The 60948-nt window shown below is 43.4% G+C and overlaps 1 protein-coding gene across 1 annotated transcript; it reads right to left on the reverse strand.

The window, feature by feature from the left end:
• Positions 1-6571: 6571 nt before the first annotated feature.
• On the reverse strand, positions 6572-60464 carry LOC115097953 (protein-glutamine gamma-glutamyltransferase E-like). Its single transcript, XM_029614143.1, has 13 exons — positions 60377-60464; positions 41077-41241; positions 39896-40141; positions 34504-34622; positions 32052-32180; positions 26248-26425; positions 25194-25329; positions 22936-23039; positions 21009-21251; positions 20583-20921; positions 16338-16495; positions 8258-8391; positions 6572-7638 (listed from the first exon to the last, which is right to left on the reverse strand). The coding sequence occupies exons 1-13, from the start codon at positions 60381-60383 to the stop codon at positions 7452-7454; spliced, it is 2145 nt and encodes a 714-aa protein (XP_029470003.1). The 5' UTR covers positions 60384-60464; the 3' UTR covers positions 6572-7451.
• Between the last annotated feature and the right edge of the window lie 484 nt (positions 60465-60948).

Here is a 60948-nt window from a genome sequence, read left to right on the forward strand (position 1 = left end):
CCGCTGAATGACCTCCTGCAGTCGATCTCCTGCCGGCGCCATTTTCCGTACGGAAAACGATTCGCGGCAGGAAATCGCTCCCGGACCCCCGCTGGACCCCCAGGAACTTTTGGCCAGCTTGGGGGGGCCTCCTGACCCCCACAAGACTTGCCAAAAGTCCAGCGGGGGTCCGGAACGACCTCCTGCGTCGAATCGTTTTGGTCTATGGCCGCCACCATTTTGCGGCGGCCATTTTGCAAAATGGCGCCGGCTGAAGACTACACGATTTAGTGTGCCGCTTTTCCTGCTCTCCCCCTTCCCCCGATTTAGCTATGGACCGCCGCTACGGAGGTAATTTAAGGCTACAGACCCCCAGGTAATTTAAGGCATTTGGGGGGGGGGTTCGGGAGGGTGGGGGATTTAATTTAAAGGGTCGGGGTGGGTTTTAGGGGGTTTTAGTGTGCCGTGTTTTAGTGTGCCGTGTTTTAGTGTGCCGCTGGACCCCCAGGTAATTTAAGGCATTTGGGGGGGGGGGGGGTTCGGGAGGGTGGGGGATTTAATTTAAAGGGTCGGGGGTGGGTTTTAGGGGGTTTTAGTGTGCCGGCTCACGATTTTAACAATTTTCACGATACTTTACACACCCAAACGGCAACAATATGATTCCCTCCCCCTCCCAGCCGAAATCGATCGTTAAGACGATTGAGAACACGATTCACATCTCTACTTTTGCCTAGCATAGGTAGGACATGACTCTATGTAGGTCTGAACATCCTTTTCATTGGAGGGCCACCAGTAATACCTCTGCAGAGTAGCTAAGATTCGAGATTGTCCAGGATGACCTGCGAGTAGTGAATCGTGGGCCCATTGGAGTATCTTCTTCTGTAGGGACTGTGGAACCACCATTTTCCCAGCTGGGACTGTGTGAGTGGCAAAGAGAAGAACACTATTGGGGTCGATAATATGCCGTGGAGTATCCGGAACATCTTCTGAAGAAAAAGAGCGGGATAAGGCATCTGCTCGATTGTTCTTATCCGCAGGGTGATATTTCAGGAGGAAATCAAAGCAGTTAAAAAATAATGACCAACGAGCCTGTAGGTGATTCAGACTTTGTGCGTGCCCCAAGTATTCAAGGTTTTTGTGGTCAGTGTAGACCGTGATATGATGTTGAACACCTTCTAGCCACGGATGCTAGTCCTCAAATGCCAAGTTAATCACTAAGATCTCCTTGTCTCCTATCCCATGGTTTCGTTCGACTGGTGAAAAACGCCGGGAGAAAAAGGAACAGGGTTATAGAGTATGGTTGTTAGCATGTTGGCTAAGAACTGCTCCTACCCCGACGTCCGAAGCATCTACCTCTATGGTGAAAGGTTGTCAGGGATCTGGATGATGTAGAAGAGGCTCTTGGAGAACGCCTCCTTCAGTTTTTGGAAGGTGTCCACGGCCTCTGGAGACCATTGAGAAGGGTTAGCTCCTTTTCACATCATGGCAGTAAGAGGCGCGGTCAAGGTGGAGTAGTGATGAATGAAGGATCTGTAGTAGTTGGTGAATCCGAGGAATCTTCTGAGAGCTTTAAGTCCAGTAGGTTGGGGCCAGTCTCAAATACTCTTGTTTTTTTGAGGATCCATCTGAAACCCCTGGCTGGATACCACATAGACTAAAAAGGGAACGGATTCTTGAGGAAAAGAGCACTTCTCCAATTTGGTGTATAAGTGGTTGGCTCTCAGTCTCTGGAGAACTCTGTTGACATCCGATAGATGTCTCTGAAGGTTCTGGGAGAAGACCAGTATATCGTCAAGATAGACTACTATGCAGGTGTAAAGCATGCCTCTAAAAATTTCATTCATCATGTTTTGAAACAAGGCTGGGACTTTGCAAAGGCCAAAGGGCAAGCCCAAATATTCAAAATGGCCGTCGTGGGCATTAAATGCTGTCTTTCATTCATCACCCTGGCGTATTCAGACCAAATTGAATGCCTCTCTGAGGTCCAACTTAGTAAAACTTTTGGCTCCTTGCAGCTGATCAAAACGTTTGGAGATCAATGGCAGTGGGTAGCAATCCTTCAGGATAATCTCATTCAGGCCCTGGTAGTCTATACATGGGCGAAGGGAGCCGTCCTTCTTGCCCACAAAAAAGAACCCAGCCCCGGCTGGAGACTTAGAAGGTCGAATGAAACCCTTCGCCAAGTTCTCTTGGATATAGGAGGACATGGCCTGGGTTTCAGAGAGAGAAAGTGGGTATACTCTTCCTCTGGGAGGCTCAGTATCCGGTAGTAGATTAATGGAACAGTCAAAAGATCTGTCTTAGAGAATATGTCTTGATAGGCAGTGTATTGAGGCGGTAGGCCCGGAGGAGTTGTGGTGGTGGTCAGGCATAGCATAGGAGATACACCTTGAGTCATCTCACATGGCAACAATTTCTCCATTGGGATAATTGAAGGGTGCTCCAGTCAAATTGAGGTGTGTGTACTTACAGCCATGGTAACCCCAGTACCACCGGATGTATTGCCTTATCCAAGACTAAAAAGGAGATGGTCTCGGTATGTAGGGACCCCGTGCGGAGATGAATAGGTTGAGTAGTAAGCGAGACCTCACCTGGCAGTGGCTCGCCATGGACTGAAGATAAGAGTAGAGGTGTAGGTGTCTGGATGGTAGGGATTCATAGGTGCTCCATGAGTTGACGAAGTACAAAGTTGCCACCAGCACCGGAATCCACTATTGCTAATGTGTGGAACTCAAGGGCGTCAGAAGTAATGGAGACTAGGTCTGCAAGTTTCCCAGACAGATAGGACAGGTGGGAATGGTGTGACCAGGTTGTCCACAGTACATGCAGAGACCCAGTCTTTTCTGGTAATGCCTCTCTTTAGCGGACAAGTGGCTGCGGCCCAGTTGCATGGGTTCTTCTTCATCAATAGTTGGTACCAGCATAGTCTGGGTGACTGGTGGTGGACGAGAGCGAGGAACCCCCGATGGTACCTTCTTAGACGTTTTCAGCTCCTGAGAGCGCTTGCACAGCCGAGGATCAATATGCCCAACTAAATCAATGAGGGAGTCCAAGTGATCGGGAGCTTTCGTGCTGCTAGCTCATCTTTAATGCGAAAGTTAATGCCTTCCAGGAAATAGTCAGTAAGCAGTCTGAGTTCCAATGTAGTTCAGATGACAAGGTTTTACATTCAATAATGTAGTCCGTTAAAGATTTAGTACCTTGTTGAATATGTAGTAATGCAGATCCAGCGATAGTCTTGTAAGCAGGGTCATCAAAAACAGAACGAAAAAGTGCAAGGAAGCTGGTCAAGCCTTGGAGAACTGGATCATTACACTCCCAGAGAGGTGAGGCCCATGCTAGGGCTTTCCCATCTAGAAGAGACAGGATATACTTAGTTTTGGACACTAAGTCTGTGAAGTACATAAGTTGGAGGGAGAAGTGCATACAGTACTGATTCAGAAAGCTCCTACATAACAGGGGATCATCTGTAAAACGTGTAGGTGCAGGCAGAGATACGGAATGCCGAGCAGATGCTGCTTGAAAAGCAGTGGAGAGTTTATCAGGTGTTGAGTTGGAGACCAGACGAGAATTCAACTGGTTGAAGGCGGTAGCCAAAGTCTCTAGTGCGCTCTATTGTTCGGAGAGTCATTGGGCCAGGCCAGGGATGGCCTGGAAGGCTGAGAGTTGTGCCGGGTCCATGGAGTTAGCAATATGTTATGTTTTGGTATGGAAGTGAACCCTGGGCCGAGGCGAGAGATGACTCCGCCCACAAGGAGGAGCCCTGTGGGCCTCACCTTCAGTAGGCGCGGTCTCAGAGGCTTGGGACACAACTGTAAGAAGACTTTATTATAGGAGAAAAAAAGCAGAACTCAAGGAGCGGGAGCTGCGGCAGAGAAAACAGTTCTTGAGCAAGGGTATGCCCAGAGTGATACTTCAGAAGTAGAAGTACAGTTGAGGTCTGCGAAGCAAGTGTGCCAGACAACCTTCTTAATAGAGAAGTGGTTACCTCTGATGCACAGATCCAGTAGTGACCTGCAGTGCGGGGTACGCCAGACGATCTTTCCCAGCACAGAAGGAATTACCTCTGGTGTACTGATCTGGTAGTGGCCCGCAAGCAGGGTATGCCGAGGATGGTACAGATGGAGATACAGAGGTAGTCAGTGGTACAGAAGCTGAGAAGGCTCAGATGACATCTTCCGGTGACGGAGTGAGAGTGAGAGAAGGCTCAGATGACATCTTCCGGTGACGGAGTGAGAGCCACTCCGTCAAGAGTCGTACACCTCAAGTTCATCAGAGGCTTATATTGAATGGAGTTTATCCAGATTCCCAGCAAGTTGGCAGCTCTACAATGTTTCACACCCCTGAGGAAAGACTTATAGTCTGAAACACTGATCGACTGTGTCGGGACCTTTGTTGAAAATTGGACAGCGTATACCAACACCATAAAGGGAAGTCTGAACTTTACTCTATAACATCTTTAAAAGTAGAGTATTTTTGCTCTTTAAACACAGCATTGTTATGGCTTTATAATTTAGTTTCACGGAAGAGTTTACACAGGTGAAAAAAACCTTTTACAGCAAAAAAATCGCACACAGGAGGAGGGGGTCAGTTAATGATTATACCACCACATAACCGTGGTGCCGAGACACCAATGAGTTTATATGAAACTTTCCCTCCACTCCTTAATATCTTTTTAAAAATTATTTTATAAATTATTCAATTATATTAGTATACACTGAATACAGCGCAGGTGTCATAAATTGTTAAATACCAGTTCTATTAAATAATTCACAAATAGGTATTTAAGTTCCCAACTCGTTTACGTTCTAGCGATTGAGCAGCATTTCCAGATTGATTACTAGTTATTTCCAATCGCTGCATCAGTGGCATTGATTTGTTCAGATGACATTGAGGAAACAATCTGCAGTGCAGAGAGTGGTGAAGTGAATCCCACTGGAGGAGCGCGGTAGTGGCCCGGGATATGGGGTACACCGCAGGAGATCCCAGCAAGACTTGGTAAAGTAGAAGTACAGAAGGTACTCACGAGACGTGGTTCCAAAGGAAGTCATGAGAACAGAACAAACAAGAGTTCAAAGGTAGGAAGGTCCTCCGAGGATCGGCTAGCCCAGGAACGCGGAAGAGCCCCTAAGGAGCGGGTACTCAGAGCGTTTCCCTCAGCAAGTCAGGAACAGGAACTGAAGGTCCAAATAGGTGGATTCAGCAACAAGGAAACTCCTTGCTCACTCGTCAGGGTATCGGGCTGGTCTGCTTAAGTACAAGTAGCAAGACTACATCATCCAGAGGGGACACCCCCCGAGGTTCCTGCCATGACGTGTACATAGCTGGCCCATGCACGCACGCGTCTATGTGATTCCAGGATCAAGATGGTGGTCGGCAGTGCCCAAGCCGTCCCAGGAACGCCAGAGAGGTCAGCGGTGACTGGCGGATGCCGCCACTTCTCCCAGATTACATGGAGAAGAGAAAAAAGAGGTAAGCATGAAAGGTCGTAGCCGTCTGTGACTGATGGGCACAACAGCTATATAGATTTCATAGTAGCAATAAAATATTCATGCATACTTGAAATTGCCAGTTTGTCATTGTCTCCACTCTCCACCAGTTTACCCAGTCTGTTTTCAATTCACCGAGGACTTTCCTACTACTTTGCCCAACCTCTCTCCAATTCATCCACACCCCCACCTAAAAATAGCAGACAACAGATGAGTTCTTAATTAGAAGATGTGATATTGTGCAAATAATTTGTCAAATGTATGTGTGTAAGCCTGTTTTAAAATAGTAACGTGCATGTTTACCTCTTGGCTTCGCCCCAGAACGTCATTAAACCACCCCTTTTTTGCACATGTAAATGTGCGCATAAATTAAAAAATACACATATCTTTTGATGTTTATAAAATAACATGTATGTGAATACGTGTGGATATGCTCATTTTTACATGTGGAAGTCATTTGAAAATTAGCTTGATAGAGTTTGCTATTCAAAGGCTTTGCCTGGCAAACTTTTGGAGTTAGTCAAACAAAAGCCAAGATTTTAATGTTTCTCCCCTGCCGAGCAGACTCTGTGCACACAAATCACTGTCAGGCCGATAGAGTACAGTGCGCTCCGATGGAGCGCATTGTTAACCCGCCACTCACCGCGCGTTTTCCCTTACCCCTTATTCAGTAAGGGGCGGAAAATGCGCGTCCAATCCGCCGAACCTAATAGCGCCCTCAACATGCAAATGCATGTTGATGGCCCTATTAGGTATGCGCGCGGGATACAGAAAGTAAAAGGTGCAGCCAAGCCGCACATTTTACTTTCAGAAATTAGCGCCGACCCAAAGGTAGGCGCTAATTTCTTTGGGCACCGGGAAAGTGCACAGAAAAGCAGTAAAATCTGCTTTTCTGTGCACCCTCTGACTTAATATCATGGCGATATTAAGTCGGAGGTCCCGAAAGTTTCGAAAAGTAAAAAAAAAAAAAAAAAATTTGAATTCGGCTCGTGGCTGTCGGGTCAAAAACCGGACGCTCAATTTTGCTGGCGTCCGGTTTCCAAGCCCGTGGCTGTCAGCAGGCTTGAGAACCGACGCCGGCAAAATTGAGCATCAGCTGTCAAACCCGTTAGTGTTCCTAACGCCTCCTTTTGCCCGATTTTACCGCCAGGCCTAATTTAAACACTGAATTGCGTGCACCGATGAATGGCCGGTGCGTGCGCCGCTCTCCCGTGGACTTTACTGTATCGGCCTGTGTGTGCACAGAATTTTATCAGTGTGAAAAGAAAGGGCACTGGAAGAGTTCTGGGTGAAAGACTACACTTTAGCTATCGAATGCAGAGATTGAGTGCAGCTGGCTAAAATTACATAAGTCTGGCTGGAAAACCATCTTCCCTAAAGTTAACCTGGAAAAGAATTGCACATAACTTTATTCAGGTATATTCAGTAGCAGACTTATATGGGCAAGTGCCACTGAATTTCCAGATAAAGTTACATGCATGACTTTACCCAGATAACTTATCTGCTTGCTGGCTCTCTGAATATTAACCTCATAGTTTCTAACCAAGGCTCTCTCCAAAACACCTCTTTTTAATGCAGCCAAAAGTACACATGTTGTCAAAATGTGCTTTCAAATGACTGAACATTAAGTTCAGTCCATTTACCTGTCTTATTCTTTTGTTATGTGCTTACACCCTGGCTAAGCCTTTGAAAATGTACCCGAATATGTTCTGCACTTGAGGTAGTTGGCAAGTTTACATGAACATCCTATTCCATTTATTCTGCGGCTATTCCATTTTCTTGTTTTAGGGATTCTCTGAGTGTTGCTTTTTCGGTTCTTGTTTTTCCCTCTGAACCTCTGCTGGCTTCCCTCAGGGTGCTGCTTGCACAGCCCGGGAGTTTCTTGATAACATTGAGTGTTGATGTGGAGAAAGTACGCGGTAGAACTGGTAAGCAGCAAAGCTCACAGCTGTGCGTGCGGCAGATGTGCAGATAGACCGTTCGTTATTGAGGAGGTTGCCAAGGTTGCGCACCAAAGGTAGGTCTTTGTTTGTTCACCAGAATACTCTGGAAACCTTTCAGAGTAAAGCCTTTGGATTTTATTTCCACCAGAAGCTGCCTTCTGCCAGCTCGATGAGGGATGAAGTCAATCTGGAACTTTGAACTCTGCTTAGGCCTCAGGTACGGCAGTCTAGAAAGTAATGGAGAAAAGAGTGAGTGGCTGGAGGCAGGAAATACTCAGCAGCAGGAGATTGATCAGCAAAGGTCCCAAACTGAACTGGAAAGCTGCTGGCTCTCTCGGATGTTCAGATACTTTCAGTGTCCCATGAATTTGCCAGGGGGGGGGGGTGCAATCGCAGCCCATGGTCAGCTCCACTGCAGTCAGCGAGACACAGCAGATTGCTGGGAGAGACTCCAGTGAGTCTTGGTACTGTTGTGAATCAGCGGGTACCTACAGCAATGTCAGTGAGAAGCCCAGAGGAAAGGAAATTATGTGCATTATATTTAATAGTACCTTCCTCAGCCCATGGTTTATATCTCCTATTCTATGACAAACTGCAAGAAAAATGTACGTTTTTTTCTTTCTTTTTTTTTAAAATAAAATTCCTATTACAATTCTGGTGCACCAATGGACATGAAACGGACTGGGTATGTCGAAACGGCACCACTTGGCAGTTTGATGTTGATTTTCAAACTGCTTCTGACTAGAGAGGTCGTAGGTTGCGACCTAAAGCCCAAGCCCAAATCAGTGAAGGCAAGTCTCACAGGTATCTCTGACGCGAGTAGAAGAAAATAGCTCTATGACTTACTCTCCTGTGAGCCGTCCCTTTATCAGACCACCGCCTTCTACCAGCACGATGCAGTCATCCACTGGTTTGGGTAGAGGATTTGTGAAGGAAATCTCAGCGCTGGCTGACTTTTTCACTATGACCGGACCGAGAACCTGCACAGGGAAAGAGGGAAAGAGATTTCCAGGTAACTCTTCTGACAGCAGCAGCAGCTTTAGGGTCCAGCACATCTTTATGCCGGCTAAGGGTAGATGCAGGAATGTTTACGATGCAGTTTAGTCTGAATGTGAGTTCTTTTATATTTCTGATAAATGATGCTAAGGTAAGCTCATACTTATATGTTTGTAAAAAGCCTTGTTGTAGTGAACACCAGGTAAAGAAAGGCATGGTTTCTGCCTTTCTGTAATATTTCAAAAATAATCAGCAATAATCAGCCTTCATGACTTAAATATAGTACTGAAAAAAAAGTAACCGCAGCAGCACTCAGATATATATCATAAATAATATCTTATAGAATGGGATACGATTGGTTCATGCAATGCATATATCATTTATTTATTTATTTCCATTTGATATTCTACCTTTGCCTAGACTTTATGGATCCTCAGTGTTTATCCCACGCCCCTTTGAAATCCTTCACAGTTTTATTCTTCACCACTTCCTCTGGAAGAGCATTCCAGGCATCCACCACCCTCTCCGTGAAGAAATACTTCCTGACATTGGTTCTGAGTTTTCCTCCCTGGAGTTTTAAATCATGACCCCTGGTTCTGCTGATTTTTTTGCAATTGAAAAGGTTTGTCGTAGACTTTGGATCATTAAAACCTTTCAAGTATCTGAAGGTCTGTATCTTATCCCCCCTGCTCCTCCTTTCCTCCAGGATATACATATTTAGATTCTTCAGTCTCTCCTCATAAGGCATTCGATGAAGACCAAACACCTTTTTGGTCGCCCTTCTCTGGACCGCCTCCATCCTGTCTCTGTCCCTTCAGAGATACGGTCTCCAGAACTGAGCTAAGTACTCCAGGTGAGGCCTCACCAAGGACCTGTACAAGGGGATAATCATTTCCCTTTTCTTACTCAATATTCCTCTCTCTATGCAGCCCAGCATACTTCTGGCTTTAGCTATCGCCTTGTCGCATTGTTTCGCCGACTTCAGATCGCTAGACACTATCACCCCAAGGTCTCTCTCCTGCTCCGTACACATCAGCCCTTCACCACCCTTCGAATACATTTCTTTTGGATTTCCACACCCCATATGCATGATTCTGCACTTCTTGGCATTGAATCTCAGCTGCCATATCTTCGACCAGTCTTCTAGCTTCCTTAAATCCCATCTCATTCTCTCCACTCTGTTGCAAATCTTAGTATCATCCTCAAATAGACAAACCTTACCTTCTATCCCATCTGCTAGGTCCCTCACGAAGATATTGAACAGGACTGGTCCCAACACCGACCCTTGCAGCACTCCGCTCATCACCGCTCTCTCTTCCTAGTAAGTTCTATTTTATATCACACATTGTCTTCTGTCCTTCAGTCAGTTTGCTATCCAGGCCACCATCTTGGCACTCACTCCCAAGCTTCTCATTTTATTCACTAGCCTCCTGTGAGGACCGTATCAAAAGCTTTGCTAAAATCCAAGTAGATGACATCTAGCGCTCTTCCACAATCCAATTCCTTAGTCACCCAATCAAAAAAGTCTATCAGATTCGTCTGACAGGACCTTCCCTTGGTGAAACCATGCTGCCTCTGGTCCAGCAAGTCTGCTGTTTGTAGATAGTTCACTATTCTTTCCTTCAGTAGCGACTCCAATACTTTTCCCACCACTGAGGTGAGGCTAACCGGCCTGTAGTTTCCAGCCTCCTCTCTGTTCCTACTCTTGTGAAGAGGGACCACCACCGCTCTTCTCCAATCACTTGGCACCACTCCTGTTTCCATGGATCTATTGAACAGGTCACTCAGTGGAGCCGCCAGCACATCTCTGAGCTCGTTCAGTATCCTGGGATGAACCTCATCAGGCCCTATTGCTTTGTCTACTTTCAGTTTTCCTAGCTCTTCCCATACATTCTCTTCCATAAATGGAGTTTCATCCATTCCACTCCCCTCCAGTTTCGTGTTAACTAGCGTCGATCCTTCTCCGGGGTCTTCTATAGTGAACACTGAACTGAAGTATTTGTTTACTATTTCTGCCATTTCTTCATATCTCTGCCCATTTCTTCATGTCTCTGCCCATTGATCCTTTTCACCTTTCAATTTCACTATACCATTCTGGACTTTTCTCCTTTCACTGATGTATCTGAAAAATGTTTTGTCACCTCACATTACCTCTTTGGCAATCCTTTCTTCCGCTTGACTTTTCGCTTTCTTGATTACATTTTTTGTCTCCCTCAGTTTTACCAGATATTCTTCCTTGTGATCCTCCCTTTGGGATCTTTTATATTTTTTAAATGCTGTTCTTTTATCTTTTATTTTATCAGCCACCTCCTTTGTGAACCAGATAGGTTTCATTCTTTTCTTGCTTTTCTTTACTTTTCTAACATATATTATTATTTATTTATTTACAATTTTTATATACCGATGTTCATTTCAAAAAGAGATATCACATCGGTTTACAATAAGGTACAATAGGTAATTCACTATCCCCTAAAAGGGCTTACAATCTAAAATTTTTGTACCTGAGGCTAAGAGATTACAAAAATAAAATCATCAAAATCAAAGTTCTTAACAATTAAGCAAAAGGTATAACAAGGAGCATATTAAACAAATAACACATACGGCCGGCGCCATTTTGCAATACGGCCCTAGTGCATGAGGTCGCTCCCGGACCCCCGCTGGACTTTTGGCAAGTCTTGTGGGGGTCAGGAGGCCCCCCGAAGCTGGCCAAAAGTCCCTGGGGGTCCAGCGGGGGTCCGGGAGCGATCTCCTGCGCTCGTGACGTCGGGGGACAGGAACCAAAATGGCGCCGGCGCTACCTTTGCCCTGTCATATGACAGGGCAAAGGTAGCGCCGGCGCCATTTCTATTAATGCAGCCGTGGCCCGAGAGTGGAAGATCACACCGGGACCCCCCCCCCCACTGGACCCCAGGTAATTTAAAACATTTTGGGGGGGTTCGGGAGGGTGGGGGATTTATTTTAAAGGGTCGGGGTGGGTTTTAGGGTTGTTTTAGTGTGCCGGTTTTCCTGCCCTCCCCCTTCCCCTCCCCCGATTTACGATTTTTGACGATAAATCGGGGGAATTCCTATTGCATCGCGCCTCTAATGATTTTTGACGATTTAAAATATATCGGACGATATTTTAAATCGTCAAAAAACGATTCACATCCCTAATATATAGAGCAGTTTGGGGAAGCCCGTGCTTGATTTCTTTTATGGGCCATATAAAGTGTTGGGAGTGCATGCTTTATACCTCTATGTACAGTAGTAAAACAGTACTGCAAAGAAGGCTAAAACTAAATAAAGATTTAGAAAAATAATGCCACTTTCAATTTACAACAGAGAGGATTCACTCAAGAACATTTGAGATCCCATTTGAAATGTCAATTAAAAAGAGGTTGAGCTAGGCATAACCAAAACCCCAGGAGTTGATTGCGATGCAGTTAAAATATCCACCCGACCCAGACTTTGTAATCGGGCAACGGCTAATTACAGACTTTACCGCAAACGCACCAGAAGTGGGGGAAGTTAGCCCCATTGGAGTTTTGGCGAGAGGAGAGCCATACTCTCCCGGGGAACTTTCACTAACCCCCCCGGAGCCCAAAACGCCGGCTCGAGCTTTGCCCCTGGAGGACGTCGGAGGAGCTGAGTTACATACCCAAGCGGTTAAGATAACCCAGCAGGGTGGCCCAGAAGACGTCCTAAAGGCTGGTGATCCCGGAGGAGTCCTGCAAACTCGCGCGGCTGAGACGCCAGGAAATGAGGAGGAAATGGTGGCGTCTACCTCCCAAACATCGGGGGATCCAGGCGAAGGAGCTGGAAGCGGGGTAAGGAAATCTTTCACCCAGCAATTTACCAAGCCAGCAAAAATAACCCTTGATAATATCTGGGACCTCATGAATGGGATGATGGTCAAACTAGACAATCAAGCCCTGCAGCTTGAAAATATTTCAACCAAATTCGGGTTGCTGGAAAGAGATACGCAGCAGAAATTTATCGAACAAAGCAACTCTATAAAACATATAACGGAGGACATTAAAAGTCTTCAGAATACTAATGCCACTATAATATCAGAAAGGATTTCCACACTGAGAAGGTTAGAATCCATCGAGAATCATGTGAGACATTTAAATTTGAGATTTCTGAACTTTCCAATTATAATGGGGGAAATTCCTCTATTATCATTTAAGAAATATATTTCTGAAGTCCTAAAAATACCACAACAAGAGATACCACCGGTTAAAAAGATATTTTTTCTGCCAAAAAGAACAAGCACTCCGCTAACAGTTCCGCAACAAGGGTCAGACTTTCAAAATCTGACCGATTACCTGGAAAATTCTAACATAGAAATAATAGATCGTGCTGTTTTGTTTGTTTCTTTTTATGAAGAAAGTGATGTCTCCAAGATAATGAGAAATTACTTCAAAAATATCTCTACATTATTCTGTGGTGGACTCATCCGTGTATACCCGGATTTGGCAAAATCTACGCAGCAGCGTAGAAAAGATTTTCTGCAGATGAGACCTGAGACTACAGCACTGGGGGCTAGCTTCAAATTGAGGTACCCCTGTAAGTGCATAATCCAACTGGCCAGGAATATATATATTTTCTTTTTACCAGATCAACTGAGGGCTTTTCTGTCTGGTAGGAGACCTCCCGATGAGAATTTGGGACAATAGAAATTAGGTGTGAAGCAGGGCAAAAAATTGTGAAATAGATGTCGTGTGTACTCCTTGAATATTTCCTTTCTCTCCACAATTACCTATGTATTAAGAGAGTAGATATTGGTTAGTTCTTAAGTATATGGGAAATTTAAATTTTGTTTCTTAAAAAAAAAAAAAAAAAAAAAATATGCACCCATACTTCTACAGCTGAGAGACTTAGGGGTATATTTTTTTAAAATATGCTATTCGGGGTGCACACATGGACGTGTAATTTTATAACATGCACGTGCTGGTGCGCACATTTATTTATTTATTTAGAACTTTTCCAATAACAGAATTACTGATCAATTCGGTTTACATTTTGAACAATAACAGTGACAAGAGAATGTCTTACAAAAAACAGGTAGAAATAACTTGGAGATAAATATATGGGTTATAAAATCCCAGGCGGCGAGCACAGTTTGGGGGGGGTAGAATCTCAGTAATTCGTGTGGTGACGCAACGTCGAGCTTCCCCAGTTTCCAATTAAGGAGCGGACTGGGAGGGAACTTTCCTACTCCCTACCCTAACCTCCCTTCCCCTTCCCCTCTCCTACCTGCCCCTATCTCTATCCTAGCGCCCCCCCCCCCCCCCATTTTTTAAACTTACATTTTGTTCCTGAAAAGGAGCAGTAGCAAGTTGTGCATTCCGGCACCCTGCCGGCGAATGATCCCCCAGCACAGTGGCAAATGGTTGCTGTACCGGGCACCTCTAGCCCCTCCCCGCCCCCCCTCCCCAGACTACCCCTCCCCACCCTCTGTCAATGCCTGGCTCTTGTGCGCATAACAGGGGTTACGCGCGCGGCTAGGCCCCTTTTAAAATGCGCACGATGCATGCAAAGCCTGGCTGTGCGCGTAACCCCTATGTTTAACGCGTGTGGGCCATTAAAAATCGGGCTTTTAAGATTGATTGGATTTCATTCAATCTAGTTGTTGCGATTCTGCTTGTAGGATAGGCTCACAAGTAGCCTCTCACCTTCCCGTGCTGGGAGGCTGCCGCTGCCACTGCTAACTGCTGCCCGCTCTCCTTGCGGCCTGGAGGCTGCCGCCATCTCTGCTGCCTCCTGCAGCCTGAGTGCCGTCCCGTCTGCTCTTCGCGGCCTGAAGGCCACCACCTAACCAACCACTCATGGCATGGGCCACCGCCCTTCTTTGCGGCTTGGAAGCCATCGCCATCGCCGCTGCCTTTTGCGTGGCCTGGGCCTGCCTCCTCCTGCTCTTCATGGCTAGGCTGAAGCTGACGCTCTTCTTCTGCGGCCAGGAGGTTGCCATAGTCTTCTTTTTTTCCTGCAGGGAGCCGCTCTCATCGGGGCCTGCTTTCTCCTTCGTGGCAGGATGCCGCTCTCCAAGGTCCTGCCCTTTCCTAGGCGCGTGGCTGCACCTCTCCAGTCCTCCTGAGCTCTTCCTGCTGATGTATCCAAGGCGTTTCCTCTTCAGCCCTATAAAAAGGGCCTTCCTTCACTCAGTTTTCACCTTCGCAAGGAGCCAGTCATGAAGTTGGATTGCTCCTGGATCCTCTGTTCCAGCTCTACTTTCCAGGAGACTGCCGTGATCCTTCCTTGCTTCTTCAAGGCACTCTGTTCTTCGTTGGTATTCCTTCTCTTCATCCATGGTTCCTGAACCTTCATCTTCATCTTCATTCCATGTCCTTTTCTCTCATCGGATCATGTCTCCTTGTTTCCAGATGTCCAGATCTCCTTGTCTCTAGATGTTCCGATGTTCCTGTCTTCTGATGTCTGATGTCCATTCTCCGGATACTCCTCATCCTGATGTCCCTGGTCCAGTGTACCTGATGTTCCATGCCTCATGTTCCAGATGTCCCTGATGTCCTCACCTCCAGAGGTCCCTGATGTCAAGATGCCTTAGATGTCCAGATGCCCTGATGTCCTGGAGTCCAGAGGTACCGGTGTCTTGTTGTATCTGATGCCCTATGTTCCAGTCCTGATGTTTCCAAGATCCGAGTCTTGATACTGATGTTCTGAGTTCCGAGTCTTGATCCTGATGTTCCGAGTTCTGAGTTCTGATCCTGAAGTACCGCTAGTTCCTAGTTCCGGGTTCAGCTTTGCCTTGTCCCGGACCTCGTCTCCAGCTGACCTTCCTGGGAGTAAATCCGTATCAATCCAGTGTCCATTTCTGGTGGCTGGAGTCCTCTTCTGGTTGGATCCGTCTTCGAGCACTGCTCGGATTCCTCCTTCATCCTGAGTCTCAGTCTGCGCATGTCCTGCTCTCTGCATGGTCCGTGACCAGCCTCTTCAAGTTGTGTAGGGTGCGCAGTGGGACAGGGTGGTCCATGACCAGCCCACTTCGGCTGTATAGGACGCTCTGAGGGGTAGTACCAGTCTAAGTCTCTGAGTATCCTTAGTCCTTATGCTTGTCTTATCCAAGTTCCAAGTGTCCTCGTCTCATCTGAGTTCCAAGTTCCAAACGTCCTCATCTTGTCTGAGTTCCATTTTCCAAGTTTCAAGCCTCCTCGTCTCATCCCAAGTTCCAAGCCTTGTCCAAGTCTCGAGTTCCTGTCTTGTTCCAAGTTCCAGTACCATTGCCTGTCCTCGACCTCTGTCCGTCCTGTCACATCTGCTGCTCCCATGTGGCAGGTCCAAAAGGGCTAATGAGTGGCCAGAGGGCTACCCCAGAGACCAGCATTGCGTTGCTGGGTCTCTACTAGTGCGTGCATGTTCGGCAGAGGTTAGGGCTCTGGTGGTCAGCCTGTTCTGCCCATGCTTGGACACTTCTTGCCTGCCTTGGAGCTTCCACAGAGCTCCTCTCTGCACTCGTGCCGTGGTCCAAGGGCACATCTCCCCGGAATCGGGACTGCTCCCTAGCGCTCCCGCAACACTAGTTAAATGAACCAATTTACATTCTATTGCGACCGACCTCTGGTTCTCAATTTAAATCAGCCTAGATTCACCCAACTAACCAGGGAGAGAAAGGGTAAGAAGCCTTCTTGCCATTGCTAATAAATGATTATCCAAATCAGAGCTTTGTTTCCCTGCCTTAACTTGATGTGCCATGTCAAAAACTGTGATCCATTTTGAGTTGTGTCATGTGTGGTTCCACTTTTAGCAAGCCAGATCCATGCTGGCCCAAATTCAAGTCAAGCTGCACCAGACCATAGTTTACTGTGACTCAAAGAATTCAAGTTGTATCAACTCAAAGAAACTTGCTCTCCTTTAGTCTGAACTCCTGTTCCTTATGTCACTCCTCACTTACTTTTTCTTTTGAAGACAATGGCTAGGACAGTTCTTTTACCTTGATTTTGATAGATGGGTTTTCTACGGATACATCCTTTCGTACCACCAGCTTCCCCCCATTCTTCACTTCACACATGGCTGACACTTGCAGCATGTTAGGCATAGGTAAGTACTTCTCGTACTCAGAGAAGTATACATCTATGGGAATCTCTTCCTCTGGAATGTAAACATAAATAGAAAAAGATTTAAATGTAGTAACATTAAAAAAAATGTTATTTTGAATATGTAAGAAGAGATATTTAAAAATCCCCAGGTTACTCATGCTTTGAAGTAGCACGAGCACATTTATCCACCAATGGGGGGGGGGGGGGGATTTTCAGCTGCCGATTTTATTCGGGTAGCTACTTACTTACCCAGGTAAACTCATTTTGAAAAATGTTCTCCTTAAGTCCATGAAAAAATAGAAATATCTTATTTTTCCTTCAAAACTGTGGAAGTTAATATTACTGCAATGAGAGTTAAGGTACATATATGTGATATAAGAAACCACATAAACCTGATAAACTTTATGGACCCTTTACTGGTCTCCATATGTCAATCTGATTCTTAGAAAAGAAGGGGACTGGTGCCCATGGAAAGACAGAAAATGAAAGGAAATTCTTGAATATAATTCATGTTAATGCAGTATGTATTTTTCACAATAAAAAGCTGCCATCACATCTGTACCAGGAGGGGCTTTTAGACCAAAATTAAAGTGTATTGGTGGAGCAGTGAGGCAGCAGAGATAATTAACAGATTATTAATTAAGATTCAGGCTTTGTCATGGTATTTCTAATTTTTATTAGCATGTGATGACTTTGTATGCTTTTAGGTATTGTATGGATGGTTTCAAGAGGGCAGGGTGGCCCTTATAATATGGGCGTCAGACCTGCCTCGTGCATCATAGACTTTGGTGGTGTGGTAGGGTGTAGAGTTAGCCTGTTGAGGAAGCGGATGGTGATCATCGATTGCTCCACTGCAGTTTGGAATCAAACAAACAGTTGTGTTTGGCTGGTGCTGATTGGTTCTGTGCTACACTGGAGTACGGGATTTTAGGAGGAGTCAGGGAGCTTTATCCTATTCTTCCTGTTCTTTTGTCTTGGGAAAGCAGCATCCTCCCCGCTCATCCTCTACTATGATGTATTGTTATTATATGCTTGCGGCTGTCACAGAAATTTCAGAGTGGGGGAGGGGTTTTTACTCGAGCTTGGTTAATTTTACTAGGTTGTGTTGAGCAGTCGGCCAGGTTGGTTGGAAGATCAGTGATGGAAACCTTGAGTAAATTGCAGTCTCTTTGGAGGTAGCTGGGCTGTGGCAGGACCTGCGTATGATGAGGCAGTGCGGAGCTTCAGGAGGCCTGCAGGCGGAGGCATCTTGCTGGGGGCAAGGCAGATGACCACTGGAGCTTTTGGATTATAATGTTATGAGCCTGGGTAATGTTGTTAATAGCCTGTGTTAATAAAGCTGTGGTCTTGTTGATCCCAAGTTTTGAGCAGAATTTCCCTAGAAATTCACTGTAAGAGTGTCCCTTCCACTCACTCTCCCTACTCCCCTGGCCACTTTGCCCTCTCAGGCCCCAACTCCTCCACCTGCCAGTATCTCTCCCCTCCACCTCTAGGCTCAACCTCTTCCACTCTATCGCCACTTCCAGAGTTTGACCCTGTTCTCAGTACTGCTCCTCAAGCAGGCTCCCTCTGTCCCTCTGTCTCTCACACACATACTCCCTCTCTCTAGTGCACATACACACACCCTCATATAGGCTCCCTCATTCTCTCTCTTACACACACACACACACATCCCCCTCATACAGGGCCCTCTCTCTTGCATACACACCCACACAAGCTCCATTTCTTTCTCATGCATACACCCTCACATAGGCTACCTATGTCTCTCTCTCACGCACCCCTACACACTAGCTCTGTCTCACACATACAAAATCCCTTCAATAAGGCTAGCACCCTCACATATACACGATCCCTTTTTCATACACACCAGCTCCCAATCTGTCACACACATACACACTCCTTCACAATCTCCTCATATAGGCTCCCTCTCCTCTGGCACCCACATTCAAATTCCCCCCTGCTCTCTCTCACCCCCCCCCCCCTCTGCTTAAACTCCCTGGTCTCTCTCACACACACACCCTGCTCTCTCACCCCCCCTTGCTCTCTCTCCTTCCTCCCCCCTCTCTCTCACCCCCATCTCTCATACCCCCTCTCTCTCACACCCCCCCCCTTCCCCTCACACACACCTCTCTACTCATTCACTCTCACCGGGGCCTTTCTCTTCACTGCGAGCGGAGTGCGCTCCATTTATGGTGCGGCAGGGTCTTCCTCTTCACCGTGAATGGCGCACTGGGATCTTCCTCTTCACTGCAAATGGTGCGCCAAGACCTTCCTCTTCACCATGAACGGTGCGTGCTCCGTTCGCGGCATGCCGGGATCTCCTCTGCCATTTTCTGCGCAGAATTTGGCAATTCTGCACAGGAGGGGAATTCTGCGCAAATTCTGCGCTCTGCAGTAGCGCAGAATTCCCCCAGGACTAAAGTGGATGCTTTTCCTGTCCAGTTTTAGAAATGTATGGAAAAAAAAATATGACCACATTATCTCACTGCATAAAAAACTCCCATCGGCTTCCCATATCACTTCGCATCCAGCTCATTATAGGTTCCCTAAACTTAAGGATGGTAACTTTAAAACAGCCGTGTGGGCATACATGAACATGACTATACCGGCGAGCGCCCATGGACATGGCTATTTTATAACATGCACGTGTATATGCACGCATTTTATAAAATTGTCTGGACACATGTAAATGTGCGCGCCATTTTATATGGATGCGTGCATGTGCTGCTTCTACTACATAAGTGGGGGAGATTTTAAAATACATACACCGATGCAATTACTGGTTCTTTCCCACTTTGCCCAGTTACAGGATAGGACTTCCTAATCCCCTAGCTAACTAATCTCTCTTTTACCCTATTTGCCTCAACCCTTAAAACCCCACTGACTAGCCTAGTTATTTTTGTTTCATAACTTTCATGCCATCTATAGCAGAAATAAAGTTACGCGGTAGGGGACCCCCGGCGTGCGCTGGTTTTGCATTTAAATTCCTGGAACGTCCACGTCACACCTAGACCATGCCCATGCCCCATCCCTTTTTTGGACTGTTTCTTTTGTGCGCGTACCGGGAGATACGAGCGTCTATGGTCGCTTCTTAAAATATGTGCGCCACATGCTGGCCCAAGAGACGGGCATGTCTCCCTGATTTGGCGTGCGTAGGGCTTTTAAAATCTACCCCTAAAGCCTTCCATGGGCTACCCCCTTATACTTATCCCATCTCCTAATCCCCTATCAGCCTAGTTGATGTGTAGTTACTGACCCTCCCCTCACCAAAGGTCATCGGACTAGAAAGCATTCATGAAATTAGGTTTTCATACTCGGCTCCCAGTCTTTGGAATTTTCTTTCTCTAGCACTGAGTTTGGAGAGAGACTATGAAAGATTCAGGAAGTCTTTCAAAACCTTCCACTTTACGTAGGCTTTCCCGGATCAGCTTTTCAACGCTTGCTGTAGTAGTGATTGCTTTTGTCCTTTTTCTCTCTTGCCCTCTCAGGCCCCAACTCCTCCACCTGCCAGTATCTCTCCCCTCCCTCCACCTCTAGGCTCAACCCCTTCCACTCTATCGCCACTCCCAGAGTTTGACCCTGTTCTCAGTATTGCTCCTCAAGCAGGCTCCCTCTGTCCCTCTGTCTCTCACACGCATGCTCCCTCTCTCTAGTGCACATACACACACCCTTTTCATACTTCACCCCCAGTCTTTGCAATTTTCTTTCTCTAGCACTGAGTTTAGAGAGAGATTTTGAAAGATTCAGGAAGTCTTTCAAAACCTTCCACTTTACGTAGGCTTTCCCAGATCAGCTTTTCAACGCTTGCTGTACTAGTGATTGCTTTTGTCCTTTTTCTCTCTTAAGTAGTATCATGCAATGTTGATCTGGCTATCGTTGTAATGTTTACTTCTGTATCTCCTATTCTACTTTCTCTTACTTTGTAAGATTTTCTGATACTAACCCCTGTTTGTATTATTATCAGGTTTTTTTATTTTTTATTATTTTGGATATGTGTTTAAGATCTGTTTTAATTTTTAACGTCTTATAAAGGTTCTGGTCTTGTTTTTTAATATATATTTTGCTAGTAATTGTACATCGCTTTGATTTACCTATGTAAGAACTGTGATCAATCAAAACAAATAAACTAAATAATTTACCTTGTTGGGGACCCAAAAACACAGATCTAAAGTCCTTCAGCAATTCACGCATTGGTCTCCCAGTGTATAGGGTGGAAGAAGCACTAATGTTGACTTTTACTTTCTTCATTTCAGATGTTAAGTTTGTGAGAATAAGCATAAGGTTGATATCTTGGCCAAACACAGGAGGATCAACCAGCCTGAGTTTTCCATGTATTCCAGGGTCTTTTGAATCCTCCGGTGCCTCAGGCTTCTCTTCTGAGCCACCATTTCTGCTTGCCATAAAGTTTTCTCGTGTCGAACTACGTTCTAGAAGCTTGTTAGAAACCTTATTGTATATTTCTCTTTCCTTCGCAGAACCTGATTGATAAGAAAAAGATAACATGAAAGATATGCTTGTGTCTCTAATGCAGCTCCTGGCTTCCTCCTGCATTCAGTTGTCCTTACCTTCTTGATATTTGTAACTATTTGTGATGTCTACAGGCTCATTACTGCCCAGTGCCTTTGTGCTGATGCGCTGGCCAACTGCCGTGATATCGGAGAAAACTTTCTCCCATTTTTTGTCATTGTGGTAAATCCAGGAAACACGGTCTGAATTCACCTCTGAGTAGACAAACATGCCATCATAGTCCAGGTCTACTTCTCCTTCCTTCACAGCATTTACTGAGGTAGGTCCACAGCAATAAATACCTAAAACAGTAAAATAAATGTACTAGGTTCTAATGGCGGTAACGCAAGGCTAATGTGGGAATAACGCACAGGAAAAAGGTGAGTTATTTCTGACGTTAAATCCCGTGTTAGTGTGCGTTACTCTACCGTATTCCGCACTAGCAGATCCTCATTTCCATTAACTCCTCCCACTTGCATACTAAATGTAAATTTTGCATACTAACACACGTTGTGATATTTATCACATGCGTTAGCGCCTTATTGTCCGCATTAGGGCCTTAACACATTTTGATGAATGACCCAGTAAGTTAGCTGGATAAATAAAATTACCCAGTTATGCCCACTACCTGCCCATTGACTAACCAGATAATCATTTAGCTGGATAAGTGACTTATAAGTGGTACAGCAGGATATTCAGTGGCTGCCACTTAGCTGGATATGTCCAGCTTATCTGGCTAAATAGCATTTGAATATCTACCTTATTATGTTTTATGCTTTACATGATTCTTTATGATTTTATTTTATATTTCTTATTGTAGATTGTTGATGCTACTTCAGTTTTATGGATACTATCTTTTATGTTTCCATTGTCTTAAATTTGTTGTAGTTTGCATTTAGCTTTTAGCAAAAGTGGGTTATTAATATAATGATTAATTGGTAATTATTCTTTTAATAGAGCATTCATCCATGAGATATTCCTTTGGATTAGAAGTAGATATTAGGGATGTGAATCGTTTTTGAACAATTAAAATTATCGTCAGATAATTTTAAAATTGTCCAAAATCGTTAGAGTGCACGATACAATACAAATGCCCCCAATTTATCGTCAGGGGCATTTGTATTGTATCATTAAATAGGGCGCGGGAAAACCGGCACACCAAAAAACCCCTAAAACCCACCCCGAACCTTTAAAAAAATCCCCCACCCTCCCGAACCCCCCCAAAATGTTTTAAATTACCTGGGGTCCAGTGGGGGGTCCCGACGCGATCTCCCTCTCTCTGACCACGGCTGCGTTGAGAGAAATGGCGCCAGTGGCCCTTTGCCCTTATCATGTGACAGGGCAAAGGTAGCGCTGGCGCCATTTTGAAGATTGGCAATATGGCCCGCGTGCAGGTCGCTCCCGGACCCCCGCTGGACTTTTGGCAAGTCTTGTGGGGGTCAGGAGGCCCCCCGAAGCTGGCCAAAAGTCCCTGGGGGTCCAGCGGGGGTCCAGGGGCGATCTCCTGGACGCGTGACGTCGGGAACCAGGAACCAAAATGGCGCCGGCGCTACCTTTGCCCTGTCACATGATAAGGGCAAAGGGCCACCGGCGCCATTTCTCTCAATGCAGTCGTGGCCAGAGAGAGGGAGATCACGTCGGGACCCCCCCCACTGGACCCCAGGTAATTTAAAACATTTTGGGGGGGTTCGGGAGGGTGGGGGATTTGTTTTAAAGGTTTGGGGTGGGTTTTAGGGTTTTTTGGTGTGCCGGTTTTCCCGCCCTCCCCCGATTTACGATTTTTAACGATTTAAAAAAAAAAAAAAAAAAACCAAAATAACACGACGATAAGATTTCCCTCCCCCCCAGCCAAAATCGATCGTTAAGACGATCGATCACACGATTCACACCCTTAGTAGATATTCTTATAAATAATTTTTGTCCATAAGAGGAATGGAATTTACAGTAGCAGAATATTGCCAATATTTTCACTTGCCTCTGCCTTACCTTTACTTACTTCCTGGGGAGTAGAGTCCAGAACCTGCCATCCATCATAAAATTGACCTAAATCTCTTCGAATAAACCAGGATTCATTCCAGACATGGAAATTCCTGTACCAATTATGGGAACAAATAAAGAAACTCTGTCTGGTTTTAAACTTACAGACACAAGACTATTAAACACAATAAGAAATCCAGTAAACCACTGGTTCTCAAACCTGTCCTGGAAGCTCACCTAACACATATAGTTTTCAGGATAGCCACAATGAATTGAATATGCATGAGATAGATAGGGCTAAATTAGGTTTCTGATGTTTGCAAATATATCCCATGGAGATATATATATATATATATATATATATATATATATATATCATAGTTATTTATTTATTCATTTATTCATTCATTCAAAATTTATAAACAACCTATCAACATTATTGGGCGATTTCCACAAAAACATCTTCATGACAGATATCCTGAAAACCAGATCTGATAGGTATGCTTCCAAGACAGCTTTGAAATCAAGGCACATTTAAAAACATTATTATTATTTGACTTTTCCTGCCATTCAGTTTTGCACCACCATAGGTCATGTACCAATATATGATACGATGGTAAATGAGAACCATTAGGCCTATTTACATGAACAATTTCATTCCTGGAGCAATGCCATAGGCAGTGTAAATAGGTAGGACTGAAACCACAGAAGATAGAGAACCTAAAGTATAACTATACAAAGACTACCTTCCACCTCTTTTTATGTAAGCATTAGATGAATTGGTGAAAGATATATAAACAGATCTGGTTTATAACACCACAGGGCTTCTGTCACTATAATCATTGGTCTCATGATAACTTAAAGGTGAATTTTAAAAGCGATGCAAGGGCACAAAATAGCAGATGTGTGAGCTAATACAGATCTCAATACAAAACCCTCACTGTATTACACAAAACCATCAACAACCATAAAACCAAATGGTCAAAAAACCCTCCCCAACTTCATCAAAGCCAGAAATGCCTACGCTCCCATAACACAGGCCTCTTGGTCATTCCACACACTAAACTTATTTATTTATTTTTTATTTATTAAGGCTTTTATATACCGACTTTCTTGATACAAATCAAATCAATTCGGTTTACAATGAACTAAGTAGAATATACAATTAACCAATCAACAAGAGATACAGAGCATACAGTTACATTATAACAAGGAAGCCTTAACTTGGAGTAGGAAAATAAAGAAGGGGTGAACGGAGCAATAAATATATAAAGTGCAATAAAATAGAATAAATACTATATACAGAGGAGGGGGCAAGGAGCCAACCTCCCTTTAATGGATATTATGCATGAGAATTTGGAAAATTTTGTTTACAGAGATGTGTGGTGAACAATTCTAGATCAGGGAATGGAGTTTGTAGTGGGGAAGGCTTGGCTGAACAGCCATGTCTTTAGTTTCTTTTTAAAAGTTGTTGTTAAAAAACTTGCCCACTTATCCTCCACTAGACAACGCTCCTTCTCAGTAGCCGGTCCTACCCTCTGGAACCAGTTACCCTCCCACCTCAGACTGGAACCCTCTCTCCAAACATTCAAGAAACATCTTAAAACATGGCTATTCCAGAAAGCCTACCAACTAGCGACCTAACCCCTCCTCCCCCCTCCCCCTCCCCTGTCCCCCCAAACCCACAAGAAAGCCTCACCGTATTAATATGTAAGACAAAAAACAAACAAACCACCCTGTATAAAGTTCTCCCCAATTGTTACTATGTACAAATATGGTCCTTGCGCTCCACTATGTTTCACTGTTAATTTGTTAACCTGTGTTCCTCTGTTATACTGTTCCTAATCATGTTTTAATGTTACAATGTAAAAATGGTACGACTCCCGTCATGCTATTATCCTGTTATAATGTGAACCGATGTGATGTACCCCAACGAATGTCGGTATATAAAAGCAAACAAAATAAATAAATAAATCCTTCTAAAAACCTGCTGGCAGTATGTTTTTTGACTAGTTACTAGTCCATTGAATAGGACAGAGCTTTCACAAACTATATATTTCTTAAAGCTCTCCTTGTTTTTCTGTTGATAGTGTCTGCATAAATTTCAGGTGTGGCATACTGTATTGTACTGCAGCACCACTGAGGCATACATTTTCAAAATTATTATCCGGTCAATGGCCTTGCACTCTTTTTGGTTTAATATGCTTAAAATGTCTATGGGAGGACAACTGGCACAGAGTTCTGGTAGAGTAAGATACGATATTTACCAAACGCTATCATCGCTTATGTCCAGGATCTTTCCATTACTGTCGTAAAATACATCAACGCTCAAGATTCCGTCTGTGTTGTGGGCTGAGTTGTAGTTTGTGATCACCCGGGTAGGAATCCCCAAACACCTCAAGACTAACACAAAAAGAAATTGGGAAGAAATGAAACATTCCAGTCCTCATTTAGTTAAAACCATTGAAGTCTGCAATCATTTATTCATTTTCTTAGTTGGATTTTCCATGCAACGTCGGTGTAAGAGGAGGCACCAGGCAATGCCATTTTCTGGTAGCGACAACCAGCCAAGCATAAAATATAATTTGCACACAAACCATGGGTTTGTTTTTTTTGTGCAGATAACATGCTTTGTGCGCAAATTGTATTATATGCACACACATTGGGGTAGATTTTAAAAGGATCACGTGCATGTCCATGTGTGTGCGGCTCCCAGCGTGCACATATGGACGTGCCAATTATATTACATGTGTGCGCTAGCGCGCACAGGTTATAAAATCTGTTGGCTGCGCGCACATGCGTGCTGGATTTTAAAATCCGCGCACATATGTGCAGGCGGCACGTGCCGGGGGGGGGGGGGGTGAATTTTAATAAATTATGTGCGGCGACACAATTGAGCTTCGCCCAGTTCCCTATCCCCCTGCCTAACCTTTCTTCCCTTTCCTCTCTCCACCCCGACCCCTAACCCCTACCTACTTACCCGAAATTCTTTTTTCTACTTACTGTTCCTCCCGAACAGAAGTAGTTTCCACGTGCCGGCCAGCTGCCGGCGTGTGCTTTCCCAGGCCAGTAGCTAATGGCCGCTGTCCCGGCCAAGCCTTCAGCCCGCCCCTCCCCTCCCCACCCCCGGGCCCTCAGCCTGCCCCTTTTTTCAGGGCCCGGCACTTGTGCGCGTATCGGGACTTAAGCACGCATGGCCGGGCCCGCGCACACATGGATGCACGTGCAGACGTTTGAAAATCAACCTCTTATTGTACTGTCGTGAGGTGTTGGAGTCACACTCAACTGTTCAGTTGTTGTTGTTCCTGAAATGCGGCCTACCTGTGCACATTACCCCTGCAAAGATCCAGCACTGGCCGTATTTCACAGGCTGGTATCCCCCTTTGCGCCAGCTTCTAAGGATCTCAGCACTTCCAGTAAAGCTGGTTGGGTTCATGCCATCGGTGAATTCATCTTCCCACTTTCCCTCCAGCACTCCGTTTTCATCATTGCTGTTGATCTGCAGAAAGACACTCGCCTTTTAATCTTTCCTCTTTCTAGGCCTTAGGAAGTTCATGCCCATGTTTGGGCTACTTTACTCATCATCATCATCATCATGCCTTGGGTCATTCATGCCATTCTTGGTGCCACCCTTGATATCTTGGAGGGCTCTTCCCTCTGGTGATGATGTCTGCCTGTAAGATTCGCTAAACTTGAATAGAAAACCCCAGTTTTGGAGTCCAAAAATACCATGCATTTCTTCCCCCATTGACTTTAATGGGAAACAAATGAATGCATGATACACACACACACACAAAATATTTTATTTGGCCCTGAACCAAATGAAATGAATCACTGCGCCCAATGAACTGAACCAAATATTTTCTCTGCCTGCATCCCTTTCCATGTGACATCAGAAGACAATTTTCAATGCCATTTACATGCGTAAATAGCAATTGACTTTACCTAAATTGGCAGTCTGAAATTTCCCCCATCCAATGTGGCTAAAAGTGTGTGTGGGCTGTTCCAACTTGCCCATGGTTTATGTCAGATTAAGAGGAAGCATTCATGGGGGCATGTTTTGGCTGTAGAAAGGAAATAACACACAGGTAGATTGCATTTTCAGATCTCTGCACGTTGTTATCCATTAAAAATACCTGTAGAAAAATCAAGTTCAAATGTCCTGGGCGCTTTGTATCTGTGACAGCTTTGAAAGCAAAAGTGCTTGCCTATATTCCCATTCAAAATTAATGCGAAGCACCATGCAGACTTTGGCCCAATTGGGACAGTTTGAAAACTGCCCCTTAGAGCACACGTGTTAAGTGCAGTGAGGTGCAGTGTAAGGGAGTGGGGGCGAGCTGAAATGAGGAGAGAGGAGGAAACCTTTCACTCCCAAACAAAAGCTAAAATTTGAAAACCACAACAGTCCACTTCAACCTTAAAACTGGAGTTTTAGTTGGTACTGTTCATTGCAGAACTAATATAAAATCATGGCTGGCGGCTTTGTGTTAGCTATTAACAGGCTAATAGACGCATGTATGGGCACATGAGCGAACATACAATGGAATTTTAAATCGTGTACGCATTTACACACATAAGAGTTAAAATACGCCTAGTGCGCGTATGTGTGCTCCCAATTTTAAGCCACTACTCAAGCAAATGTATTTTGCGTATCTCCCTTAAGAAATTGTCAGCTTTAACACACATACGTAAGTGGATTTTAAAACATGCTTGCGCGAGGGACATTCCCAGTTTTTCCAATTAGTCTACCAGTTTGCCCAGTCAATCTCGAAGTTATCCAGACCCCTCTGGTTCTTCATGCTGCATGCCCCCCCCCCCCAGTTGACCCAGACCCCTCACCCTGTCGTATGTGCTATTTCTGCAGAATTGATCTTTATCAGAAGCAGCACTAAAAATACGCAGATAACAAGCCGATGTGCGCTACGGCCTCTGGTTTTAAAATACAGAGTTACGAGTGTAACTGTTGGCTCCTCCCTGGAATGCCCATGCCCCGCCCCCAACTCTGCCCCTTTTATTACTCGCATACGCTTATATAGGTGCATAATTTCCAGCTTTAAAAATACATGTCGTTCATGCATGGCCCAGATAATTGTTTATATAGGCTTTCTAGCTCATGCACCGCTTTTAAAATTCGGTCCTAAGGCTTTCAATTTGTGTGACCCACTTTTTCATGTAATGATTTGATTGTGACACTTGGTGCTTTGTACTCCTAGTTTGTTTTGGGATTTTGATGTGGAAAAGTTACTTTGGGGAGCTACGCTTCATCGTGTCTCATAGAGGTGGGGGCAGGTTTAAAAGAAACAACCCACTGAACTGGCTGCTGCAGGATGCTGCAAAGGCAAACAGTTTAAACTGGATTCAAAACAGAATTACCCAAATTTATGTGTGACAGACCCCTCAGATTGGCCCTTGTCATCAGTATACAGCACGGGAAAAGTAAGTGTGGTTTCTGACTATTTTCTGAATCCTAAAATGTTTGTTCAGGATTAGATGTTTGGGACGTTTATTGTTGATGCTTGCAGTTTCAGTGAATGGGCACTAGATGGAAGCAGAAGAGTTGAGATGTCCCTGATACAGGTTAACATCCATAAAGTCTATGGAAAGAAGTTTTCTGATGCATTTATTTAATGAGTTTTGTAGGGTGTTTTTCCTTTAAGAGGGAGGGAAGTCAGAACCTCTTAGGGAAGGGATTGTAAGACTATAAATTAGGGTTCCCAGTTTTGGCGGAGTAAGTGACTAGGGAACTCCATCATGGAATAAGAGTGGAGGGAGTAGTGATCCAAGGCTGGTGGGCCCAGGGACCCTGTCTTAAGGAGATGCCCTGTAGGTATTTTCCCCCTCAAGGGGAAAGGCCTGAGATGACTTTCCTCTCACGTGGATTTACTCTGGGACCTGGTTTGTGGTCTGAATAGAGAAGCAGGAGAAAGAGAGAGCCCCATAGATGGTGGAGGATTCAAGGATAGCTACTTTAACAAAGCATAGGGATACCAGGGTTGTCCTCAATATTGCTAGGGAGGTAGCGCATAGGACCCAAAGCAAGTGGGTACCTGGCTGCCTGATATGAGTACTGGATTTGGAATAAGTTGTTGAGGATGGATGGAGTTTTGGGAAACTGAATCCTTTTAATGGCAGATAAGTAGAAAGTCTTGAAATTGAGATATCTACCTGAAATGCAAACCACGTATTTCTAAAGAGGTATGAGGAAGGAATGAAATTAGAGCATTATTGAAGAGTGGAAAGGTGTTTTGGGAGATTTGTGTAACTTGCATTAATATCTAGAAATGGGTATCTTAGCTGTAAAAAAGCCTATGAACCTGGATAGCATCAAACACCTTTTAATACTTTCTATCTTGTAGACAGTTGCTCTGCTGGAAATCCTTAGTAAATAAACGTTTAAGTGTTTTGACTTAGACCTTAGTGTGCAGTTAATTGTGGATTGTCTACCAGTAACAAACTTCAGGGTTAGAAAGGGAGTTCACAGAGAGGAATCTCCACGACTTGATTTCCCTGTCCCAGCTCAAAAAAAAAAAAAAAGCATGTACCCCTAGTCTGCCTCTGGAAGGGTCCACTACACCATTTGTTTGACCCTTCATTTTCTGAACCCTTTTCGAGAGACTGGCTCTTAGCCACCATATTCTATGTGCCCCGTCTAGGGGGGTTACACATGGAAGATAGATCAATCACAGGCTATTTAACGTAAGAGTCAGGGATGTTGCCCGAGATTGAATACATCCCTAATCTGATTTTATTTTATTTATTTATTTATTTATTTATTTATTTAAAATCTTTTCTATACCATCACTAAGTTATATACCATCACAACGGTTTACATGTAGGCACATATTTAATGTAGGTAAAAGTGTACTATAGTACATTCTAACAGGTGCTGTCAAAGGTTCGGTTACAATATATCATTAGACAAAATAATTTTAGAGAAGTAGGTCATGACTGAGTGTACCGAAGGTACTTTCACGGGTAAATTTATTATACATAGTGTTATCAATATGCTTACTGTGATGTAGAGTTCATAGAATACTCTACTGTATCGTCCTAAGTACTGTGTGTCGGTGCTTATCTGCCTATTCCTGAATAATTCCTATTCTCCCGTTTCTTTGTAAAATGCTTGTTTAAAAAGCCATGTTTTTAAACTTTTCTTAAATGCCTTGAGATCACTTTGTAATCTGATCTCTGGAGGCATTGTGTTCCATATTGTGGGTCCTGCTAATGATAAGGCCCTTTCCCTCACTTGGGTTAGTCTTGCTGTTTTTACTGAAGGAATGGTTAGGAGTGCTTTATTTGCTGATCGAAGGTTTCTGTGTGGGACGTGTACCCGTAATGCTGTGTTTAGCCAGTCTGATTTCTCATCATGAATTAGTTTATGGATGGTACATAGGATTTTGTATTTAATTCTGTGTTCAATTGGTAACCAATGTAGTTCCACTAGGGTGTCGGTTATATGGTCCCTCCTCCTTTTTCCAGTTAGTATTCTAGCTGCTGTGTTCTGAAGAATTTGAAGTGGTCTTAATGTTATATTTGGTAGTCCTAGCAGAAGGGCATTACAGTAATCCGTGCTGGAGAAAATTAGTACCTGTAGAATTGTTCGGAAAGTCATTTTGAATTAGTAGTGGTTTTAGCTTTCTGAGTACCATGAGTTTTGCATATCCTTCTTTTACTTTTAGTGATATGTGCTGTTTTTGATTGATTTCAGGGTCCATTATTATTCCAAGGTTACGTACTTTTCCAGCTAGTTCAATTTTCTGGTTGTCTTTGAGGATTATTGAAGTTTGGCTGATTTCAGTATTTTTCCATTCTAGGTGTAGAAATTCTGTTTTATCAATATTAATTACAAGTTCCATTTGGGTTAGTAGTTGTTTATAATGCTTAGGTACATGTTAGCTAGATTTAAAGTTTTCTCTATTGTGTTATCTATAGGTGTATAATTCCTAGTCTTGCCAGTAAGTGGCATAATGGCAGCATGTATATGTTAAAAAGGGTCGCAGACAGGGCTGATCCCTGCGGAACCCCTGTTTTGAGGTTGATTTTTTCTGATAATGTGTTATTGATCTGAACTTGGAAAAACCTGTTTTTTAGATATGAGCTGAACCAATTTAATGTTTTGCCTTGTAGTCCAATTTCTTCTAGTCTATTTAGTAGTATTTTATGGTTTACTGTGTCAAACGCTGCCGATAGGTTGAGCATTATTAGAATATAGTGTTTACCGCTATCAAAACCTCTTAGAATGTTATCTGTTAGAGAGAGGAGCAATGTCTCTGTGCTGTAGTGTTTTCGAAATCCGTGTTGAGATGGATACAGTATTTTATTGTCATCCAGGTGTTCAGCTAGCTGTTTCTGTACTGTTTTTTCAATTAGTTTAGCTAATAAGGGAAGATTTGATACTGGTCTGTAGTTGTTCAGGATAAGGGGATCACTGTTTTTTTTTCTTAATGATTGGTTTTATTATTGCTCCTTTCAGTATATCTGGCATTATTCCTTCTTCTAAGGATAGGTTTATGATTTTAGTCAGTGTATTGGTGACTGTGTTAGCTGATTTCTTAAGTTCGATTGTTGGTATTGCGTCAATTTTGTGTGGGGCGGGGTTTACATTTTTTAGCATTTTTTCGACTTCCATTTCAGATATCTCAGTGAATGATATCCATTGGTTGACATCTCTTTTTTGCATTTTGATTTCTTGGTTGGCAGCATTTGGAAGTTTGTCTCTTAATTTAGTAATTTTGTCACTGAAAAATTTGGCAATTTCATTACATTTTGCTTCTGGTAGGTTTTGTGGTGATTCTTGCTTGTCAATGGTTAGGTTTGAAACAATTGAGAATAGTGTTCTTGGATTTTTCGCAAACTTTTCTATATTATTGCTGAAACATTCTTTCTTAGCATTGAGTATTAGATGTTTGTAAAAAGCTAGCTGTTTTCTGTATTTGGTTAGGTTATCATTTTTTAAAATAAACTTCCTCTATGTATCCATTGCTTGCCCCTGTTGAAAGCAGGATATGGGGCTAGATGGTCTGACACAGTTTGACATTTTTTATGTTCTGATTTAAAGATCATTATAAAGAACACAGTTAGTGTACTGATGGTTCTAATGGCTGTCAGATATACATTTTCCTCACCATCGCACTGATCACTCTGCCCACATACACAGGATCACCCCTCTTGGCATGGTCAGCCACTGGATTGTTGAAGTGCTCCAAACTCCTATCCAGAATATCAAGGGAGATGTCCAGAATATCTTTTTCAAACTATAAAGAAAACCAACAAACAAAATCAATTCTGATATCCAAACACCGATGGAGGTTGTTATTCCACAGACAGCTCTATGGGCCTGAATCACTAATCTTTCTTTCCTCATAGACACAGAAAAGAAGAAAAGCCTTAGAAAATCAGACCAGGTGCTTCTTTCTCCTCCTTTGTATATATATAAAGTGAAATACTTGTGAAGGGGGGAGGGTAATTTTGTAGCATTGCAGGTGCACAAATTCCCCCCCACAAAGTTACACCTGATCTTTGCAATGCGTATCTTGTGTGGATGAATGTACATGCATACTTTTTGAAATCTAAAGTATACCCAAAACTCAAAACTCTGCCCAACTCCATCCCCGGAATGTCTCATGTTAGTGCACATAAAAGAGTGCATGAACCTGGGTCAGCCCCACATTTACGCTTGTTTTATGCACATAGAGGGCTTTGTAAATTTACCCCATAGAGGATGATTTTTGAAGGGACTTTGTGAAGTAAAGCACTGCTGTTCTCACTGTACCTGCAGGAATAACCCTTTTGAAAATTGCCTGCACAGTATCACATGCACACATGCTGTCTGTGTAATTTTATGTCTCTTGGGTCTCTGATTTTCAAAAGCATTTATGTGCTCACAACCTGGTCTCCAGTGCATAAATGAGCTTTTGAAAATTGCCCAGGTGGTTTGAATGCGTAAAAGTACAACACAGAAGGGATTCCACATCCACTTCTATGCATATGGCAAAGAGAGCCATTCTGGGGGCAAAGTTGGGATGGGGCGAAACCATTTACGCGCATGCTAATGATTTAGAAAAGTATGCATAGAAATGCACGTGTTCACATTTACAGCTCTTCTGTACGAGGTGTAAATCTGTACACTTAGGGGGGATGTTCCCGTTCTCAGCTAATTTTTCAAGTGGACGTACACACACACACACACACACACATATATCATCCACTTGGAAAATTCCAGCTGACGTCCACGTGTACTTTTTACACACAGAGGTCAGCCGAAAGTGGCTGTTCTAAAATTACCCTCCCTGCGGTAAACTGTTTATTGGGGCAAAGATCACATTACCCCCTCCCAAATCCAAACCACGATCCGACATCCTGGATCCTCAGTCGAAATTATAGAATCAGATTAAGAAAAATGAAAATGAATCCCAAATCGCTGGGTTCATCAGTCCGATAAGGTGGACCATCTATTCCGTGGTGCAAACATAATATTTTGTTGAGCACTTTCTGTTCATTCCATACAACCACTGCCCTTGACCTGTTCATTCTTGCAGGTGGTTACCTTTTTGTTTCTTAATATACTTTTGGATAGACAGGGAAACAAGAAGGAAAAGGGCTGACTAAGAATATTAAGTCACTGATATCCTAAAAGTAATGCAAAACTGTGAATCAGTGAAGCAGTTTGGAATGTAGACCTTCTGGACATTGTCAACTTGTGGTTCCATCCTATGGAGTACCTTCAAATCACATGACAAAGGCATGCGAGAGCACTGAGGTTTCCAGCCTTCCAGGAAAGTGGCCAGCACATAGACCTGTTTTCGGAGAAACACCTCCTGAGCGTTTTGGAACTCAGAATGTCACAGCCTCATTTTGCCATCCCCACTGTGCTACATTCCTTATGATGAGCCTATCTGACTAATCTTATGAACTCAAAGAACAAGAATTAGAATCTACCAAATTACAATTATAGTTGACAAATCCTAGCCCATTGCTAAAATTACTCATTCACACCTTATTGTCCAGATTCAGGCTTAGTCATACCAAAAGAATGAATCTCAGTATAGACTACATTGAACTGATTCCTTCCTAATGTCTCTAGCGTGTCATATCCAACTGTCCACAAATGGCAACACATATCTATGCATAGCATAGATTAAATTTCTGGTCCAATAAATGAATGAATTTGAAATCTAAGTGTATTGTAGATCCAGAAGCTAAACTTCTAATCTTCTAGGCAAGTTCTAAAAAAAAAAAATCAGACTTGCATTCATATTTGCAGGCACTTTTTCAGATGTTATGTGCTGTAGGCTTCTTTATGGTAGCCTGGAGTGGAATAGTAATTTTCTTTCATTTATATTCTGCTTTACCTGTGACATTCACAGTGGATCACATTTTTAAAAGTAAGAGACGTTACCAGAGATTAATAGCAAAGTTTTGTCTCCAAGAACCATTGAACAAGATAGAGCTATGATAGTAATCACAGCTGGATAATCCCCTCCCCCAACGATGCTATGTACTGCACGATTCACAGATCACCTTAACGGCCTTAGTCCTGGAATGTGAAAACATCTTTTTTTTGTTTTTCCCATTTACCTGGCCATAGTTCCATCCCAAGCGTTGTGACTTCTTCAGAGTCCCCATGTAAAAGATTCCACTGTCATTCAAAACATACTCTTCCCTTTCATCTTCACTTGCCATGTAGACATCATCAGCTGAAAGCCAGGAAGCAGAAGCACCGTTGGAATTCACTCTACCAGTATTTCATGTTACTGCAAGCAACGAGAAACTCCAAGAATCTTACTAATCCATATTCCTGGCCCCTTTTCACTTCTCTGGGGCAGTGCAATAGTCAAACTGCCTGAATTGGTGCAAAGCAAAACTTCAGGAGTTGCTTTTTTTTTTTTTTTACCCACAGGGTTTGCACAAAATAAAATCAATAGTTTTGCTTTGATTACTGCCCCAGGAGTAAGTGGCCGCATAAAGGGGCCGATGCAATAGAGTGCACTCAGCCAAATGCACTGCTAACCTGCAGTTGGACGCGGGTAGAATAGGCACTAATCAATCCCCTAATGCAATAAGGGGATTAGTGCATATTCAACACGCGTCCAACGCGGAGGGAATCTAATGGCACTCATCACATGCAAATGCATGTGAATGAGGCTTTAGGCATTCACTCCCGATGCAAAAAAGAAAATGTGCGTCTCGGATGCACATTTAACTGTCATCTATTAATGCCTGCCTGGAGCAGGCATTAATAGCTGAGCGCATCAAAAAAAAGTACAGAAAAGCAGAAAAAACTGCTTTTCTGTACTGCCTCCTACTTAATATCGTTGTGAATAATAAAAGAAACAAAAACAGTTAAAAAAAAAAACCAAAAAACCAGACAGTCGAACCCATTACGAAAACCAACACCAAGTTTATCAGCGTCGGTTTTCTACCGGCAGACAGCCGAGTCACAAAATCCGACGCTGATAAACCCAGCGTCAATTTTCTTGACTGCCATCCGCCGGTAAGGAAAACCAACGCTGATAAACTTGGCATCGATTTTTGTGACCGGCGGACGGCAGTCAAATATTGCATGGTGTCCCCCTTGGGGGCGCGTTAAGAGAGCAGGCGTTGACTGTTCAGCTCCCCTTTCTATGTGACTTTATTGCATCGGCCCCAAAGGGTGGACGATTTTCAAAAACCCCATTTTCATGCTGTTTTACCCAGAGAAATGACTTTGCAAACTGCCTTCTCACAGTGCCTCAGTTTCTGTCTCTCTTTTTTCTCCTTGATTCCTTTCTAATGTAGTTTTTGCTTTCTGGTACCCATTGTCCTCAGATCACGAGAAGTCAAAAGATTTAGAAAGTGTGGAGATCGGAGAACTAATGCCCGCCTCTCTAGCAATAATGGGAAAGATTTTAATACGTGCGCGCGCTTCCCGGCACGCACACATGGACGCGCCAATTTTATAACATGCGCGCGGATGTGCGTATGGCGCGCGCAAGGGGGAGTGTACTTTTGCAAGTCCGTGTGGCGATGCAGTCGGCACTTCCCCAGTTCCCTCCCAGTCCACTCCAATTAAGAAGCGGACTGGGAGGGAACTTCCCTAACCCCCTGCCTAACCTTCCTTCCCCTTCCCCTCTCCTCCCCACCTGCTAAACCTAACCGACCTTACTTGTTTTTTTTTATTTTGTTAGTTGCTGCCTCCAGCCCCGCCCCTCCCTGCCCCCCTCCCCACCTCTTTCTCTGAACCCGGAACTTCGGCGCGTAATGGGGGTTGCGCGCGAGGCCGGGCCCTTTTGAAAATGTGTGCAGCGCGCGTAAGGCCTGGCCACGCACGTAACCCCCAGTTTTTACGCGCGCAGGGGATTTAAAATTCGGCCGAATATTTGTTACTTAGAAATGACAGGCTTGAGATTAAAAAAAAAAGATCAAGGCAAGCCGTACACTAAAGCTGCAGGTCTAAGGTGCCAAATTCTGAAGCCATCCCAAAAAAATGACACTCCTTCTGCTATTCTTTGCTTTCCGGGGTCAAAGACCTTCACCCCAAAGTCTTCTGCCTCTGGGCTCCAGAATCTTAAATCCGGCCCTGGCTACACACATTGTTAAACGGGTGCTCTTAAAAATTACAAAACAACATACAATTTCCACATAATTACAAAATATGTAGGCCATTGAAAACACACATGAAGAACAATGTGTTCTTTTATGATACCATTTTGGTCTGGTGACTTCTTGAAGGTCCTACAGCTAAATTGAAATGGAGGTATGAAAAAATGTCTTCATGTCTCGATTAATGACTTGGACTGTCTGGTTTTTTTTTTTGTACACTATGATATATAGCATGGAATAAATGAATATTAGTTATAGAAGGCAGCTTTGAGCTCCCATGAGAGAGACCCAGGTTTGTTAGCAGGGGCTGAAGATGCTGTGAATGAGCAAGTACCAGCCACCCCTGAAGAATGATAACAGGGGTTCTCCACCCAGGCCTCAGGACCCACCTAGTCACTCAGGTTTTCAGGATCCCCCCCAGTGAATATGCATGAGATAGATTTGCATGCATGGCCACTCTTAAAGGTGAATTTTAAAAGCCAGATGCACAGATCAAGGTTAGTGAATGGGCGAATATGTTGCTTGGGTGCATCGCCGAGTGGATTTCAAATGCTGCTGGGATGCGCGCATACATACATACCGCTGCGAGCACACATGAAAAGTTTCCAAAGCGGGTATCGGCGTGGGCATGCTATGGATCGGGCATAGGTGTTCCAGGAATTTAATAGGAAATTTGCACATAAATACTTGCGCGCACCAGGGTCTCCTGCCACGTAATTTAATTTTACCTCTGTTAGGAATGATGTGTAACTTAAAAAACAAAAACATTGAGGCAGATCAGCAGGGTTTTAAAGATCGGGGCTAACAAGGGGGAAGGAAGATTATTAAATTGGGGGTGGGGGGGGGTGGAGTTTGGAAGACCTATTCCTTAACTGGGTGAACTGGGAGTGAACTGGGAAAACTGGCAATGGCCTTGGTGCATGTGCCCTTTAAAATCCCCCCATTTACGTGGTAGAAGCAGCATCTGCGAGCACTTAAAATTGGGTGCACGCGTGCGTGCGGGCAGGCTATTTTATGAAAAGCGCACATATATGTGAATATGGCCCGCGCGTCGCTTTGAAAGTTATCTTCCCTGTTTGCAAATCTCATTCTTGCATATTCAAGAGTGCCAACGTGGCACGTTACAGAGGGACCCATCATCCGGCTCTCAGAGGTGCAATGGTTGGGCTGCATGGGAGGAGGATGGCGAGAAGATCCCTGGAGGATACTTGTGAAGAGGGCTCATGGAGCCATAGCCTCAGTTGGAGGAGCAGGCGAGGGAGCTGCAGGAAAGCCACGAGGTACAAATTAAGTTTGTATAGTTGCTTTAGCTGAAATAAGAACAAGGGTCTGGGTCAAGTCCTGCACTAAATGTAATATGGAAATCTTGATGGCAAAAGTGAAAGGAAGACAAAAAAAAACAAACCCTCTCTGACCTGTAGTGAAAGGAATGGAAACTTCCAAACCTGCTCGCACGCGCCCATATGAGCGTGTGCATGGGTACACGGTAATCTGCTACTCTATTTTCTAACCTGTGCACAAATGGTATGCGCAGGTTATGAAAAGGGAATACATATGCGTACACATCTCCTCGTACACGTCAAAAAACACATGCCGCACTTGCGTTTATCTGGGAAAGTAGTGGGAATTACTCGGACAAGTTCGGACTTATGCAGCTAAGTAGAAGCACTTGGCTGGATAAGTGTGAAACCTGCTACTTGTCCGACTAATTAGCACTTTTCTGGCTTATCCGGGAATGTAAGATAGCCGGATAAGTCTAAAACAAAAGCGCTCTTTATCCAGATAGTTTCAAATTTGTCTGTCTAAGAAGCAGCAAAGGCACTACTTAGAGAATATTTTAGTCGAAAAAGTGTGCGCAAGTGATATACCTGCATTTTGTACTTCAAATTTTAAAGGAATACGCAAATAGATTTTACTTGTGTTATTTGGATGCATTTACTCCCCGTAAGTCGGCTTTTACACAAGAAAGTCAGGGGATTTTGTAACATGCGCGCGGCAGTGAAATAACCAGTTTTACCAATTAGTCTACCAATTCGCCCAGTCCATCTGCGGCTCGTGAAGACCATCCAGGCTCTTCAGCCTGAAGTCTCCCCATTTCACCCAGAGGTCCCCCACCCAGTCATTTTTTCAGATGTTCACGATCACGTGCACCAGAAATTGAGCAGGAGTAGATATACGCAAATAAAGCCTGACACACGTCACTTTAGTAAGTTATAAAATAGCAATTTATGTGCGCAAATGATGGCACCCCCAGAACACCCCTGCACACCTCTTTTTACATGTGCAGATTTACTTGTGGTCCCCGATACATGCGTGTGTGCTGTGGTTTTAAAATTCCATACACTGACGTATGTGCTATTTTACGCACGCACATGATATTTTATATATGCTTATCTTTTGAAAATGTATCCCTAAACGTGCACAAGGAAAATAATTCCATCCTAATTATAGCTATGGTAATCAGCACAAGAATCTGGATCAGCACTTCTCCCTATAATCTAACCGTCATGAAATTGCAAGTAAAAGTATCCACGCTGCTGACATGCATGGGCATTTTTTCCCCTTCTAGGGTGTGGCAATAGTCAAAAAAATCCATTCACATGCGTTAAACAATGCAGAAGTGTTTTTTTTTTCATTATTGCTCTATTTATTTTAAAGTGATCTTGCCTTTCATTTCTATCACTGTCAGCAAAATCACTGCCCTAAAGACTCACATATATAAATGTATATTCTCACATATATAAATGTATATTCTAGGAATATATCATCTTCACTTTTGTGTTTTGGTGGTCCAGTCTAAAAACTGAGGCAAAGGTGAGGCCTGATGTACATCCTTGGTATGATACAAGTGCCAGCTAGAACGATATTTACAAAAGGGAGGTCAAGAAAGACGTGAGGCTCTCCAAGCAGAGAAGCTTGCAAGATAAGCTAAAGGATCTGCCTCTGTAGTTCATTTCATGCCGGACTTAGATGACAATCAACATTCCACGCTCAACATATTATCATGATGTGCCCTGATAATCATTTTTACCATAGCCAGTCATTTTAATGATGCATAATGAATACTGCAGTAGAAGGAATGATAATTGCTTCCACTGTCCAGACAATTGCAGTAGGCGTCACACTATGACATGCACCTCACATTTAATGGAATAATGCTTAGTGCAGCAGAAGAATCAGACTATGCACACTGCTTGGTTAATTATGATTAGTTTCTTTGTAAAGGCTAGGCCTCACATGAGGGCACTGACGTCCACCTCAGTTCTCCTCATTTTACTGTATGGTCCAAGCAATCATGACATAGCAATGGAATCTCTAGTCCAATAAAAACGAACGCATAATATGTACATTTTAAAAACAGCATGCTGGCATATAAAGTAGTTTGTACCTGGTGACCAGGGGTTAAAAAGTAGTGTGAATTGTCCCAGCATGTGGGAGGACGTCTGCTCCCCAGAAGATATCTGGATGCTCAGGTCGTAGATCCCAATGATAGCATTGGCGGGGCTGTAGATAATGGTCCTCAGGCTTTCAGGTGAACTGGATGATCTGACAGCATACCAGGTGCCTTTTTTACCCCCAGAATCAGATGCTGAGAAGATGGCTTTTGTTTTATCAGTCACAGAGGGGGCCGGTCCTTCAAAAAGAAGGGGGGGAGAGAAAAGTAAAAACACAGACATGCATCTTCTAGAATCCAGTCCAGTTGAAATGTATGTTTGCCTTTCATGTGCATTTCCTTGCACGGCTGTATGTATGCCATTCTCATGTATTTGTCAAAATTCCAAGCGCAGAGATTTCTTGGATTTTTAAAGTATTATTATTATTATTATGGATTACTTTATTTCTTTATTTGTTCTCTTTCCCATTCTCTGCCCAGGAAATATTTCCCCTTAATTGAATTTTTAAATAAGTTTGAACAAAATAAGTGAACCTTCTCTGGAGAACTGTTCTATTTCTTTATAATTCCCTGATTCATCATTTTTCCTGTTTGTTTGTCTCTGCCCTCATTTGGCTTGTGCTTTTCGTGTCTTTCTGGATTTATCCATTTCTCTCTCGTGTCCATATTTTTCTCCCTCTTTACTTCTCTTCCCACGTCTTTTTTTCCCTTCCTCTCTCTGTGTCTCCCTTGTTTTTTCTCCCTTTCCCCCTCTCCTCTCTTCTTCTTTAACCCGGGGCGTCCTCCACCTCTTTCCCCTGTGGGGCCTCTTCTCTTTCTCCTGTCTCCTGGCAGCAGAGCAGGTTCCGTCCCTGCTATGCCCAGTGTGCAGTGCCTTTGACTCACCTCTCTCCCTGCCTGTTCGCCAAGGAAGGGAATCCATAGCCTGTGCTAGCTCCTGTCTTTTCCAGCTGGTATGGGGGGGGGGGGGGGGAGTGTTAGCTCAAGCAGGAAGTGGGACACTTGGCCCTAATTTGAGAGTTTTCTGCCCATATTAGAAGGGCTGTCATCATTTCTACACTCTATTAACTATTTATCATCTGTTTAAAGACTGCGGTAGAGACTCAGTAAAGCGTTGCCTTATCTGAAGAGCTCAAGCGAAAGGGTCACCTGGAAGAGGACTATGAAATTCTTACCTGTAACAACAGTAAATACAACGTTCTGTATATCCTGGGTGGGTCTGTTGAATTCTAAGGTGATAACAAAAGGTTGAGCTCTTCTCACTATCAGTCCGGGGCTGTTATAGGCAGCAGTACGGTGCGCTTTCCGGATTGAGGCACTCGCATGGAGTTTATTATTAGCTGTGTGAAGAAAATGCAAAACATATACAGAAATGAGAAATATGCATGTTAATAATCTTTTGTCTTCAGTTCCTTTTTTTTTTTTTTTTTTTGCTGTTCAGAGATTTTTGGGTTTTTTTTTTTTCATTTTTGGGGTTTTATTTCTTTGGGGTTTTTTTGTTTTTTGAAAATAGTGCAAATTATTAGCAAATAGCATGTGCAGTTTGCAAAAGAGCACACTGTTTTACTGATAGTGTGCAGTTTTTCCCAAAAACAAAGAATTGACAAGATTTATTTTTTTTGGCTCATTTGAAACAAAACAAGAAATGGGATCATTTGTCATGTTTTACATCTTTGTTTCAAACGAATGCACATCCCTAAGAAAAACACTGAAACGCCAATATCTCTTAGAATTGCACAATGTTTAAATATTTTTACAAGAGATGGAATAAATAGCATGAAAATTATTATGCAAATACAATTATTATTGATATTATCTTTTAAAGCACGTTAGATAAAACACCATGAAGACTAGTAATTCTAGCTCATTAATAAATTCAGTTGTGAAACAGTTCAGGTTTAGAAATGATGCTTTCACACTTAGAGGTCTATTCATAACTCTTAGCATCAGCAAAGTCATGCAGGCACAAGGAGATGTGTGAACATTTCAGGAGAGCTGGTTTGCTACAAAAGTATGCCTATGGTTATGACTATTAACCAATGGCCAGACAGCTTTCAAAATGCACAGCAGTTGGATTAACCGCGCTAAACCTTGTTTGAATACTTTTTGAATGTATGTTTTGTGATTTCAATGACTTTATGGTTGCTGCTCAAGTGTGTGGTCCATGCAACGAGCAAGATGCCTCCTACCTGAGAGATGCCTCAAGAGAGGAGGTGATGTCTTATTGTGGATTGCTAACTGGTTAAAGGATAGGAAACAAAGCGTAGGACTCAATGATCAGTCATTCGAAAAAATGCACTTCACTATGTGTGCTTGAATACCAGGAGATATAAAATACAGTGGGACTATCCAAAGCTAACCTTTTCTTAAAAACGAGTTAACCTCTTCTTTTAAGCCCTGACATTACAACATTTCGGAAGGGACAATACCTTCCTTCCTCAGGGGAATACAAATGTTCTGTGAAAAGCAATATAACCCGATATTTTCTCTTGAAAGCCACTTAAATTTAAAGTGGCACTGCGGCAGGAGGAGAAACGCCGATAAACAACTTCAAGAAAAGGGAAGCATCATCCTGCCGCAGTGCCACTTTAAATTTAAGTGGCTTTCAAGAGAATATACTGCGTTATACTGCTCTTCACAGAACATTTGTATTCCCCCTTCCGAAACATTGCAATGTAGGGGCTTAAAAACTTTGGATAGCCCCACTGTATTTTATATCTCCTGGTATTCAAGCACACATAGTGAAGTGCATTTTTTGAATGACTGATCATTGTACCTATTAGCATATATGGGTTGTTTTTTTTCCAATAGTTCCCCAGTTTTCAGAAAGGTACATTGAACAGTATTCCATGTGCTAGTACCAGTCCTATAACTATGATGGTCTTTCAAAATCCTAAAAAAAATAAAAAAATAAAAAAAAAATTGTTCTGTTTCATTAGATCTCCTGTTACCACATCTGGACTGTGCCACGAAGTTAGATCTGATGCTGATATGCATCATGGATGCTGCTTCCATTCTTGTTTCTACCACTACATCAGCACAGTGTGCACAAACATTACCGCAGCGTGATTTAAATAACCTGCATAGCAGTGATAATGGGAGACCTCGTGAAATGTTAGCAAACACAACAACTTTCATGACTGTTCACAGAATAAACAATAGATCAACAGTGCTGAGACACATTATAACCGTGGTCAGCAGGAGATCACTGTTGCTTCCACATGCCATATGTCTGAGCAATATTTGACTAGTATGAATGGAATGCACCAGCAAAAGTTGACTAGCAAGGACTACCAATAGGCAACGCTTATACAAGTGTCAAAGGAGAAATTTGTACACAGTCAGTGTCAGTCATGACAGTGGCCACCCTGGAAGCAAGGCGCCCCAGAGTCAGGAGGAAAGATGCAAATGATGAGGATCCTCCCCTTGAGATCTTTTATCTACGGGAAGTTTATTTGGAATGAAGACTTAAAATGCATTAAACAAACCATTGCCCATAGCCATGAATGGGAGTTGTCTGATTCTGGCATTATGCTGGTTGTAGTTTAGCTTCAGGCAGGGTTTAAATATATTTTTATTGAGTCTGGGAGTTCCTGGAGGCCGATAAAAGGTGCCTCAGTTGACTCTTCCGGCTCCACATATCCAGGCCATATAAATATCCTTCAGATCCATACATCCTTTATTCACGTCATATAAATATCCTTCAGATCCGTACATCCTTTATTCACGTCATATAAATACCCTTCAGATCCTTTATTTCATCATATAAACATCTTAATTTTAGTTGAATATCTCCCAGATATTTGCTTTTATGACAATTGCTATTAGACTTTTTCCTGGAATTCAGCTTCCAGAGGCCAGAAAGATTCTAAGCAAATTGAGCCCTAGATTATGGGTAGGACAATTTATCTGATTAAATACCAATTTACTTGGGTAAAAAGAGCTTTTGGACAATGGTCCATCTTCCATCTGGCTACGGGCATCCTTTTACCCATATTGCGCGGAGGTGTTCACAGGCGCCTTGCATTACTTTATACGCATCACTAAGTGCACAGACTATTTTAGAAATAAATCCAGACAGGAAAGTAGAGACATAAGGGGGAGGGGAGGGATGGCAAACTTTGGTGGAAGCATTAAGGCATCTAGTAAATCCAAAAATCCAATGTTTTCAAGCAATCAAGAAACAGGGGCAGTTCTCTAATAAGACAGGGTGGGGTGGACACTTCAAGTGGCAGAATTTTGAGGCAGCAAAAAACGCCCCTCCCAGAACATCGCTGTGGCGTCCGCCTCACACTGCCTCAGTGGCATACCGAGGGGAGGGGGCAGCGCACAGCAGGAAGATCGGCGGGGCCATGGCGCCATCATGGCCCGAAGAAAAGGTCACCTCCAGATGCTCCTCCTCCCTGCTGCCTATGCAGCACCGGAAGAAAAAATGTTGCTGGAGCCTCACGGGCAGGAAGGAGGAGGAGCCTCCGCCACGTGCAGAAGAGGATCTGCATCCTGCGTTTGTGGCATGGCCGCCGCGGATCCCATCTCGCAGCAGCTGAGACGAGGAGGCTAGTAGCAGGGCCGCTATGGATCCCACCTCACAGCGTCCTGAGAAGGCCAAGCAGCAGAGCCGCCATGGATCCCACACACGGCAGCCTGAGAAGAGGAGGCCCGGCAGCAGGGTCGCCGCGGTTCTCACCTCATGGCAGCCCAAGAAGATCAGGGCTGCCACGGAGTCCATCCCGCGATGATCTGAAAAGAGGAGGCCCAGAGATGAGAGAAAGGCTGAGGAGCTGTAGAATGTGTGTGTGAGTTGAGAGCCTGTATGTTCGGTGAAACAGCATATGAGAGTGAGAGAGCTTGTGTATGTGTGAGAGTAAGATAGAGTGTGAGTGCGCGAACCTGTGCCTGTTTGCGTGTGTGTATGTGTGAGAAAGACAGCCAGTGTGTGTGTGTGAGAGAGAGAGAAACACAGCATGTGAGAATGAGAACCTGAGTGTGTGTTTGAGGGAAGAAGATGGAGAGAAAAGAAACAGAAAAAAAGAGACCCTGTAAAAGGAATTGGCAAAAGACCAAGAAAGGGAGGGTGGAGAAAAAAAGCCTATGAACAGATTAGAAAACTAAGATCAGGCAGCAAAGGTAAAATAATAATAATAATTTTTTAATTTTTAGTAATTGGCATATGTTAACTTTGGGAATGTGCAAGAGGAGCACTTTCTCTATGCGGATCTCACAATGTACGAGATCAGCATGGAGGAACTGGAAACCCGCAAGTGTTTAATACCATGGGGCCTGCACAGAGGAGTCAGCAGAACGGGCTTCAGTGCCAGTACTAGGGATGTGAATCGTTTTAGGACGATTAAAATTATCGTCCGATAATTTTAATATCGTCTTAAACCGTTATGGAACACAATACAATACAGATTCTAACGATTTATCGTTATAAATCGTTAGAATCGTGAGCCGGCACACTAAAACCCCCTAAAACCCCACCCCCGACCCTTTAAATTAAATCCCCCACCCTCCCGAACCCCCCCCCAATAACTTAAATAACCTGCGGGTCCAGCGGCGGTCCGGAACGGCAGCGGTCCGGAAAGGGCTCCTGCTCCTGAATCTTGTCGTCTTCAGCCGGCGCCATTTTCCAAAATGGCGCCGAAAAATGGCGGCGGCCATAGACGAAAAAGATTGGACGGCAGGAGGTCCTTCCGGACCCCCGCTGGACTTTTGGCAAGTCTCGTGGGGGTCAGGAGGCCCCCCACAAGCTGGCCAAAAGTTCCTGGAGGTCCAGCGGGGGTCAGGGAGCGATTTCCCGCCGCGAATCGTTTTCGTACGGAAAATGGCGCCGGCAGGAGATCGACTGCAGGAGGTCGTTCAGCGAGGGTTCCGGCGCCTCGCTGAACGACCTCCTGCAGTCAATCTCCTGCCGGCGCCATTTTCCGTACGAAAACGATTCGCGGCGGGAAATCGCTCCCTGACCCCCGCTGGACCTCCAGGAACTTTTGGCCAGCTTGTGGGGGGCCTCCTGACCCCCACGAGACTTGCCAAAAGTCCAGCGGGGGTCCGGAAGGACCTCCTGCCGTCCAATCTTTTTCGTCTATGGCCGCCGCCATTTTTCGGCGCCATTTTGGAAAATGGCGCCGGCTGAAGACGACAAGATTCAGGAGCAGGAGCCCGTTCCGGACCGCCGCTGGACCCGCAGGTTATTTAAGTTATTGGTGGGGGATTTAATTTAAAGGGTCGGGGGTGGGTTTTAGGGGGTTTTAATGTGCCGGTTTTTCGATTTTTCGATTTTTCGATTTTTAACGATTTTTCACGATTTTTCACGATATTTTACCCCCCAAAACGGCAACAATACGATTCCCTCCCCCTCCCAGCCGAAATCGATCGTTAAGACGATCGAGGACACGATTCACATTCCTGGCCAGTACAGTGATCGGCGCCTTCCCAATAGCCATGTGGCAGCAGTGACAGCGGCAGCAGAGGAATGAGAGAGGCTCCGAAGTTGCTGGCAAAGAGTGGGGGGTGGGGTGGGGGGTGTCTGTCTTCAGTGTGTGCATGTGGGTAATTTAATGGTAATTTAATGGGTAATTTTAGCTGGAAAAGTTTAGTTATAAGTTTTATACTGTATGTTAATTAATTTTATATATGATATGTTAATTATTACTTGTTGTGAACCGTTCCGATGGATTCTGAGGGACGGTATATAAAAGATGTTAAATAAATAAATAAATAAATAAATAAATAAATAAGTGCCTGCCTGTGTGTGAGAAAATGAATTGGTGCCTATCTGGGGTCTGTCTCTGTGTGTGTGTGAAAATGAATTAGTGCCTATCTGGGGGTCTATGTCTGTATGTGTGTGTGTGTGTGTGTGTGTGAATGAATTGGTACCTGCCTGGGGTGTGTGTGTGTGTGAAAATGAATTGGTACCTGCCTGGGGTTTGTGTGTGTGTGTGGGTGTGTGAGAGAGAGAGAATGAATTGGTACCTGCCTGGGGTGTGTGTGTGTGTGTGTGTGTGTGTGTGAAAATGAATTGGTGCCCATCTGGGGGTCTATGTGTGAAAATGAATTGGTGCCTATCTGGGGGTGTGTGTGTGTGTGTGTGTGTATATGAGAATGAATGTTTGCATGCCTGGGGGGTGGGGGGAGTAGTATGAGAATGAATGGGAGGTTGCCTGGGTGTATGTGTGTATATGAGGGAGCCAGTGAGAGTAAGAGCGTGTGTGTATGAGAGAATCCGGGGGAGTAAGAACTTGGGGGGGGGGGGGGTGGGGGAAGAGTGTGCCTGAGAGTGTGACAGTGCCTGTGAGAGAGAGAGGTTGTAGTGTGTGTATAAGAGTATCTATGTGTGTGTGTGTGTGTATGTGACAGTGTATGTGTGAGGGAGAGAGGATAAAGTTTGTGCGCCCTCCCCCCCAATCCACATCCATTTTAGGGTAAATGGAAATCAAACGATATCAGGTATGGAGAGTGGGGAATTTTCTTATTAAATGTAACTGATTAATGTTATTTGATGTGTCGTGTTTTGAAATATTTTATTGTTTTTTTGAGAACATTTTAAAAATTATTTTTGATGTCCTGTACAAGAGCCATTTTGAAATATTTATTATTTCTATTAGTATAGTTTTACTATTATGATTAATGTTATATTTCTTGATTTATTATTGCTTTATGAAGAATGATGGTATTTCTATTTTTCCATTGTTGTACTGCATACAGGTTTGGCTTCATGCAGTTTCCAGTTCAGTTTTTGTCCTCACATTTTTGTTTATATTTTATTCTATATTTGGTGTCGATCTGTCTGTGTTCTACATGTGTAATTGAAGGGACATGTTTTGCTGGCATGCAGTTTCTGTGAAGGGATTCAGCAGCCTGACTTATTTTGTTTTCCTAATAGGAGGTGTATTAGGGTTTTAGAACCTGGTGTCATATTTGTAGTGTTGTCTTTTCAAAGGTAGGGTTGTTACTGCTTGAGTGCTGGCATTTATTGCTGTTTTGGTATGGAAGGTTTATTTATTTAAAATATTTCTAGGCCGCTTATAGCAAATATATTGTACTAAGCAGATTACAATGTAAACATAAAATACATCATGATAGATTTACTATATTATCACTGTTATTTAGTTTATTCATGGCTTTCTGAGGGCTAAGCCCACATCAAATATATTTTACAATAGGCCTAATAACAAATGTCTTTTTTGCAGAGTTTTCTGGTTGGCACCTATGCAGTGCATGCAAAATAATATACATGTTGCTGTGGTATTTTTACTTTGGAAGACTATGAATATCTTTTTTCATGTACAATCTGTTATTATAAATGCACAGTTTTTAATTGTGTGTGGTGAGGATTAGTGTGTAAAGTTTGCCTGATATCCTTGCACCAACCTGGAGAGAGTCTGCCACACACCGACCCCCCCCCCCCCCTCCTCACACACACACTATTCACCCATTTCCCCATTTCCTATTTCTCCAGGGAGCAAATGCTGTGGGAATGTGAAAGGCAGGTTGTAGTGTTCCTGGGAGTGTTAGAGTATCGCCAGTTTCCAAGAAATATCATCAGTGATGCACTGTCTGCCATCTCTTTGGGAATTCTGACCCTTCCTTTCCCCCTTCTGTAGCATTTCCAGTCACCGGAAGGGCAAGACTCCAAGGGGACTCTCTGGGCCCCCCCCCCATGACCCTCTCGATGATTTGACCTGTGCTTTGCCTTTGGGGTGGGGTGCCATCTCATCCCTTGTCTCAGGCAGCAGATTGCAACAATGCCAAGAAATGCAACAATGTTCCTCAAACACACCAGAAGTCCTAGTCCAAAAATGAAACAACAAATTTACTGCAGTAATGAACCCAGCCCTGCTAAAATCCAGGCCAATAAACATCCTACGAACTCTCTATAGTTCCACAAGGGTCTTCTCCTAAAACAGCAATCCTGACAACTTGAACCAGCCTGGCGGAAACATAAAACAGATATAAACTTCTGTATCTGCAAACAGCATGTGAAGAAGTATAGCGCAACCATTCCATTCACCAGGCAAAAAAGGTCTACAGGATCTTCTAATTATTGAATATTATTCTATTCATCATCTGTTTTGAAATGTATATTTTTTAGTATTTTACTATTCTGATTGATTTATATTTCTTGATTGTATTGTTTTGAGGAATACTGATTTTCTGCTTTTCCATTGTTGCACTGCATACAGAATCTGGTTTGTGGTTTCCAGTTCACTTTTTGTGTACATGTGAGAGAAAGATAGATGAAGTGTGTGTGTGTGTGTTAGCATGCGAGAGAGACAGAGGAAGCATATGTGTGTGTGTGTGTGTGTGTGTGTGTGAGAGAGAGAGAGAGATGGAAGAAGTATGTCTGTGTGTGAAAGAGATACAGAGGAAGTGTATGTGTGAGAGAGGTACTTGTCTCTCACCAAGCATGTATGTGTGTATATGAGAGAGAGGGAGCATATTGTGTGTGTATGGGTGCCTCCAGTCTACAACAATCTTAGGATGACAGATATGGAGAGCAAGAGATTTTTAAAATCTTTATTAGTTTTAATTATTGGGTGTTAATTGATGTGTCTGCTGTTTTGAAATATTTTATTGATGTTTAGGAAATTTTAAAATTATATATTGGGGGGGGTGTGCCAAATACTCTAGTTAGGCCTCTGATTAAGAACGTAGTCTACCTCCAACGACTTGACTTCATCAAAGAGAGAAACATCTTGTACCCACACCAATCCGGTTTTATGAAAGGTCATGGCACTGGAAATGTCCTACTAGACTTAATCAATGGAATCCATCTAAATGCATATTAAGGTGGTGACTCCATCCTAGTGTTATTGGATCTTTCTACAGCCTTTGACATGGTTGATCACAGCTTCTTGATTCAGCACCTAGAGAATATCAGCATCAAAGGTACTGCCCATAGGTGGTTCCAGTCTTTTCTGTCCAAAAGAACTCAGTCTATCATGTAAGCCAATGAACAGTCCAAACCTAAAAAAACTCATTTGTGGAGTACCTCAGGGCTCTAATATTTCCCTGATTCTCATCAAGATCTACATCTGTCCTACCTGTGACCTGATTCTGTTCTTCAACATTGAATATCACCTGTATGCAGATGACAGCCAACTTTGCGTTAAACTCAGATCTGACCAATCCTCTCCAATTTCAACAACAATCTGACAGCAGTAGGCCAAAGGTTCAACAACCATAAACTCAAATTTAATGTCTCCAAATCTGAACTCCTTTGGTTACACTGGCAAGGTCACCTCCTATGGTCCATTCTCTCCCTATTAGTCACCCCCTCCAGCTTAAACATTCTGTACAAAGCCTAGGGGGTCTGACTTGATCCTAACCTCACATGGAAGCCTCCTTTATGTACCTCCGCCAGATCCATCAACTATGCTACTATTTCAATCAGCACAACCTTGCATCAGTTATCCTTACACAAATCTCTAATTGTTTAGATTACTGTAACTCTCTTCTGCACGGTATCTTCCAAACTTGCTCGAAACAACTACAACTCTGGCAAAACACAGCGGTCAGAATTCTGGTAGGGGCCAAACCGTCAGACCACTTAACACCCATCTTCTACTGACTACATTGGCTACTGATTGAAATCAAGCTAAAATTAAAACCCTCTACTTCATCTTCAGATGTGTGATGAAACAGGCCCCGGATTATTTCACATGTCTCTTTGCCTTGGCTAGAAAGCTCCAATCCTCACAAAAGGCCTTTCCTTCCCACCCTGACTTCAGTCAAATTGAACTGTACAAGACTGAGAGCCTTCGTTCTGCTCCAAAGATCTGGAATGTGGTTCCTTTATTGATCCACCAGGAACCAACTACCTTGCTTTCCGGAAAAAAGCCAAGGAATAGCTATTCAACCAGTCCTTTCCCCAGCCAGCTTATTAGGAATATTAAAGTTTTTCCCATGCTTGGTCCTTATGCCATACAATGGAACTCAGTGTAAACTACATTAAGCAGGTTATATCTGTCTTCATTTCTGTAATCTGCTTTGAGACTAAACCTGGCAAAAAGCGGAATGTCAGATGTTTGTAAATAAATAATGAATGGGAAAATATTTGTGACAAAGTATTATTATGCAATGTCTGAACAGAAAGAAAGCAGTTATACCAGTCCATTTGTTAGTTATTCTTGATACACCCATGTCAGGTGCGCAGTGTAAAACTATGAAATTGTTAATCTGGAAAGGTAAATTGGTATGCTTTCCTTCTCAGAAAGTTGAACTGAAAGAGTAGTCACTTTCCCCTAAATTCCCTCAGATGCTGTAATTTGTTTACACACTAGGGAGGGTAATTTTCAAAGGTACTTCTGCTGGTAGAGGAGTGCGTTAGCCCTAGAAATGGCCCTTTACAAAACTGTGTAACCATTAAGTATGTAATGTCTACACACTTTTTGCATATACTTTTATATGCTCAGGAGAAAAGTTTTCGAGGGATGGGGGTTGGGACTTAATATGCATACATTTTGATTTAAAAAAAAGGAAGAACGTGAAATCCCTCGACAAAGCTACATGCACCAAAGAGCCGGGATAACTTTCAAAGCAAAAGCATGCATGTGCTTTCACTTTGAAAATGAGTGGAATTTCTGAAGGTAAGAAGTACCCGCAGACTTTACGCACTGGCCGAAAATTACTCTCTGTTCACACTGTCAGCACTGGGGCAAGACGTAATGTACTTCTGACCTGTAGGCTTTGCACCAATTCTTGAAGCAAAAGGTCAGGCTCCTGGCACAGCGGCCATATTTGAGGGGGGTTAGAGTAGGGCTAGGGGGGGAAAGGATAGGGGAAGGGGTGGGAAGGTCAGGTTAGGGGGGAGGGGAAGGCAGTGTGGCTTGGCACGCGCAAGGTGCACAATGTACGCCCACACGCAACCTTTTAAAATCTACCCCTGTATTTATTGTGCACCTAAAATATATGTAGGTATGTTTATAAAATAGGAAGAGAAAGTATGAGTTTTCTTCCATTGAAATATGTGCATATACTGAAACATACATGTGTACTTTTGGAGCAGAAATATGCTGTATTTTATAAAATTTGCAGCTCTTACCCCACAGTTTATAAAATACTACCTTTTATCTCCACGCATTCACTTAAGTGTGTAATGCTGCACTATGGTTAGGTTTGAAAGTTAGGCTACCTTTCTGTTCTCAGCAGCCCACATTGTATCTGTTCTATTTGTTCTCTGTCTGTACTACCGTAGCTATACTACTTACTTATTGGCACCCTTGCAAAACTGTTTTGTTGTATCTGCAGCATTGAGGTAGATATTAAAAGCGTTGCTCACACAAAAATGGCTACATACGCATGTGTTGCATGAGTAAAATGAATTTTAAGAAGCCAGGAAGGATACGAATGTGAACATGCATGTATGCATGACCAGAATAAAAAGGAGGAAAAGGGGCAGGACCAGACTGACACGCTTAACCACACAATTGTGTTCTGTGTGGAGAGAGAGAGAGAGACTCTACATAGGGTCAGTCTAATACTTTATATATAAGTACCACTCTAGAGGGGCACTTTGAATCAGTTTGGGTTTTCGGGAGGTGGGTTGAGGGTTAGGGGGGTGTTGTTACAGATACAATCAGAGGTATTCATAGTAAAATTGCTATCAGTAAAGAATTATCGCCCTTATAACTGATGAAAAGGAGTAGATTTGTACAATGCACTGCAATGTACAAACCAACTCCTCTTGTTAGACTTTTCACACACACACACACACACATATACACACACACACACAAAAGTCAGGCAGGTTCCTATTCACATAAATACACACACAACCCAGGCAAGTTCCCATCCACACAACAGCCCCCCCCCTCCCCCCAGGCAAGCTCCCATTTATACAACACACATACACATGCACACAATCCAGGCAATCTCCCGTTCACACAAAGACACAAGCACACATTCCAAGCAGGCTCCCTTTCACACAAGCACACACAATCCAGGCAGATTCCCCTTCTCACAAATACACATACACACAACCCCAGGAAGGCTTCCATTCACACAAACACAGACACACCACTGCTTCCATTCCTCTTTTTACAGGGCTCCCTGCCTCGCTCAAAAATTCTGCAGCTGCTCCTGCTTTTTTACCTCTTCCGACCAGTTCCTCTGCAAGATAAGTCCCCTTACAGGCTTAAATAGGCCTGCAAGCAATTCTGCCTACTCTGCTGATACAGCTCATTCTGTTCTCAGCAGCCGGCACCAGCGGCACAGAGCAGGAACTGGCTAGATCAAAACAAGCTGCTCAGAGGTGTTCTGCGATGCCGCTCTGTGTGCCTCTGCTGGATGCAGCAGCCATGGCTTCGGGGAGGCTCAGGGAAATCTAATCTTAAAAAATAAATGCTGGCTTCAGTGGCAGACAGAAGGAGGGGGAGGGGCATGCTCTCCAAGGCATTTTTCCACCATGACTCTGCTCTTTTACTAACTGTCTTGAACTCCGCTCTTCAGTACGTCGGCTAAGTGGGACTCAGGAGGATGAGGATGAAGCTGCCATGAATCTGCTCACTTCCACTGCCACCGCTGACCCGCGGGTATGCCACCCTGTGCAAATGCACAGTATGTATAGCTGGTTGTGCCGGCCCTGATGCCCTAGCCATTGTTGGATACAGGATATGGAGCTTGATGGACCCTTGCTCTGACCCATATACATAGAATCATCAGGTCAACAATACCTCCACCAGTTTACCCAGGCCTTCACCAGTTCACCTAGACCAGTGGTTCCCAACCCTGTCCTAGCATGCAAATTTTCTCTCATGCATATTCATTGTAGATATCCTGAAAACCCAACTGGCTGGGCGGTCCCCAGGACAGGGTTGGGAACCACTGACCTAGACCCTCTAACACATTACCCTGAACCCCCACCAGCTCACTCAGATCTCCCACCCAAACTTACAGAAAAGTGCAATTTTAATTGCACAACTCAATTGGCAGGTGTAAAAGGGTACGGACAAGTTCAGTACTATATGCGCCTATACCCCTTACAAAATAGCTCCTTGTACACAAACTTCTGAACCCTGCCCTGGTATGCCCCAGATCATATGTACTCTTGAAGTTTATAAAATAGCATATGGGCACCAACATGCTACTCACACACATATGCAAATTTTATGTGTGCAAACCCCCATAACACTTTGAAAATTATTTCCATAGAGCATAAACAGAGAGCCTAACTTTAAGACCTATCCACAGTACAGTATTTGTGTGGATATTTATGCTAGTATTATTTAAACTATGTGGGAGGAGCTGCACAGTTTATAAAACACAGCATAGTTCTGCATCGAGAGTATGCATGTATGTTTCGGTACACACATAATTCCAATGTAAGAAACCTCATACTAACCCTACCTATTTTCTAAACATGCACATGTATGTTTTAGGTGTGTAGAATAAATGACAGCATACATGTATAATAACCCAAATCTATACGCAGATGCAGGTATTTTATAAAGTATACATGTATACCGTTTTGAAAATGCTTGAGGATATACAGTTGAAATCACCTGTTCACCGATACCTCTGCCAGTTGACCCAATCCATCTTCAATTCACTTAGATCCTTCTAGTACTTCACCCTGACCCCCCACCAGTTCACTCAGACCTCCCACCCAAAACTGCAGACAACAGACAAGTCCGATTTCACTTGTGCCAGTCAAGTAGCAGGTGCGAAAGAGTACAAACAAATTATGTAATGGATGTTTACATATCTCATGCAAAATAGCAATTACCATGTGTACTTCTGAATCCCATCTGGGAATGCCACTAGGAACCTCTTTCTTATACCAATAAAATGAATGCAAGAAATGGAAAATACGTACATACTCCCGACATTTACAAAATAGTATATCTGTGAGTACACGCTACTTAGGCACGCATATGCTATTTTTATACACATAAACCCTTTGAAAATTTATCCTACAGTCTTCATTAACTACATCGCTGCTTCAACCAGATCATACAATTTCGACAAGTGTTTGCAAGTTATTTCGTGGTAGACAATATTATTTAGAGTTGTTAGACTGCTATCATGTGCAGAGCAGTCATAAAACTATAATGAAATGTACAACAGCAGCTCAAACAGCTTATTGCATCAACTTTTCTCAGCCAGCTATGTGTTTTCCCAGGAAGTAATGACTGGGCACATCAGCAATATTTATAGCACATTATTTCACAAGCTCATCGGTTAATCTGCATCACTGCTGCATGCCTCATGAACAATACATGAAAAGAATGATTTAGCATTCATGCCTATCTCATTGTAACTACAAGGATTCTATCATTTACAAATGAGCAGGTGCTAAAGTGTACAAGTAAGTTTGGTAATGTATATGTGTACATCTCTCAGAAATGTACTTGCCAGGCGTACTTCTGAACCACACCCCACAATGCCCCTAGCGCACTGCTTTTTTTTTTTTGCACCGGTAAAATGTACACATGAAATGGAAAACACTTGAATGCTCACAGCATTTATAAATAGCACATCCTCAATACTCAATATGCAAGACTCGGGCATGTATATGCTATTTTCATGTGTAAAACCCCTTTGAAAATGTACTCCTTTGGCTTTTTTTGACACATTCTAAGGATCAGTTTGCAAACATTTTTAGGCAGGTAAGAAAAAGTGCTTATGGAAATTGCCCATGTGCATGCAGCTAAAAGGTTGCCCACTATATGACAGTACCTGCACTTTGAGCTGCACTTAAAAGAGGCGGAGTCTATGGTTGGGGTTGGGCCGTGGTTAGTAAAGTACCCACAGGCTTATAAGCACCTTGTGTAATTCAAAAAACTACCGCTTTTATTTCTAAATCAGCCTTTAATTGTGTGCTTAAATGTCTGAAAGCAGACGGATGAAGACAAGGAAATTAAAATTCAGAATTGTTTAATTTTTGTATTCATCATCAGTAGTGAACATTGAATACTGGGCTGATATGGACAGGTGAAGGCAATCTGCTCTTATTGGGATGTCTCATTTAAATACTATAGAGTGGTACACTGTAAAAATATATAAATAAGCAAACAATAAGTACAAAGGCTCTCTCAAACCCAAATCAAAGCTATGAGACAAAACTTTAACAGCTGAACATTTATTAAAATTAAAAAACATAAAACATAGAGACAAATAATAATACAACCTGATACGATTGTGTTTTGGCGTGTCACCTGCCTCAGGGGTTACTATACAACTGATCCATATATGCTGCTGATATACTGTAATGGTGTCTATAAAATGTCAGGATACAAATTATCATATTAATAAGAAAGAAACAAGAAACACTAGACCACCCGAACAAAATAATATCAAATAATATAACAGATAAGAGGGAAAACACAGCTTAAACCAAAACAGGAGAGGAGGAGAATTATGTTCTAGATCAAATGATACAAAAGTACCTATTGTTCATAAAAACAAAAAGAAAAACCATCCAAATCAATAAACATCCAAAAACAAGATTTAAAAATTAAATAAAAAAATTAATAAAAATAGAACAGAAATAATGATGATAGCACTAGCCTACCTTACTTGGACAAGTGAAGCCAAATTATCGTGGCTTGTTTTTGTGTGTTTAATGATTTGGTAGAACCCTCCTTTTGTTCGGGTGGTCTAGTGTTTCTTATTTCTTTCTTACCAATGCCATTACAGTGTATCAGCACTGTTTATGGATACATTGCATAATAACATCTGAGGCAGGCGACATGCCGAAACATGATTGTGTTAGGTTGTATTATTATTTGTCTCTATGTTTTTGTTTTATGCTTTTTAATTTTAATAAAGGTTCAGATGTTAAAATTTTTATTTAGGTTTGAGAGTGCCCTTGTACGCATTGCTTGCTTATTTATGTATTCATATATTTTGTATGTGTACCACGCTATTATATTATAGTGATGTGCAAAGCCCAAACCTTTAAGTTTGGTCTTTGTTTTCAGCCCGCCGTGGGAAATATCATATTTCCCGCGGTTTGGGCCTTTGAAATTCGGGGGACCCAAAAACGAATTTTTCCTGAAATTTCGGGAAAAATTTGTTCGGGATTTGTTGTCCCCAAAACAGGATAAATTAGGCAATTTCGTTCTGAACAAATGCATACCCCTATTATATTTTGCTTGGTTTATTATGGTTACTGTGCCTCTCACATTTTATTTCATTTAAGTATTTGCCAAGTAATGTTTCCCATGACTAACACAATAGAGATAACACTTAAAGGAAATCCAATGAGATTTGATGTCATTAGACATAAATAGTAGCTGTAATAATTTTGTTTTCAATATCTAATTAGTACATTAAATATTTGCTTTCCATCTGTAATGTTTTTTTTTCACTTTTTGGGCCCTGGGCACTAAAACGTGTGTTGAATTTTATTTTAGTGTGCATGCTAAAAGCCTACAATGGGGAATGTACTCAATTTTTTTGCATGCTCTCCAAAAAGAAACATCTTTAAACGAGATGAACAAAAGTGTGCACTCTAAACAAAAAAATGTAACATGCATATGGTGCATATCAGAATCTCAAAATGAAAGGGCTGATTAGCATGGAATAATTTCATCCTCCTCCCTATCAAGGATGGATGCCATTCAATAGGCCTCCCGACTTTCCAGATACGGCTCCAGAGTCCAGATACCACCTCAAGGCTCAGACCCCATAAAGCAGCCCTACCTCCCGAAGACCTGGTCCTCACTCAAAACACTCTCTCCCCCCTCCCACCATATGCTGAATCCCCCCAAATTCACTTCTACCCCTCCAGAATGTGACCTTACCATTCCAGAGTGTCTCAATCTCCCTTGGCAGAAGGAACATGAACACCTTATGTTACGCTTGGGCTCCGGTCAGGAGTCGTGAACACCACCCAGCAGGGTGGCTCCAGGTGGAGAGAGACAGGAATGGATAGAAACAGTGTCTGGTTCCAGGCTGGGTCAGGGCAGGCAGCAATTAGCAGTGTCTGGGTCCAGGCTGGGTCAGGGCAGGCGGCAAGTAGCAGTGTCTGGGTCCAGGCTGGGTCAGGGCAGGCGGCAAGTATCAGTGTCTGGGTTCAGGCTGGGTCAGGGCAGGCGGCAAGTAGCAGTGTCTGGGTCTAGGCTGGGTCAGGGCAGGCGGCAAGTAGCAGTGTCTGGGTTCAGGCTGGGTCAGGACAAGGCAGGTCAGAAGGCCCGTAGGCCACACACACACAGAAGGCCCGTAGGCCACACACAGTAAGCAGGGCAAGGCAGGTCAGAAGGCCCGTAGGCCACACACACACAGAAGGCCCGTAGGCCACACACAGTAAGCAGGGCAAGGCAGGTCAGAAGGCCCGTAGGCCACACACACACAGAAGGCCCGTAGGCCACACACCGTAAGCAAGGCAAGGCAGAGAAGGCCCGTAGGCCACACACACACACAGAAGGCCCGTAGGCCACACACCGTAAGGAGGGCAAGGCAGAGAAGGCCCGTAGGCCACACACACACACCGAAGGCCCGTAGGCCACACACCGTAAGCAGGGCAAGGCAGGTCAGAAGGCCCGTAGGCCACATACACACAGAAGGCCTGTAGGCCACACAAGGCAAGGCAAGACAAGGCAAGGAATAAGGCCCGAAGGCCGCGCAAGGCAAGGCAAGGAATAAGGCCCGAAGGCCGCGCAAGGCAAGGCAAGGCAAGGCAAGGAATAAGGCCCGAAGACCGCGCAAGGCAAGGTCCAGGGACCAAATGCACAGCAAGCAAGGAAGGCTAGAGCAGGGAGCCCAGGCGAGCTCGATGCCGAAGCACTGAGGGAACTGTCAGGCAGGGTTATAAGGGACAGCCCAGAACATAGAGAGGAGAAGGGAGATGGACTGGGCCTGTCAGGAGATCCAGCTCTAGAGGGACCCCTGGTGGTGAGGCGGTTGCACAGCAGCCATAGCCGTAACACCTTATTGCTGGCAATCCTGCAGCCAACTAAATGATGCTGCTACCTGGCATTTCACCACTGTCATGTATTGGATTGGGAGAGGGAGGCTACTGGGCTGGGAAGGCTGGGCAGTGATAAAATCCCCAGTTAAACAGCCCTTTCACGTTGGGCCAGTTAGCACTGGGTTTTTCAACATGCAGCTTGCACGCTAATAATGTAACATCTAGTCTGAGGCAGATGGTAAATTGTAGACATTTGGTAGGCATGCGCAGGATAGTGCAATGACAGTATTCCATGCCATTTCAGGTGTGACTTCTGAAGCCTGATTTGCATATGACATTCCCTCATTTATAGGCAGGTATGAGCCAATATAGAAAAAAGATTGCGGATATGGGCTGCAATTCCCATCTAGTCTTTTTTTTCCTGATAAATGCCACAGAGCCTGCTCAGTGATAGCCTTTAGCCTCACAATCTCGCATCTAAGAATCCTTTGTGCTTATCCAATGCTCTTCTTGAATTCTGTTACTGTTTTTGGTAGCCACCACCTCCACGGGAAACCTGTTCTAAGTAGCCACTGACCTTTCTGTGAAAAAATATGTCTTTATGTCAAGTCCCCTTTGAGCCTTATATCATGATCTCTTGTAATAGGTGACCACTTTGACATATGAATATGAAAATATAGCACTCTGCTCACAACCTAGGACTATCTTTTTTTTCTACATTCAACAATGGTTCTATACATTTTTTATTGACTGGCAATCTCTTTTTCTGTCTTCGTATACTTGATGCTCACTGAATCCCACTCCACTAAAGACCATTTCCAAACTGAGAGAAACGTATGAGCGATGTGCGTTTTGGTAGATTTGTTTTCCAGTTTGTAGTGCACATTAAATAAAATTAGTGCGCACTAAATGGATTTCGCTTGCATTGCTTTCAATTTATTGCACACTAAATGGAGAGAGGAAACCATAATGAATAAAATAAAAGATAACAAAATGAAAAACATCCTAACCAAAAATGAAAAACATCCTAACCAAAAATGAAAAAAAAATCACTGAAAAGTTTCTGGCTTCTCACGCCTAAAATGTATGCTTAATCCCAGACACTTCCTTAGAATAATACTGCAGAATATGTTACCCTATGGGAAACTTTGCATATCTGCTATATTATAATATAACAAAATATGAATACTCTGCACATAGCGCAGTTTGCTGTGCACACAATAACAAAATAAAACATTTAACAAAACTTTACCAGAGAAAGCAGCCTGATACATGTTTCAGAAGTCTTGTGATAGATTTACTGTACTGACTAGTAAAACAGATTGAAAGCAAAACTTGTACTAATCTATCAAAGATTTTATTTCTGCAATTCTATAGCAATGCTCAAAGCGGTAAACAACATACATTCTAAATACATTTAAATTCATAATAGCATATAAACATCAACATTTCCTATACTTATGGGACCCCTTCCCCCCCTCCCCCGCCCCCATTTGAATGATTCAAGTCCCATGTGTGGCACAGAATTCAAGTGTAGCCCCTACACAGCATCTTGCCCAGAGAGAGAGAGAGAGAGAGACATATGATAGCAGTTGTATACTCAGGTTATGTATTGTACTCACAGGACATGACTTCGTTCCTTCAGTACCTTACTGCTCTGCTTTCCTTTTGATGGGTTCGGGCATCCAACAAAACTGACTGTAAAGCCTGCCCGGGTATAAGTCCAGCTGCTGTTTGTAACGTAAGGCTGAGAACTCTACTTATAAATTTTAAACTCATTAAAATTCATCTGAGCTGAGTGTACAGTAATCACCAGGCATTTGCTAATGACGGCTGTGAAGGATTCCACTTGAAGCATGCTTCCTGACATGCTTTAATGAGCAAAGCTGGGAGGTGGTGACAGGAGAGAGGAATTCCATCACATACCTCACTGTGACTTGGACGCTCACATTCGCCGGCTGTGACAGTCCAAGGATATTTAATGGATGGAGAGGTTAATGTCTGAGCCCCTATGCCAGTAGAGGATGGAGGAAGGAATAGAAAACAAATAATAATTGAGCAATGAAGAGCATCCCTGCTAATAAAGGATAATGCTTTTGCTAAATGAGCCTCCTAAAGAAGAAGAATAAAGAAGCAGTAGAACAGACTGGGTGGTATCTTGATAATGCCGAATATATTAAACCAGTCATTAGTG

The sequence above is a fragment of the Rhinatrema bivittatum genome, chromosome 8 (genome assembly GCF_901001135.1).
Source record: "Rhinatrema bivittatum chromosome 8, aRhiBiv1.1, whole genome shotgun sequence".
NCBI classification, from domain to species: domain Eukaryota; kingdom Metazoa; phylum Chordata; class Amphibia; order Gymnophiona; family Rhinatrematidae; genus Rhinatrema; species Rhinatrema bivittatum.

Bases quoted from the DNA above. Each gene is read 5' to 3' on its own strand.
- LOC115097953 (XM_029614143.1), bottom strand. The intron at 25,330-26,247 runs GTAGGCCGCATT...TTTTTGTGTTAG, and splicing joins TGCAGGGGTAATGTGCACAG to TCTTGAGGTGTTTGGGGATT. The intron at 8,392-16,337 runs GTAAAAGAACTG...TTCCCTGTGCAG, and splicing joins ACCCATCTATCAAAATCAAG to GTTCTCGGTCCGGTCATAGT.